Source organism: Solanum verrucosum, unplaced genomic scaffold, assembly GCF_900185275.1.
Source record: "Solanum verrucosum unplaced genomic scaffold, falcon-dt-bn FXZP01000197.1, whole genome shotgun sequence".
NCBI lineage: Eukaryota > Viridiplantae > Streptophyta > Magnoliopsida > Solanales > Solanaceae > Solanum > Solanum verrucosum.
In genome coordinates this window covers 1,071,007-1,143,095 of record NW_026020363.1, presented here as the reverse complement: position 1 = coordinate 1,143,095, position 72,089 = coordinate 1,071,007, and the positions used below count along the sequence as shown (strand labels likewise).

The following is a 72,089-nucleotide window of genomic DNA, read 5'->3' as shown; positions in this document are numbered from 1 at the left end:
TTGGTAAGTTTCTGTTTTTTTGTTTTGTTTGTTAGTTATTTTGTATACTGTCAAAATCATGATTTCTTGAGAAATTGGCGCAATATATGAATGATTTGAGTATAAATGTATAGAATATAAATAGTTTTATCGTTGTAGATTGGGTACATATATTAAAATTATAATATTGAATATTTTTTTTCCTGAAAATATAAATTAAATGTATAGTTTTGAATGAATTTGGTAGTATAAATGGAATGTAATTGGTATGTGTGTTCACTATTGTGTAAAAAAAGTTATTCAGAATTTTAAAGAATTGTATGAAAAGTGTTTTAAGTTGGTATGAAATTTGAAATTGTATTGTTTATATAAGTTTTGTAGATTGTGTATAAATTTGTGTGAGAGGAATGAACTATTTGGTATGAGAAATGTATAAATTTGGTATGAAGGATGATTGTTTGTATGAAATGTGTATTAAGTGGGTATGAAATATGAAATATTATTTTTTTATGAAATCTGTTTTGGAGTGTACTGTCTGAATGATATTTGTATGAAAAAATAATGACGAGTGTGTATAATTTTGTTGTTATTATAATGAATTTTGTGGATGAAATTGTATTGTCTTTGGTATGAAAAGTTAATATATATATATATATATATATATATATATATATATATATATATATATATATATATATATATATTATAACATATTTCTAATTGCTTTGTATTATGTAAGACTAATTGTTATTTTTTTAAAATGAAACAGGGAAATATGTTGATTTTCAGATGGACGGGATTATATATGAATCTTCTATTCTTTATTGTGATAACATCGCAGCTTATAATAGATGTTAATATTAATGATATAGAGATAAAATATATAGTTAGTGATCGATGTCCACCTGTTAGTATCCACATTGATGTTGGTGTGCAGATTTTTTTAGATCAAAAGAAAGCTAATGTAGATTTCTTTACGAAATATCCATCGTGCATAACTTTGAAGAATATAGCATTGGATAATCAGAATTCTGTAGTTGTTGTGGATAGGAGACATTCTGATGTTATTAGAACACTAACTAACTTTGATCTATACTCCAACAACTCCATCCACTTGATAGGAGTGAATTTAGATGGAGTTGTCGATGAAAATACTGATGAAGAAAATGGAGTAATCAGTGACCTTTCTAATTTGTTTATAGCTGAAAATCAGATTTACAAAGATAAAGGAACACTTATGGAGGTGATGCGACATTATGAAGTTGTCGAAAAATTCATATTTCTTGTATCTCGTTCTAGTTCATCTTGGTAAATATTTAATTGATTGTTTGAATGTGTATTTATTTTTGAGTGAATTTGGTATATCAGTTTTTGATGGATCTTTTTTTGTTTTTGAAATAGTTATTACCTGAAGTGTCCTTCTGATAATTGTTCCTGGATGATGAATTCATCATGTTTGAATCAATCGGGGCTATTCAAAATCAGAAAGTACTATGCAGAACACACTTATTCCGTTAGAGATAGAGTGTATGCAAGACATCAGGGAATAAATGACGTTGTAACTTTTTTAATAATGGATAAATTTATTGATCGATCAATTGTATACATTCCAAAAGATATAGCGGAAGAAATGTTGAAAGTGCATGATGTTGCGCTGACATACATGCAAGCCTGGAGAGCTAAAAAAAGTCAATAAAATTGGTGCGTGGAGATCCGGCCTAGTCATATGCTAAACTACCAGGTTTTTTTCAAACTAAATTTTGTATTTTATTTTATGAACTGAATTGGTATGAATTTTAGCACTGCAACAATTTGATGGCCATTTGGCATGCAGTTTGTTTACAGATTGAATTCCCAGTATCCATTTGGTTTCCTTTGTGTATCCAATTGATATCCATTCTATGTCTAATTTGAATCTAATTGGTATCCAGTTTGAATACAGTTAATATATTTGTTGTGTTGTAATGTTAAGATATCAAATTGTAAAATTAATTGTAACTATGGAAAAACTTACAGGTTATCTATACATATTGGAGTAGACATATCCTGGTTTGATTTTTAAATTAGAAAGAATGGAATGTGATAGCTTCTTATATGCATTTGTTGCATTAGAAGCATGTATTAGAGGTTAGGAGTATTGTAGGCCAATCGTAGTGGTTGATGAGGTAGCTTTAAGAGGCTCATATGGTGGTACAATGTTGACTGCAAGCACTATGGATTCAGGAGGTATTTTTTTGAATCTTTTACATTTATATTCAATAATAAATATGATTTAAGGTGTGTTTCCAATTTGTATGATGTTTTTTTAAAATAATGCATCAGGTCACATACTTTCACTTGCTTATGCCATAGTGGATTCTGAGAATGATGCATTGTGGACCTGGTTTTTTGAAGAGTTTAGGGAAGCATATGGAGAAAGGGAAAACATGTGTTTTATGTCAGATAGAAACGAGAGCATATGAAAAGGAACTGCAAGAGTATATCCTGGATTGGAACATTTTGCTTGCATATGGCACTTATGATGTAATGTTTTGAAGAACTTCCATAGGAATATTGAAGATTTGAAGAAGTTTTTTTTTACAATGGCAAAGGCTTATACAATACAAAAATTTGAGGGCGATTATGCAAAGAATAGACCAGATAGATCCAAGAATAAGAGATTATTTATATGATATCAGGTATAGCAAGTGGTCAAGGGCTTATTCAAAATGTAAGCGAACATGGATCATGACTTCAAACATAGTTGAATCTTTGAATAATATTAACAGGATAGCAAGGAGGTTGACAATGATTTCACTTCTTGAATTTACGAGGGTAACAGTTCAAAGATGGATTCATAAACACAACGAGGAGGCTGTAAAAACTAGATCAGAGCTGACAAAAAAAATATGATCTTATGCTCCAGAAAAGTATTGCTTTGTCTAGCAGTATGAGGGTATGATTTTTCCTTTATTCATTATTATTTAAAGGCATTCATGTATGCAATTGGTATGATTATTGAATTAATTTAGTATAAACTACCAACTAGCATGAACAATACATTAATTTGATATCCATTCTGTATATATAATTGAAACCTTTTTTAGTGGCTTGTTTTTTTGTAACAACATTTTAATGAGCAATATTTTGGTGTGTTAGGTAATAGCATCAACAGTTGATATGCATGATGTTGTTGATGGACCAAAGCGGTACATAATAAACTTAAACACCAAGATGTGTAGTTGCGAAATATTTTTAAATGATGAGATACCATGTGGGCATGAAATGGCAGTTCTTAGATATAGAAGACTGCATTAAACAAATTACTGCTCTCCTTTTTATAGCCTGAAGAATATTCAAGATGCATATGTGATCTCTGTTGAACCTCTCACATGCGAGAGTACATGAGATATACCAAGTTATGTTTCAGAGCCTAAATTGATGTCGCCTGGTCCAAAGAGAACGGTAGGAAGACCGCAACTTGAACGCTGGAAGGGGTTTGCTGATGTGAAAATCAAAAGATCTAAAGTTACTTGCAGTAGATGTCATCAAGTTGGCCACAACAGGATGACATGTTCAAATTATCATGTGCAAAAAAAATGATTATTTATTTGTTTAGACTATATAAAAGTTTTATTTTATTTTGTCTTTTATACTCATGTTTTGTTTTGATATGAAATATAATTGGTGTGAAATGCATTACCACTAAGTGTTTAATATACTGTTCATTTTTATACGGGATTCATTCATTAATCATACAAATTGCATACTTTTGGAAATAAAATTTATTCCAGTTTAATATATAAGATATTGTTAATATTAGTGATAATTATACAAGGTAATTATGGTGTGCATTTGGTATCTTGAGTAATTAATGTAAGTTATCTTGAATATTAATTTGATTTTCAGCTGGTGTCCTACTATAAATAAAATTAAAACAATATGTAATGATGTTGGTGCAAAAATTAATGATCGTTGTTTCAGATCGTCGGATTCGTTGCTTCTATATTTATTCAAAGTGTATACCAATTTCATACATCTTTAACGTACTTACTACATGCTTGTTACGAGAATATAATTTTTAATTAGTAATAATTTGGTATTCATAAGGTGTCCAACTTGAATAAATATAAAACAAGAGGTAATTGAGGTTGTGACAAAATACAATGATCATTATTTCATACATGTTGGATACCAACTTGATTCATTTTTTTTAGATTATGAAGTAAACAAAATCAATCATGAATGATTTCGGATGCAATAAGTGTACAGTTTGGATACCAAATATAATACAAAGTTGGTTCATGAACTGTAAATTGGTATTCTTTTTTAATCTAGTTAGTAATACATATTAATATCATTAAGTCTAAATGTTGAATCCAATTGGTATGCAGTTTGTATATAACTGTCATCTCGAAAAATGTTATATTCAATGTGTAATATATCTCCCAAATAGTGAATCCAAATGGTATGAAGTCTGTATATTACTAGTATCCTAAATTTTTGTCACACCCAAAATCCGGATGTGATGGCACGTGTCCATTTCCCACCGGACACGTCAGCCTAACCCAACCACAACGATAGAGAAGTAGAAATATGAGAATAAAAGATAATAAATAAGCGGAAGACTTTAATTAAAACTCAACACTACCCAGAATTTGGTTGTCACATGTACAAACCTCTAAATACAGAATTCGAATAAAAATATACAAGTCTTAGAGTATAGTCCTCGAATAGAACAAAACTGAAAGTAAAGATAACTCAAGGGCACGTCTGGAATGAACCGCTACCTCTCGAGTATGTCCCGAAGCTCAATCTGCTAAAGAAACTACTAAGCCGAATCTGAGAGAGAGCTGTCAACCTACACAATTGTGTAGAAGCAAGGGTGAGTACCGAAAACCACAGGTACTCGCAAGTAACTCTAAACTAAGCAAAACTAGCAGCTACAAACAACTTTTTTCAATCCCAACCGAACCACCGAAACTTCAATCTAGCAGCAAACCAACCAACCTATACTAAACAGATCATATTCAACAGCCAGAACCAACAGTATATCCTCATCAACCTCAGATCAACAAATAAGAGCAAGTAGATCAAATTCCACATAAGAAGGGTAAACCGATACAATCCACACATCACAGACAAAGATAAGGCAAATGCGATGCAAAATGCAATAATGATGTCATGTAGTCGTGATGCATGTCTGTCCTACGATACACATCTGTTGACGTAATCAGTCCGCGCTGAATACTCAAATCAGAACCCATGGGGGCCACACATGGACCATGTATCACCGCCGGAACCAGATCCCATCGACAACCAAATCGCTAGTCGGAGCTAGTCCATCTCATATATCTCTAGCCGGAGCTAGTCTCAACTGTGTCTCATATCCATCCATCCTCATATCAGTGTCTCAGAACTCATGCAACAGATAGTTCACACATGAGATTAATAATGAATATGTACATGTCATCAATCACAATCATATCACGATCACATCATAGTATTACACATCATCTGTCTCAATCACAACCATATCACGACCACATCATAGTATTACACATCACCTGTCTCAATCACAACCAATTCACGGCCACATCATAATATTACACATCACCTGTCTCAATCACAACCATATCACGACCACATCATAGTATTATACATCATCTGTCTCAACATCAATGTCGGTATCAATCATAGCCTACTCATGCTCTTCTATCCCCTCAATATCAGTTATCACATGACTTATTCAACAAATTCAAGTCACATATAACACATTTAACTCGTTTTATTCCCCATCTTTCATTTACAACAATTTCAATCAACAAATAAAACCCATCCTCAGTCCTCATTACTCCCCAACACAATTAGGAAAGTAGTCATGCGTAGTCTAAGAGTTTTACAAAGTTTGGAAGCCACTTGCCTTAAAACGAACTCCAAAAGTTACTTGACTTGGGCCTTTCCTTTTCGAGTATAATCTGGATCACGATAATCTATTCAAACAATTATTCACAATCACAATTTGAGTCCAATGACACCAAAATCAAGAAATTTAGGGAAAAAGGGCAAAATGGTCCAAAAGTCTCATACCGGAAAACGATACCCAAATCTGGAATTTTTTTATGTAAAATGCTCCTTAAAGTATTTGGAAGCTAATGGTGAAAACCAATTTGAAAACGGAGTTGAAATCAATTCACAAACTCAATTTGAAGGAAAATTCATATTCTTGAAGAAGCTTAAAATATTCGGATCCGAAATCCCGACTCGAAAATGAAATATTTCTTGAAAAACATCTTACCCATGCTTAGATAAGTTCAAATATGAAATTTCATCAAAAACGGAGCTAAGATCGACCTTGAAATTCTCAATTTATCAAACCTTAACTTTACCGGGAAAGTCCAAATTGTACGCGGTTAATATGGTGAAAATAATCGATGAATCAATAATTTTATGTTAAAATCAGTTTACCCATAACATAAGGATCGTAAATATACCTTTTTCATCAAAAAGGGAGTCCAAATCGATAAAACCCTAATTTTTCCCAAGAGGTTTACGGATAGGGAAAAAAAACCAGATAAAGAAATTATGAGAAAATGTCAAATTGAAGATTGAATACTAACCCTCATATTAATTCAAGAAGAAACCCATAAGAATCACTCAATTCCGATCTCTAGAACTCCCGATATGCTCAAAATACCAAATGAACACAGTCTGAGATTTTTATAACAGTACATGGCTGTTATGCACCAGAAAAAACAGCAGTTAATCTTTCACTAAAAAAGCCGTAATTTCCTCATACGATAGTGAAATGACCCGATTCTTTTTTGTAAATGTCTTAAATAATGATACGGACCTGCTCGTTCAATCGGAGCTTAATTTCATGCTCTTTGCCTAGTCAAATATCATTTCTACTCGGTAAACAATTATTTCTTATTTGCGATAAAAGTCCAATCTCGGGTTAGCGAAAATGCACCAAAATTTGCAGATAAGTCCTATAATTCATGCTCAAAATTTCAGAACCTTCGGAATAATTTTTTGACCTTTAAAACTAATAATGAACCCTTTAGTTGCCACAATTTGCTGAAATAGTGTCAAAACATCCAAGAGGCTTAAAAGCTCACCCAAAACTCATTTGGCACTTTCCGAACACAAACCAAATATGCTACTAGCTTGAAAATGACATTTTGGACTCAATGAAATCGTCGGAATTTGAATTCGAGGTCTCCTTGACCCGGTATCCGATAAGGCGTCAAGAAACTAACTTTAGGCTCAAAAACTCGAAACGCACTAAGTCCTCTAAAAATTCAACCAAGACTCATTCTAGACTTAGAATCACCCCCTGAATCAAACGGTGCCCTCGAAATTCCATTTCGAGCCCCGGAACCTCGTTTGTTGACCAAAGTCAACTCTTGATCAAAATTTCACAATTTTTGCAACTTAGGACCTCAAATCTTCGTTTTAACTCCAAATTCGACTCCGTAAATTCTCATAGACCCGTTTCGACATTCTAAAACTGCTGGAATCGACGGAAATCCGATTTGAGTCTCGAAGCTCCAAATGACTCGAAATAGCACTTTTAACCAAACTTTAACTCTTAAAAACTCAACTTTCCAAAAACTCAACTTTTCATCAATTTTCCTTCAAACCAACTTCGAAAATACAACAATTAGGACTCGGGGCAACTATCGAGAGGGGTAAAACAGTCATTTTATGAAAATTTCCAAAAATGACCTTTAGGGTCATTACATTTATAATAGTCAATCAGTAATTCATATGTAGATGGTATCTGACCGGAAGAAAACATATGATATTATATATCATCAAATACTTAAACAAAAAAAAATTGTCCAAAAGTTAAAAAAAATAACATGTAATTCTAAAAAAGTAGAAGGTGCAATCAACTAGCTCAAATTTCTTGTCCGTGGTCTTGGTGTAAGATAATTGGTGGTATCCGCAACATGTTCTTTTGCTATGCGAGGTCCACCAAATTTGCTAGCAACCGTACCAGTAGCTTCACTCTTACTGATCATGACATCCTCATTCTTTGTTTTTCCATAATGTCATATGATTGTGGCATACCTTTGACGATGGTACTTTGCATTGATATCAACAGAACGCATATCAAAAACACCATTAGTGATGTATTCAGCAAATAGACATGTGTACAAACTACAATCACTGAAAAAAATCAAAAAAAAAACATTTTAAAAAATATATTAAGTTTATTTTTCTAATGAAATCAGTGAAGTATAGAAATACATACTTGGAACTATCTTCTTGTTGAGGAACATGCATCATATGATTGATATCAAGTGGGTCGAATTAAGACTTGTGTACATATTTAAGGAGTTTATTGGCATACAGATCAAGCCTTTTACCATAAAATCGCGTGCTCGTAAAAAATAGTGGTATTATTGTTGCAAGTTTGCCAACAGCTTCATTGACTTTCTTGGTGTAAACAGATCCTTCGCTCATCGAATCATATACATGTAGACATCTAAGTTTGATTCAGAATGCAACCAAGAACCAATGAAATTTCTCACTAATATTAACAGGAATAATGACATCGTCAACACTGTCCCAATGAATGTTGGCAAGTAGTTTGAAGCCTCTAATGCACTGTCCAACGTTATGATCGGGAGAAATTGATCTCATGTCGCAATTTGAATCTCTCCACTATTTCTGTAACACCCCGTATCCTAGATAGACCAAAATGTAGATTTTTAAAAGTTGCAGGTGCAACCTATGGTCACCACCTATGGACCGTAGTCTGACCTATGGCCCGTGTTGTGGGTCTGTGGTTCATCACTGCAGCCCCTCCAAAAAGTCCAGCTCAGAAAAATTGGCTAAGTCTCAACCCACGGACAGACCTACGATTCGTAGGTCAGACCACGGGTCGTGGTCCATGTTTGTGGATCAAGACTCCTTTACCCAACCTCTGACACGAACTACGATCGACCAGCACGGACCATCGTTCGACACACGGTCCGTAGGTCTGATCGTAGATGAGGGTCTGCAGCTAGTTAGAGAAAAATTATTGATTGGGTCAACTTCAAATGGTCATAACTCTTAGGACAAAATGAATTAGGTGTCCCATGACCTATGATATGATAGATAATTGAATCCTCTTTCTAACGCCGCTGAGTTTGCTAAAATTCAACCACCGAGTAAAAAGTTATGCTCGTTTTAGTGAAGCCTTGTTAGGCAGACTCGACCTACAACCCCAATCTACGAACCGTAGATTGAGCTACGGCCCGTAGGTCCAATCCGTAGGTCACTCCGACAACAGTTAATTCAGGGGTCTTTTGGTCTTTTTCTATTTTGTTGGACCCCTAAGATACGTCGTTTAGACCCTATATCATGAGGTTTTAGTCAGTTTAAGCATAGAAACATAACTAGAACTTACCTAAGTCAAGTTATTAATCAAAACATAGAAAATTAGAAGCAAGAGAGGAGAAAAAGGTCAAGAACCCTAGTCCAAGAACACAACAAGGTTCCATCAGTTCCAGCCCCAAAATCTAAGGATTTCTCCGTGGAATTCGTCACCAGGTATGTGGGATTTCACTAGTGGGTTCCTTTCACCCATTAGGTCCCTAGTTTTCAGTCAGTTTCTTGATTCCCTTATTATGACTAGACCTAGGGTTTCTTGAATGCTAAAATTATTGGGTTCTTAGCTGTTAGAATGATCCAAATCAGATTAGTATGTTAATATTCAGTTTATTGCATGAATTCTAGAACCCTAGCTATGTATTTCTTTAGTTCTTGAATTACACATGCTAGGTCAGATATTTCAGTTATTCAGTTATACATGCCTCAGTTATTAATGCATCAATATCAGTTTAATTGTTGCATTCTCAGTTTGCATGTTCAGTTCGAGCTATCCAGTAACTTACAGAAATTCAGTCATAATATGTTGAATACTTAATCCATTGGGAGTAGCATAATACTGAGTTGGACTAGGGTTCAGCATACCCAAATAGTCCCAGAACTACTAGCCACGTAGGTTGTAAGTCCCCTATGTGGGCATCATTTCAGTTATCACGCCAGCATGCCTCTATACCTTTGACATGGTATATTGGGTCCTCTCGATGGGGCGTATACATCGGACTCCACATTTAGCTCATGTAGTTTTATTGTCGGTTATTAGTAGCTCCTACAGTTCAGTCAGATCCTATTGCATTGACCATTTATCAGTATATCCAGTATTCAGTTTCAGCATGTTATAAGTTGGTCACTGCATTTAGCTACCTCAGCATTCAGTATCTATGTGATGTTCAGATTATGTCATTGCTTATTTGCTTTGTTCAGTTATATATTATTTAAGCTATATTCTATCTTGCATGCTCAGTACATTTCAAGTACTGACGCATACACTGCGCTACATCTTCTCGTGATGTAGGTTCAGGTTCTCAGCATCCAGATCACGCTTAGATCGGTTCCCGATCTCCAGTTCAGCAGAATCAGTGGTGAGTCCTCATTCTCCGAGAACAATAGTCATGAGTTTCTTTTCATATTTTTAGTCCTTTAGTTTCAGTTTTTCTAGACTTAGCTAAGGCATGTCCCAGCATTTCTAGTCAGTTAGAGGCTATTTTCAGACATAGTTAGATTCAGCTTAGTATTGAGTTAATATCTTCTTTGTATTAAACTCATCAGTTATCATTTATCTCAGATATATTATATGGGTATTCCCCATATTTTCATTTTTATTTATGATTTAGCTTCCGCATCAATTTATTATTTTTAGTATGCTCATGATCATACCAGCAGGGTTAGCTTGGGATCACTTGTGGTCCTAGGTCTCGTGTCCACGTCTCGGGGGTAGTCTCGGGGCGTGATAGTTTATCAATGTTATCAACCCACATCATAAACCAACAATCAACAGTAATGTATGATAGTGGTATTGGAGAGTACTTTGCCTTCTTTCGCAGATAATACATAATGGTATTAACATGTTGTTACCAAATAAAAAGCCATTAAAATGTTTCAGATATATTCAGAATGCATATCAATTTCATTCTAGTAACTTGTTTAATGCACTATTCATGACAGTTTGTTTTTATACCAAATTCATTCAATAATCATACCAATTACATACATGAACATTGTTGGATATAAAATTCATAATAGTTCAATATATACTGTATTTTATACCAATGTTAGTCAGAAATAATTCAATATGGATACCTGATGGCTACTGTATAAGACCATTCTATAAAATGGATATTAATTTCATAACAAATTTTAAACAAAAACTTCAAATATAATTACAAAAATCTGGAATACGAGTTGTAAATTAGCTATTTAAAAAAGTTGATAGATATGACTTACCCCCATCTTCCCAAGGCCTGTCAGATTTAACCATTATGTTGAAAAAATCCTTTTCTGAAACTTTGACAACACCAAAGTCCATTTGAGGTTCAAAATTATCTTTGAGCTTTGAATAAACAGGTTTCCTGTGAAAATTAAAAATATATAAAAAAATATTGTATACACATTGATTGGATAGTATCTAAAGAAAAAATTGGTTTTATTTATACATATACCTGCCATGTCTAGATGAAACATCTTGAAAATCCATTTGTTAAACTCATCGATCAACTCAGCTTCAACCTCAAATCTATTGTGACTTTCAAAAGGATGTTTGATACGAAAGAAAAAGGATGTTTCACAAATTTACTACTAAATTAATATCAAAATTGAACCAAAATAAAATATTGTATAATACCAGATCATACATTATCCATACAAAAGGTAATACAAAATTTATAATACCAATGACAAACAACAATAAAAACATGCATAAGAACTATTTCATTCAATATTCATACCAACATAACACCAATATCAAACAAACATAAACTAGAAAATAATGCATCAGATTTGCTCATAGAAAATTCATACCAATATAATACTAACTTCAGTCCAGAGTCATACCAATTTCATAAGTAATTGCACATACACAATTCATACCAATATAATACTAAATTCAGTCCAAAAATAGAGATACACAAATTATTGAGTTCTTAACTTTCTCAAACCCTTTAATACAATTTAATACCTCTTGCTATGTTGTTTGTGTTGGTTGAGCTCTTGACGACCTAATCTCGTCAATTATCAACTTTGTCGAATTATCGACATATGCTTTTAATTTGGTCATGTGCTTGTCAACCTAGTGAATAGATATAGACATATATGTTAAACATTAAAATATTACAGGAAAAAAAATTAATAATAATTAATTGAAAAGGGATTGAGAAAATAACATTATCCTTCAGTTTTTTCAACTCCACCCGAACCTTTCATTAAACATTAAAGAGTGGATAAGTTCTTTGTAATATGTAAAAAAATATTAAATGATAATTTTTTATTGTATACCTCTGCAATTTCCTTTTTCAACTCAACATACTTTTCATCGAAGTCAACATCGTTCCTTTCTGATGTTGCTTGATTTTCTGACTCATGGTGACTCGAAGATTCATGTAGATTGATCTGATCAATGGCATTCCTCTCTTCGTCAGTAAGCACTGTGTTTTTAAATTTATGCTGTAAAAACAAAATAAGATGTGAAAATTAAAAATTATAAAAAAAAAGGTAAAATAAATGATAATTATTAAAGGACAATAAATAAAAAATGATCTGGTTGCCATATGTTCTGAAGATAGTATTCTTTAAGTCATCGAAGAAAATACTCTCATTCGATGTCTTTCAATTGAGAATATGCGGTGTGGCAGTTGCAACACAGATAGCAACTGTGTTGTCAAACAGATGACAACACTCATAAAACCAAATCTGCAACGCTATGTGGAATTGGCTAAATTTGAATGACGTTGGATTATTTCCCAACCTACGCCTGCAAGCTTTGAGTGTCAATCTGAAACATTCATTACCCCATGGGAAGTTCATGTACTGACCGGACTCAACCAAATCAAAATACAATTTAGGTATGGTTGTTTTGGAGGCCTTAGAACCAGTCAAAAATGTACTAATGAAGTACAGAATGCCGATTTTAAAACGGTCTTCAGGCTCAAATAATTTATCCTCTTTAAACTTATTCAAGAAGTCTAACTTAGGGACTTTGTTCTTTTCACCAAAATATTTTGTGATAAGTCTATTTGGAATAGACGGGTCTAAAACAAAGTCTGTAAGTAGTCCACATTTAAGACCAGTAACTGCTGCGAATTCCTTGATTCCAAAATGTAATTTTGTACCATTTATTTTGACAATAAACATTTCATCTCTGACATTTTCAGATTCAAGAAGTAATAAATGTCGCAATAACTGACATTGAATCTTTATGTTGTGTAACTCATAAAATACACCAAATGGTGTTTGTTCCAAAAATTGTCGAAATCTCTCTTGCCCGAGGAAACTCAACAGATCACTAAAAACATTCATGTTTGTACATGAAGCCCAGTGTGTGGATACCTTCCTTGCCTATAAAATAAAATTGTTTATACAAACTTTAAACAAACTTTATACCAATCTTATTCAAGTTTAATTTCAACACCAACTTCAATTTATATCACACATATTATATAAAAAATAAATCAACTTCATATAAACATTCATCAATTTCATATAAACATTTATAATTTCATATAGTCACACAATTCATAACATTTGTATACCAACATTACATCACAATTCATACAATATCCAACAATCAAACATTAAAGTCAGAGTCATACACATATTAATCATATTTCATACACGTTTCATCCAAACAACATGTTTAGAATAGAAAATATGCATAATGTGATATTTTTAGCAAAAATCACTAGTTTGACAATTCATACCATTTTCATATCAATTTAATAATTCATACCATACACAATTAATAGACAATCACACCAATGTTAAAACACAATTCATACCATTTGTATACAAATATTACATCACAATTCATACAATATCCAACAATCAAACATTAAAGTCAGAGTCATACACATATTAATCAGATTTCATACACGTTTCATCCAAACAAATGTTTCGATAAGAAGATAAACATAATGTGATATTTTTAGAAAAAAATCAATAGTTTGAATAATGTGAAAATAAATTAAATTTAATGCTTACCCTAACAACTTTTTTTTCTTTTTTAGATCTTGGGATTTCTGATTCATTCTTTTTTGTTGTTCTTCTTGTTGATGGTTTTGAAGATTGAGCAACTTCTACATTTATTATTTTTTCTTTTTTTCTTTTTTGATTCACTAACAAAATCAGAATCATAAGGGGTTTCAACAATTTTCCCCTTCCTTTTCTTCCCCTTTTGATTTACCGGAGTCACTCTTTTCTTTGCTTCATTTTTTTTCTCCTTTTGATCTTTCAATAGAGAGGAACCACCCCTAGGCGGAGTTTCAACATTTTTTGGCGGTGGTGTTTGAGACAATATGTTGAAAGATGGGGATTGAACTTCATCCGTAGAAGTTCCTTCAACTAATCGGGGGCTCTTTCGAGGAGTTACAACCGTTTTCTTCGACATGATTTTGTTGTAAAACGGAATTGGAGGGACGATTGTGAAGTTGGTGTAGTTGGGTGGTGAGAAAGGTGGGAGAGACGAAGGTGAAAGTGGGCTAGTGGGGTGGTGGCGTGTAGAATTGGATAGACGTGGGGGGAGGAGGGTGGGATTGACGTATGGGAGGTTTGAAGTGTAACGGTAAACAAGGAAGTCTAATCTATGTAAATCCCTAAATATGTGTAACTGATAATTTCAGTTTTAAAAAAGGAACTGAAATCAAATTAATTACATATTATTAATTAATAATATAAAAATATAAATAGATTAATCATTTATTAAATAAATTGAAGTTGATTTTTAAATAAAATTAATTTGAATTGATATATCACAACCCGTAAATAAACTGCTATAAGTAAGAATTGTTTAAAAGTATGTTTAAAACCCGTAAAATTGACTCTTAAATGTGTATATGGTGTGAATTTTCCATAATACAATTAGAGTGGACCTTAGACATAATAGTGAGGTGAGAAAGGGGAGGAGCTCTCGAATAAATTTTAATAGGATTAATTCCAGATTCCATTAATATGGATCGGAAGCATTTTTATACACAACTGTATTAGCTGATCTTAGTAGTCTTTTTTTCAATAGACACATGTATTGTGCATCTCTGTTGTGCTAAGAGTTGTTATTGATCATATCACAAAGAATATAATCTCGAGCATACTTTAGTAGGTCTTTCTGCACATAAATTACTAATTTAAAAAGTTTATAGATAGCTTAACTAATTTATTTCCCTTTCTTTATTTTTTTCTTGAGTGAAGTAAGTCACACTAAGCCATGTCCCCTTACTTCTGCAGATTCATCATCTTCCTTTATTTGAGAGAGAATTGTGGTAAGGTCAGAAAATCATACAACGAGATATACATTAATAACATACACATGTTATAAACGCACACATAAGAATTTTGCATACAATTTAGGTATATGTGTATCAATGAATATTTATAAAATAAAAATATGTGGATATGTTTTATAATTATTTATACTATTGTTATATTTGAAATGTAATTATGAAGCATAATCAGTTAAATTAGATAATTTATGCATATATTATTTAATTATCTATATCTATTTACAACGTTCATTTCTTTAAATATTATATATGACAACTATGTATGTCGTATACCTTTAGAATACATAATTTTCATTTTATATACTTAAATGATATATAAAAATAAAAATAATTAAATCATATTTTTGTAAGCTATTAAATATGTATATAGCATGTGAATTTGTATCTTAAAATATATAACGTACATAGCTATTGAAAAATTTATAGATAATTTTTCTAGTATGTATGAGTGTAATAGTTTTTAAGATAAAATTTTCGCATAATTTGTATGACTGCCTGAGCGAGTCCGCATAAATCTATCTATTTTATATTAAATAAAAGAGATGATTGTACTTAAAAATATTGAGTGAACTTATTGTTATTCTTTATAAGACTCCACAATAAGTAAAATCGTCATTTACTAATTTTTTAAATTATTATTTAATTATGTTTATAATAGTAAAAAGGACTTATAAATCATAAAAAATTAAGAACTCATTGTTTGCAACAAATTTTAAAGTGACAAAAATTAAATTGCAATCACAAATAAAATATGAAAAAACATAGTTTTATTGATAAATATTGCAGGGTACAAAAAATTTCCTCCCTTGATTTTTCTCTCTCTTAAGGTTTATCCATGATTCGAGGATCATTAGTGGCGTATTTCACAAACTTGAATGATTTGGACTTGATCTTCATAATTCGAGGGTCGTTAGTGACATATTTCTCGAACTAGGATGAGTGGACTTGATCTTCATGATTTGAGGGTTGTTAGTGACATATTTCTTGAATTAAGATGATTTAGATTTGATCTCTTTATAAATATTTCATGAATTTACGGAATATTTGAGATGTTTTTTCAAGGAAATATAGTACCCTTTATATAGGCATGAACTAGAGTTTAGGATTGAGTAGCCTCCAAGAATCCTTGTTGGAATTGAACAGACCTTGTAGTGTCGAAGTGTAGAATTGTTAAAACTCAAAGGCGAGGCTTGAAGTATTCATTCTTCCACCTTTGCGGTTTTGTGACATAAGATCTGCAGGTTTGGTCCCACTGGGCGTGTCAATTTGTTTCCAACAAATTTTAGATATATGGAAAATAAATCAAACCATAAACAAAATCGGAAGAAACAAATTTTTTTTATTGATAAATCAATAAGGGTACAATTTTGTTCTCCCTTGATTCTCTCTGCTAAGATATTTGTCCATGATTTGAGGGTCGTTTGTGACGTATTTCTTGAACTAGGATGATTTGAATTTGATCTCCTTGTAAATATTTCATAATTTTGCAAAATATTTGAGATACATTTTCAAGGGAATATAGTATCCGTTATATAGGCATGAACTAGGGTTTAGAGTTGATTAGCCTTCAAGTATCCTAGTTGGAATTGAACACGCCTTGGAAAGTTCCAACTGAATTGAACACGTCTTGTAGAGTCCCACCAAATTTCAATGTCTACACTCATAAAATATATGATAAGAGATATTAGGAAAATTAAAATCACAATGATTTTTATTTTTTTTGCTATACGTGAAAAAAAAACTCCTAAAATATAATAAAAGTAGTTTTTCAATTATAGGACGATTCTTAATTTTATTTTGCTCATTTGTTTTGTTTTCCTTTCCAGAATTTTGATATTCAATTTTGTCAAAAAGCTCATGTTTGATAGTTTTTGCTAGCTTAATATATTCTTGAAAATCTAGTGAAGAATTAAGTAAGGAGGTTATATGATCAGGATATTATTTATTGATCAACAAAGTACGATGAAATTATGAGATGAATTTTAGCATTAAGCAAAAGAACATTTTTTGGGGGAAAAATTGCCCAAATACATAATTTATTTTTCATATATTTTAAAGTTTTCTACCATTAGAAAAAATTACAAAAAATTCTATTTTTTTCACTCTCTCTCCTATTCTACGATACATCATTCTTACGCGATATATCAGGACGTGGTGTACATTGTATTAACAAAGCTAAAGTATTGGAACATTGAGTGATGTATCCGAAATTCTTAAATTTTAAGAGTTGTAACTTAAAAAAGAAAAGAAATAAGATGTAGTTAGCTCTTAATACTATAAAATTTGTGTAATTCTTACTTTTTCGTGTGTAAATAAGCTTTGTCCCATAAAACTATCTGGTACTTGTATTGGTAGAGTATGTCAATCATGGGCCGCTCAATTAACAAATATCTGTGGTTGAAAGAAAATCGTGTGAGCCTCTTTGTCAAATAATGAAAATCTATATATACTAGTACTTCCTTCATCCCATTTTATGTGAACTAGTTTGACTCGACACGAATTTTAAAAAATAAAGGAAGACTTATAAAATTTGTGGTCCAAAATGAATGATAGAAATTTGTGTGACTGTAAATCATTTCATCAAAGGTAAAATATATATTTTATAGTTAAATTTTTACTTAATATAGAAATGTGTCATTCTTTTTAGGACGAACTAAAAAGAAAAGCAAGTCACATAAACTGGACAGAGGGACTAATATAAAACTAGATATTAGAAAAGTGACGTGACACTTCTCAATGATCACCATTCGTATTTAACTTTTTTCTTCTTTTTTTTCCAATTTTTATTTTGCTGTAATCCCTTATTCATTCTATTAAAATAAATTTAATATGCAACTCAATTCAATGTTTATTCATGTCAAAGGAAAAAAAAACAGTTTTTTTCCTCTATTGCAACTGTTCTATTGAAATTTATTACTCAATTGAAGAGATTAGATAATTAAAAATTAGATGAATGAAATAATTAAGTTTCAGTTTCAAAAACCTGTCATTTTGAATGGCCTTTTCATTTCTTTACTAAATGAAGGAAATTAATGATGATATTGCAAGCTAGATATATTATGCTATGGTGAATAGATTTGGAATGTTAATGGAGACAGATGACTGGTGAGCTTCGTTAACTTGTACAAGTGGGATTTTCTTTTGTAATTTCTTTGTGGTTATGTGAGGTTAGTTTTGTTTTTTTTTAACTTACTTTAATTTCTTTCTGAATATGCAATATTTTTCCTTCATTAGTAATCTTCATCAACTCTCTTTCATTTTCTCTGTCTCATTATTCGGTTACTTTAGTATATTTGTAATGTAGAGAAACGATGCTTTATCACCAGAAATATATGAATAATATTAGAATGCATAAGACATCTGTTCTGAATGGAAAGTTGAAGAGGATTTGCATTTGTTGGAATACAGAAAATTGTCCAGTAATGTGTGTAATGACCCAATCGGTCATTTTTGAAAAGTTTCGTGAATTTACCATTTTGCTCATTCCGATATCGACCCCGCGTCTTTTATGATTGAGTGTTGAAAACTGGTTTCAAACCTTGAGTTTAAAATTGAGAATTTGGTTAGATTTGAGTTTGAAAGACTAATACTTTTAAGAAAGTGGCTTTCGGTGTCTTTTGGAGTTTCGTGGGTCGGAATGGAATTCCGTTGATTCCATTAGTCTTGGAATGTGGAATCTGGTATGCCGGAGTTGTCAATTTCAAATTCTTTTTGAGGATTTGAGGTCCTAAGTTGGAAAATTATGAAAATTTAGACTTTGGGTTGTTTTGGTCAATATTCGGGATTCGGATGCTCGGATAGGAATTCAGAGAGTTCTGTTGGATTCAAGGAATGATTTAAGGCATAAGTGAGGTCTTGGTTGATTTTTGAGAGGTCCAATTTTAGCCTTTTTAGGCGTTATGTTAGTTTCTTTTGATTTTCACGGATGTCGGGTCAAGGAGACTTCAAATTCGTGTTTCGACTGTTTCATTGAGTCCGGAACGTCAAGTATAACTGATTTGCATATATAGTTTGCGTGCACGGGGTTTCGAACGAATCTCGATGGTCCTTTCGATTTTTTGAGAGTTGGTTGGTTTTTTCTGATGTTGTGTGCATCGCTTTTGCGATCACAATGTTCGTGAAAGAGAGACCCTGGTCGCAAAAGCGAAGGGCCTCAGTTAGGTGGGGTTCGCTCAAGCAAACCATGAGTCGCGATTGCGAGTTTCACGAAAGTGAACCCTTGTTTGTGAAAGCTGAGGTCCCCAATTTTGCGGGGTTTGCTTAAGTGACATCAAAGATGGGTTTATGTTTAAAATTTTTGGGATTTAAGCCTCATTTTTAATTTTTTAGCTTGGAAAAATCCTTGGAGGCGATTTTGAAAGGTCTTCTTGTGCTAAATCGTTTGGGTAAGCTTTTGTGATCCTAAAGCTCATTTTCCTTTGATTATTTATGGATTTTAACATCAAAACTTGGGATTTTGATTGGCAAATGACAAGGTTTTTCAAGAACTCAAGTTCTAAACTAAAATGGAGATTGTGAATTGATTTTGATTTCACCAATGAGTTCTTAAGGCCTTGAGTAACATTTTCAAGTGTTAATTTTCGAATTCAAACCTTATTTTCGAAATTGAGTTTTGATTGATTGATATATTTTTCAAAGAAATTGATGTGGGTATTGTTGTTTCCAGAAATTTATTGTGAACACTTGTTTGATATAGATTGTGTGGCTTTGAAAATTGATCGGAAGGGGAAGACTCAACTCTTGGAGTGACTAATTGATTGAATTAAGGTAAGTGATATCCTAAACCTTGTAATCTAGTAGAATTTATGTATTCCCTTCATTATTTGTATGCTGGGAGTAATGAGAATGAGGCGAGGAGTCATTATTCCACTTGATTAAGCTTAATGAATAAAAAAGGGTTAAATGAAAGATTTTGTTTTGATCATAATGCTTGTGAATTGCCTTGTGATAGGCCCTATTTGATTGATTGATGAAATGCTTGATAGAATGAATGTGGACTTGAATTGCTTGAATTATTGTCTCTTCCTTATGGTGTGAACTTGCCTATGTGCATTGATTTTTGTACACGATGATGAGACATATGAGGCAAAGCCGATGGAAAATGGTTTCGGCTAGTGATATAAAGCCAATGAGAGATGGTTTCGGCTAGTGAAATGATATAAAGCCGATGAAAAATGATTCCGACCAGTGAAATGATATAAAGATGATGAGAAATGATTTCGTCTAGTGAAATGATATAAAGTCGATGAAAAATGGTTCCAGCTAGTGATATGGTATAAAGACGACGGAAAATGGTTCCAGCTAGTGATTGATTATTGTGATTTGGGCCTTGTGAGCCGTGTATTGTAGAAATGATTTATATGTAGGTTGTAGTTTGAGGAGGTTCGGTTGGGATGAAAGGAGTATTCGATTTCTAGCTAGGTTGCTTTGTTTATTATGTTGCTTGTTGGGTACCGTGTTGTTAGTACTCACTCTTTACTTCTACACTTTGTAGGTTTCAAGCCTGGTACTGTGTGATCGTCCTTCTTCTCCTACTTTCTGAGGCTATTCAAAGGACCATTGAGAGGTAGTTTCTTATCATCCCAGCGGGCCCTCTTTTCCTTTATGTTATGCTTTGTTCTATTTGAGAAACAAAGACATTGAGACTATGTAATTATTTCATTTCCATACTTTTGTATTAGAGGTTTGTATACGTGACATCCAGATTTTGGGTTGTTAATAGAATGAATAAGTTTTTCCGCTTTATCTTGTTCTTGCTTTGTCTTATCGCATTTCTTTCATTTCGTTGGATTGAGACTTAATTGTCTTGGTGAGAATAGACAAGTGCCATCATGTCTATTTTTTTGGATTGTGACAGTGTGATCACTAAAAATGATATAAAAAAAGAAATTGACAATAAAATAGTAAATGAGAGATAGGAGAAGTAAATTACTGATTGCTATTTAATTATTTTGGTAAACCAAACACATATGCAAGAAGGTGTTCTAGTAGGCAGAGGTGGACCGACACCTTTAAGAAGGGGTGCATGTGCACTCACTAACATCAGAAAAAATCATGTGTATATATGTATGTCTATTTTTAAAAACTGACATAAACTATGATATAGTTATCAATGCACTCATGATAAGCATAAGAGTGCCCTTGTGCTGTTGGTACAATCTAGAGAAACCACCCTTGAGATTAGAGTTCAAATTCAACTATAAAGCTCTTTTTCATTATTTTTATGAACTCACATTTGAGCCAAGGTAATATTGGTACACCCAAAATCTTCAATTCCTGAGTTCGTTGCGCTCATAGGCACAATCACTAATCGATAACAGTTTTATGCGTAGCCTCAAAAGTTCATTTTATATATTGCAGTCATCCATAAGAAATATTAGTTTATAATGATTTATTTTTCTGCTATTTGTTTTTCCTATTAATTAAATAATTAATGGGAATTATGTTTTTACTTCTTCATATGTTATAATGTGCTTTTATGCACTGTTTTTTTTTTTTTTTTTTACATTTTATGTTGAGATTTGAAAATATATTTTGATTATTTAGAAGTTAAAAGATGAAAAAGAAGAATATGTTTAGCATTTTCTTAAAAGAAAATGAGTGATTATGTCAGAAAGTAAGAGAGGGAAAAAATGGTTAAAGATAGAAAAAACATATACAGATAGTTACGAAAAGAGTTTGATTTTCTTGAAATCCTTTAATTTCCTTTCTTTACATTCTTTTAAAAAAAATAAAAATATTGTTTCACTTATATGGATTATATATAAGTTTTATAGAAGACTCTTAGGGGTCGTTTGGTTCAAAGATTAATAATGTCGGGATTAGTAATGCTAGGATTAGTAATGCAGAGATTAATAGTGCAGGGATTAGTAATGCATGATTTATTTTTATCAAGTGTTTGGTTCATTATTTTCTACCTCATCTTGTGTTTAGATTAAAACTTTATAAAAAAGTTCTTTTCAACTATACCCTTGAATTCTATAATATGGAGCTTTTGAGTGATGGGGAGGGGGATAGGACTACTGTTAAAGAGGTCAAAATATTTATGGATGAGGAAACCTTAGGAATCATTCTGGGTGTGCCTGTGAAAGTGATTCGGTCAATTGAAGGGTGCAAACCCTCCAACGAGTTCACCAAGCATGCCACAAAACGTGGGGACATCAAACGTGCAGGTCTGCCAAAGAAGTTTCTCAAATGGGAGTACCAGTTGATGTTTGAATTCATCAACAAAGTATTGGTGCCAAGGACTGAAAAGAGATGTTTCTCATGGAAAAACCGGATGAACTTCAGAAAATCAATCTTCCTGTTATAATGCTTGAACACATGCACAGGGTGATGACTTGGAAGTTAGCCAAACATGGCATTCCTTATGGCTATTTGTTAAACCATTTGTTCAAACATTTTGAAGTGCCTCTTGGACGGGGAGTACCTGGTACTATGAAGCAAATGTTCACTGTTGTCACTCTCTTGGAGTGTGAATGTGTTGTGGGAAAGGCAAAGGGTAGGTCTCAGGTAACAGATCTTCTAGAGCAGCAAACTTCTCTCAAACGAGAGTTGACTGACCTTACAGTGATCCTAAATGATAAGGAGGTTGAGATTGCGCACTTAAGTCTCAGTGGCAGAGGACTATCTCCAAGGGACCTGGTACAGTGTTGTGGATAAGAAAGAGGTTGAGAAGTTGAGAGCTGAGAATGAGCAACTGCTGAAGACAAATGCCTCACTCAATGAGGAAGTCAAAGCTCTCAACAAGCAAATCATTCAAGCTCATGTTGATGCAAATGAGCGAATGTCCTTGCTGATGAGAACACTCACTCCCCCTCCCCCTCCGTCCTAAATGTTTCATGTCTCCTGTTTCTCCTTTCCTCCTATCTAACTCTAAGTGGCAAGTGTACTGTTTTAGCTGACTACTGTGGTCAGCTCTGTGATCTAATGAAATTGTTTCTTTTACCCTGTCTTGTATGCTTTTATCTTCTTTATTACTGCTTACTTATGCATGTACTGTGTGGCCCCTGGCCCTGAATTACTAAATGTTTTGCATGCAGCCTGTGGATGTTTACTGCTACTCTTTTTCAATGATGTCAAAAGGGGAATAGATTGATAACTGTTGTGAAATTAGGGTCTAGTGAAAGATGGGATTACTGATAGAGGGAATTGGAACTGGAACTGGAATTGTAATATTTTGTCTCTATTACAACATGGAGAAATATTACTGATAGGGAGAACTAATGTTTTCTGATTGCATGAATGCTAAACTCATGTGAGGCTGCTTACACGTTGTTTGTCATCATTAAAAAGAGGGAAAATTATAAGTCTTAATGCTCTAGATGTTTTGATGATCTCCTCACAAATGCAGGATCCAGTCCTCTGCAGAGTATGCTCGTCCAGGACCATATGTTATACAACTGGCAAGTTGTCGCGTCAGAGGTTAGTGAGGTCGTCAGTGTACCACACCAATCAGAAAGGACGAGGTTATTTGTACATCGGTTATCTCTTTGGTTGATAAATTCAACGTGACAAACACCAAATTCTTCATTCATGCAAAGAGAGATATTCAAGCTTCAAAACAACAAGGGACCTAATAGATTGCCTAATTGCTTCTTGAACCAGTTGTTACTTTGATTGCTTGCATTTATGCTTATATTGTAGGAATCGTTTTGCTTGTGATAGAAACGTTTCAACCTTGGGTGAATCATTATAAGAACTTAGTTGAGGGTAGCTTCGTGTCTTACGTCAAAGTCTATATTAATCAGTTGGGTTAGTATAGTGGGCAATGCAGGCATTGCTTTGGCTCATTGAGTGATAGTGTATTACTCAGAATAGAGATTAGGAGGTCAATCTTGTGTGTGTTGAAAACTGGGTTTTACTTTGGCTTGTGAAGTTTAGTAAAAGCAGTTTGAAAATCCTGTGAGACGGGTTGTGGTTTTACTCCCTTGAGCAAAGAGGTTTCCACGTTAAGTTGTGTGTTCAATTTTTACTGTCAGTATTTATTTTTTGTTCATCATAATTGTTTTAAGGACCTGGTCCTATCGTACTTAGTGGCCACATACATTCCAACAGACAGCCCTCGTGCATTTTTAAGTTATCAATTCTTTGTGTAAATGGCTTTGCATATGTTGGAGAAAATTTGGATGGGGACTCAGATTTGTCTTCGCTATCCTCTGTGATAAAGTCCTTCAATTGATCAATGGGAATCAAACTTCCAACGGAGAGATGAATCTCTTTGATCTTTGTTTGCTTTATACAAGACTCTCCTTCGTCTTGAATTCTAGGAAGTTTCAAAGGTTCTTGACTCGATCTTCTTTCGATCATGTTATCCGTCTTATTTGTTAGCTTGAAAAGTTTAGCATCTTGTTCTTGAGCACACTTCGTCAAGCCTTCAATTACTTTAGTCAAACTTTCTAGTCATTCTTCTATAGTGCAATTCGTTTTGATACTCTTTGATGCTTGAAAAGTTGAGATGAGAGGTAGAGATTTTCCCACTGGGCGTGCTAGAATTTGTAGATGATAAAATTTGCATCGAGAAAAAACAATAATCAAGAACGGAAAATTATCGCAACAATCATTTTATTGATTCAAAGTGCGAGTGTTACAATCTCTACGATTCCTATGGATTCCCCTTTTCGGATATAATTCAAGGCCTCTTGAGCTTAATCTTGAGTTTATCTTGAACTTGAACGTGATCTTGAACTTGAACTTGAACATTATCTTGATCTTGACTCCTAGTTGATTTCAAGGGCTTCGAGCTTGATCTTGAATCTAGTGGTCTTGATCTTGATCGTTCTTGAGCTTTATCTTGATCTTGACTTCTAGTTGAATATAAGGGCTTTGAGCTTGATCTTGAATTCGGCGGTCTTGAACTTGAACTTTATCTTGATCTTGACTTCTAGTTGAATCCAATGGCTTCGAGCTTGATCTTGAATCCGATGGTCTTGATCTTGATCGTTCTTGAACTTGAACTTTATCTTGATCTTGATCATTCTTGAACTTGAACTTTATGTTGATCTTGACTTCTACTTGAATCCAAGGGCTTCGAGCTTGATCTTGTAGCTCGTAGAGAAATCTGCAACTTTTGATCCACGAGCTTTCTCTAGCTTCTTGTTAAAAATTCTTGAACTTGCAGAGAAATCTGTAGCTTTTGATCCACGAGCTTTCTCTAGCCTCTTGTTAGAATCCTTGGTTCTTTTTTCTGAATTATGAAGACCCCTATTTATAGTTTTAAAATAGAGGAGTTGTGATTGGAATATGATTCCCAATCAGATTTAAGTGACATGACATATGGACTTTATGGAGCGAGATTTAATTAAATCCATATTAATTAGATTTAAATAATTAACTCAATTATACTAATCGATAATATTTATATGGATTAATATATTCATGAATTCAATATAATCCGAATCATTTTATAAATTTATATTTAATAAATTTTAAATGACTACATGCACAGTTAAATATTTGTGTACTTTGCTCCTACTGAGTGGCTCACTGTACCTTCAGTGGACTAGATTTTTTCCTTTCTGTTTCATTCTACTGTTACAGATCGTAGCATGTTTTTTACAGTCATTAATTTATGTTTATGTTATTAGTTGTTGTTTTTAGTATATGTTTTAAACTTTGTTGCTTATGTTTCTACAAAGTTAATGTTATAAGTATTTGTTAGTACAAATTAAATAACACACATTAATTGAGTATTCACGCAAGTTTTCTCTACTAAAATTGTTGAAGGTAGAGTAAAAAAAATCTTAAAGGTCGGTTACAATCTCTTGATGACAAAATTCAAATTTGGTATGACATTGTAAGGACATAAAGACATTAAAAACCTTATCGCACCTTGATGTGGAATTGAACCAGGAAAAAGACAAGAATTAATAAACTTTTGACATGGGTTCAAGGATGTGTCAGCTGACCTATAGAAGAATATGACTAGACTGGTGCTTCTTTTAATCCCAAAGACATAGATAACTATACAATCAGTTAATTGCTCATATTCAATATGAAGTATGAACATATTTTCAAGTTTACTGCAAATTGTAAATACTTTTCTTGAAGTTATAGATATGTTTTTCGACACTACGATTGGAATAGAAGTGTAGTTTCAAATTGAACTCCATCACTCTGGTATGCTAATTTTTTTAAAAACATCCAAACAAACTGAATAGTTTTGTGTAATATTTTTTCCTTTCAAATATATATAATAAGTTGAATTGTTGTCCAATATGATACATTCTCCCTTTAATTTTCCAGTTCAATAATTACTTATGATACATTTAAATGGGGAACTTTGAAATGATATATGTAAAGCAAAGGTAGGGCTGAACTTTTCTACACATTAGAATTAGAATATTTGTATATCTTAGGTTGATGTTCATTTGATTCTCCAAAAATATCAAATAGTAACACTTCCTGAAAGTAAAACGATAAATTATAAAATCAAATTAAAGAGATTGATTGAAGGATAAATGATAAGATGTTATAATTATCATTTTTCTTTACATTATTAATGTCCGTTACTACGTAATCTTTTATGTAAGATAATATAATGTTTTAGTTTTAATGATTGATAGGTTTTAAGTATTATTTTATAAATTCTGTGATATTAAATTTCCACGCGAGACGTGAGTAATTTTATTGGTACATTCACAATTCATTATCTTTCTTGGCTTCATTTCCTCCGCTCTTTATTTTTGTAGAGGTGGATGCAGCTCATAAACAATAGGTTCAACTAAACTCATTACTATCGAAAAAAAAATTATAAGTTGATTTAATTTTGATTTGGGCTTATTTGAGTTACTAATATCTATGGGCTATAACCCTTAATGGACCAAACCACTAATCGGTTTTTTTATTCCTGATTTGACTCCGATTATCGATTTGGTGCGGTTTATTTGTTTTCCTCGTACACCTCTACTGTTAAGCTATAATCAATTGATCTTAGAATATATAATTTTTTATATAAAAAATCGAGTCCAATTATCAAATAAACAAACCTTCTCACTACTTAGTAGCAACTTAATCTGCCTATATATATTTGTGTAGCCTTTTCTTAACTTCACTGCCAACTTTCTCTAAAATTGTTTGATGCTAAACATGGGGTCTAAGCAATTCTCATTTATGCTCTTTCTATGTTTCTGTGTGCTTTCTTTTACTTCAGCCATACTTCATCCGTGCCGCAAAGATCAACGCGCCGCTCTTCTAAAATTCAAGAAACCACTCACTCTAGATCCCTCATTAGTTACTTGTAGTTCCTACTCTTATACGAGTTCATGGAATAGGAGAAGAGATTGTTGCTCGTGGGATGGAGTCATATGTGATGAGATGACTGGCCATGTGATTGAACTTAATCTCAGTTCCAGTGGTCTTGTAGGAAAGATTGATTCCAATAACAGCCTCTTCCAACTCTCTCGTCTTCAAAGGCTCGACCTTTCTTCTAATAACTTCTCTAATTCTCACATCTTGCCTGAACTTCGAAGGTTCTTGAGCTTGACACTTCTTGATCTTTCTGACTCCTATTTCTCAGGTCATATCCCCTCTGAAATCTCTCATCTTTCTCAATTACAGTCTCTTCATTTCTCCCCGTCATTTGAAACTATTCTAAGACTCATAGCCCATGATTTGAAATTGCTCTTTGAGAATTTGACTCAATTAAGAGAACTTGAGGGGGCAATTCCGCAATGTTTGGGTAATATCAATGGCCTCGAGGTTCTGGATATGCACCACAACAGTCTATCAGGGACTCTTCTTGGAAGTGCACTCAAAAGCTTCAACTTTTATGGCAATAAGCTGGAGGAAAAATTCCACAATCCTTGATCAACTCCAAACAACTCGAAGGAGACAATCACCTCATGGACACATTCCCTGTGTTGTTGGGGACTCTGCCAAAGCTGAAAGTTCTAAGCTTGAGGTCCAATAAATTGCATGGACCCATTAGAACTCTAACGAGTCAAAACATGTTTCCTCATCTTCAAATATTAGATCTCTCCTCCAATGCTTTCACAAAAAACATACCATCGGGTTTGTTTCAACATTTTAAAGCCATGAGGACAATTCATCAAACGATGAATGCACCAAGTGATGAATGGGATCGATATTACCAAGATTCAGTAGCTCTGGTAACAAAGGGATTGGATCTTGAAGTTGTGAGAATCTTGTTTTTGTATACCACTGTCGATCTTTCAAACAACAAATTTGAAGGACATATTCCAAGTATTATGGGAGATCTTACTGCACTTCGTGTGCTAAATATATCTCATAATGGATTGAAGGCCGCATACCGCTATCACTTGGAAGTTTATATTTGGTTGAATCATTGGACCTGTCAGGTAACCAACCATCTAGTAGGAAAGATACCAGCAAGATTTGTTTCTCTTACATCTCTTGAAGCCTTAAATCTCTCCTACAATCATCTCGAAGGGTGCATTCCTCAAGGAAATCAATTTTCTACATTTGAGAACAATTCTTACAAAGGTAATGATGGATTACGTGGATACCCTTTTTCGGAAGGTTGTGGAAGTAGCAGGATGCCAGAGACATACAACACAACACATATGCTAGATGAAGAAAGCAGTTGTACATTTCTGAATGAATTTAGGAATGGGATTCTTAGCAGGTGGACTTATTATTGGATTCTCCATAGCATATTTCATGATTTTGAGTTGAAATTCCAATTGGCTTTCTAGGATAAATGCTGAAGAGCTAGAATACAGAATCATTATAAGAAGACGAAAAAAGAAGCGAGGCCATCACAGAAGATGAAATAATTGAATTGGAGTTGTGTTAGAATCTCTCATAGACTAATGGCCATATTTAACTTTCTCAACATTGTAACAAACTAAACAACAAAATCCATTTTGATAAGAAAACAAAAACAATATATTTCAGCTTAATACATGAATTCTTCATTTGACATTGAGTATGAGTACATAGTCTGAATTCTCCAAAATACACCAAAATATTTAATCGGATATGCTCGTATAGGATACTCAAATAAATATGTATCCAATACGTACCCATTCCCTAATCCAAACAAACCATACAACTTGCTTATATATATATATATATTATTTTCTCTGTAACTAACTAGTTGTCTGTCTACCCAATATTATATTGGCTTCAAACCATGTAAATGTACAAACTAACACATCCTCTTTAGTCTGGAAGTGAAGTAGCTAAGGGAAATTATAAATCCAAGGACATCAGTATCCTCTGTTCTTTTGATAGAGACGATGAGCCGGCTTCCACGATCTGCATGGAGTGATACGAGTATGTCAAAAGACGCGACATTCCTTTTGTTATACATCAAGAGTTGATTGCCAACCAAACTAAGATAAGTTGAAGTAAGAAATTTCAAAAGGATTTAAGTTATACATCACGTGTAAAGAAATGTTACATCGTCAACTCAATTCAACAGGTTATATTAAGTTATTACTCTATTTTCTGGGTTATCATATCAGATTTGATATAAAACGTTTCATGAAGAGTTGCCTCATTTTAAAGGTCAACTTAGCATTGACTTCAACTCTTGGGATGATTATGAGAGATGCAATGCAGACATTAAGACGTCCAAAATTAAAAATAAAAACAATAATGAAAACAAGTATTCACTTATATAAAAAAAAAAAGAGAAAGAAGAGCTAATGAAGGACGATCATCCACATAAACAGATCTCACTAAGCAATATCAATAAGATTTTCCGTATATAGAAAAGAGATTGAAGGTAACCTTAAAACTGTGTTTTTGGTATAATTCCTGGCCAGGTATGTTGTCTGCATTTACATGAACAAATAGTTGCTTGAAACCTGCTTGGACATGCAAAAATAAGATTAGACATAGTTCAGCGAAAATTAATTACAAGGGATGGCAATTCTGAACTGGTAGATCATAATGAAGAGCACATTAAATAGTTTAAAGCTGAAACAAGATACCTTCTAATGCGGCCATATTAGCAGCCAAATGTATTATATTTGAAGCAATACCCTGACGACGAGCAAACTTTGCAACACAAACATTTGCAATGTATGCATATAACATATTTATGTGAATCAAAGGGTTCTTGATGTGCCATGACAACTGATAACCTTTTGATTTCCTGGAGACCATGAGAAGAAAAGGAATTCAGTAGTGATAAATCAAATACAGTTTTGATGATCGACACAGTGAACCAGGTTCACCCTGCAAAGCTTATCATTCAAATGATAAATAAACTGAAATAAAAAAGGAAGAGTTCTCGCGCTAAAAAGAAAGTTGAGTCGGAAAGGGAAAAGAATCAGCAAAAGAAGTCCTGCATGAATAAGGAGACATGGCAAGCCAAGTTATAAAAGGAAAAGGTTTACAATTAAAAGAATCGAAATTCTTTCTGAAAAAAACTATAATTCCTCTCCTTATATAAGTCGGAGTCTATCATAGTTCAGAGTCTATAAAAGGACAACGAGCCAGATAGAAGAATTTGTCTTTGCATAATTCAGAAAAGAGAGAACAAGAGAAAGAGAGATAGCGAAGGCCAAAGTGTTCGAGAGGTATAAACGAAAGAATTCTAGAGTTAGAATTACTTTTGAATAGTTGAGTTGCATTGATCTGTCCTTGGATCAGTGTTTGTGAGAGTCTTGAGAATGTGTGAGAATTGTAAACAAGAAGTGGGTTTGACTTCTTGTGAGGGTTAGGGTTAGTAGAGAGATTGAGAGTTTTTGTAACCAAGAACCGAGTTTGACTTCTTGGAGAGTTGAGGGTGTTTTTGATTATAGTTAATCGAAAGGGTAGACGTTTAGAGATTAGATTCATCGATTTACTGAGTTGTAATTGTTGAATTAATATAAAACTCTGTGTGGTTTTTTCCCTTCATTTAATTAGGAAGGTTTCCACGATATATTGGTGTTACTGTCATTAACATAAGTATCTTGTGTGTATTATTCAAGAACCTGGTTTTTGAATACTGGGTAAGGTTTCTTCAATTGGTATCAGAGTAGGTCTTTTCGTTACGAGATTCACATCTTAAAAGGAATCAATGGCAGCACCACTTACCCCACAAGAAGGAGCTTCTCAAACTCGACCACCATTGTTCAATGGAAAGTACTATGGATGGTGGAAAAACTGTATGATGGATCACTTGATAGGCAAAAATCCCAATCTTTGGAGTGTAGTTCTGGATGGTCCTACTATACCCATGAAGAAGGGAGACGATGGAGTCACGATGGTTCCTAAGGAAAGAAAAGAATGGGATGTTGTAGACAAACTTGCTATTCAAAATAACGCAAAATCCAAAAAGATTCTAATTTGTGGCATAGGACCAGACGAGTATAATAGGATTTCATCATGTGAGGATGCAAAGTCAATTTGGAAAACTCTACAAACTGCACACGAAGGTACAACTCAGGTTAAGAAATCTAAAATCGACAACTTGAATAGACAATATGAACTATTCAGAATGATGGAAGGAGAAAAAATCCAAGATATGCACACCAGGTTCACTGCAATCATTAATGAGATTTATTTGTTAGGAGAAGTAATTCCAAATGGAAAGGCTGTCAGAAAACTCTTAAGCGTTCTACCAGAATCCTGGGAAAGTAAAGTAGAGGCCATTACTGAAGCACGTGACCTAGATAAACTAGCCATTGATGAGCTCATTGGAAATCTCATAACATATGAACTAAAGAAAAGCCAAGAGAGGGAAATATGCAGTAAAAGAAAGGAGAAGAACCTGGTTCTTAAAGCCACAACACCTGAAGATTTTGAAGATGAGAATATTGCACTTATGACAAAGAGGTTCTCCAGAATGTTAAAAAGGGGACAAACATTTCAAAGAAGAGGTCCTCAAAAGACAGCTGAATACTCCACTCTGGGCCTCAGAACATAAAAAGAATAATCCAGACTAAGCAAATGATGGTAAAGGTGACAAATATATTCCTACAAACAGGAGAATGACTAACCAAGAGGCTGATATCTCAATGAATAAAGCATTTGCTGCAATGGGAGGCATGTCAGAAGATGAGTCCGAAGATGAGGAAGTTGAAAATCAATCCCTACTTGCAATAGAGAAAACTGACAAATATGACTTTCTTGCACTAGTAGCCATAACTGAACCAGGAGAGAAGGAAAATAGTTGTCAAACACATGAAACAATTCAAGCACTGATGGTTGAATCAGACTCTGAAGAAGAAGAAGAAGACATGCATGACCAGGTTAGTCTACTTCACATTAAAGAAAATCTTGACTCTTAACTCAAAAAGAAAACTACAATCCTTATTGCATAATCTTATAAACGCATATCAATCAACCTGTTCTGAAAAAGACCTGTTAATGGAAGACTATGGATCTTTAAGAGAAGAAAATGTGAACTTAGAACAACAAAACTGTCTTCTGCATAATAAGCTAGAAGAATTGAATAAAGAGTTTAAATCCATACCTGTAAAAATGAATATCTACAAAAGAAACTTCACATGACCAAAATGGAAGTAGAGCATAGCATGAGATGGACCAGGTCCTCCATACTTCTCGATAGCATCCAAAAGAGTCAATCTACCACAAAACATGGAATATATTTTTCTGAAACAAAGAATCCCAACATAGATTGTTTGTGTTCTCACTGTGGCCTTATAGGACATAAAAGTTATGCATGTAATGAAAAACAAACTGCACATAAGAAAAATTTCACTTTTGTGCAAAAAACACAGGAAGAGAATAACATTAAACCTATTCCCACGCTCAAAACCCTCCCATAATGGGCTAAGAAAAATCTTATTCATCCATTTTCTAACAAACAAGACCCAAGTGGATCTGGGTACCCAAACCTAACTCTGTCTAATGATTGTAGGATTCAGTGGGAGAAAAGCTAAGACATTGGTACCTGGGCAGCACATGTTCCAGGCAGATGACTGGAGATAGAAACAACTTCCTCTCACAAAAAGATTTTAAGGGTGGAAACGTAGCCTTTGGGAATAGAAAAACTGGAGAAATACAAGGAATTGGAAAGGTGGGGCTCAACCTCAAACAAGCAATTAACAATGTGTATTATGTGAATGGATTACAACACAATTTGCTAAGTATATCTCAAATGTGCAACCAAGGAAATAAAGTGATATTTACTACTGATGAATGTAAAGTGGTAAACTCAACCACAGAGGAACTGGTTCTCCTTGGAAAAAGGCACAAAAATGTATATAAAACTGAGATAATGAGTCCAGAAAATTCACCCACCTGCCTCAGTGCCATCACTGAAAACTCCTTTCTCTGGCACAATAGGTTGGGGCATATTAGTTTTTCTACAATTAACAAATTAATATCAAAGGAACTGGCTAGAGGATTACCTGAAACGAAGCTTAATAGTGAACAAATCTATGGTGCATGTGCTCAAGGTAAACAGATAAAATCCTCTTTCAAACCAAAGGCAGTGGTTAGCACAACAAAACCTCTAGAACTGCTCCACATGGACTTATGTGGACCAATGTGCGTGCTAAGTAAATGAGGCAAAAGGTAATTTTTTGTAATTGTAGATGACTATTCTAGATTCACATGGACCATATTCTTAGCAACAAAGGATGAGACATACGATATGTTTGAAATATTTGTGAAACTGGTTCAAAAGAAATTCAGTAGTGAAGTTATCAGCTTCAGATCAGATCATGGATTAGAATTTGAAAACTCCAAATTCCTAAACTTCTGCACTATCAATGAAGTTGATCACAATTTCTCAGAACAAAGAACTCCTCAATAAAATGGTGTGGTGGAACGGAAGAATAGAACATTAGAAGACATTGCTAGAACCATGTTGATATCAAGCAATCTACCGAAATCCTACTAGGCTGAGGCAATAAACACTGCATGTTATCTTATTAACAGATGCATGATAAGTTTGATACTAAATAAAACTCCATACGATTTGTTGAAAGGAAGAAAGCCGACTTTAGCACATCTTCGACCTTTCAGATGTACCTGCTATGTGCATAATAATGGAAAAGATACCTTGGGTAAATTTGATGCCAAAAGTGATAAATGAGTGTTCCTGGGATATTCAAGTCAAAGCAAGGCGTACAAAATACTCAAATCCTGTAGAAGAAAGCATGCATGTTATTTTTTATGAAAGGCAGAACCAAATAAATGGAGGCATGATAGACCATCTTAATGATCTGGGTATGACTCAACCGAAAACACCAGAGGAAAACCAATCAGATGAGGATGGAACTTAGGAACAAACTGTCAAATTAAGTCTCATCATCCATGAAACTGAAAATACACTTGAGGGAGAGGAAAAAGGTGAACCAGGGCCATCAACATCTGACACTACTCGAGATGCTCAACCAAATAACTGGAAACATCAAAGATCTCATCCAATACAGAATATTCTCACACCTTTGGACTCAGGAATTCATACTAGATCAAAACTAAGGAATATGTGTGCCTTCTCAGTATACCTATCACTTGTTGAACCCAAAAATATTAAAGAAGCTCTGGCAGACCCAGACTAGATTATAGCCATGGAGCTGAGTCAGTTTGAACGAAGCAAATTTTGGAACCTGGTTCCCAGACCACATGATAGAATTGTGATAGGCACTCGATGGGTTTTAGATATAAGCTTGATGATCAGGGAAAAGTCACTCGAAACAAGGCAAGACTAGTTGTACAGGGGTATAATCAAGATGAAGGAATTGACTATGATGAAACATTCGCACCCGTAGCAAGGATGGAAGCAATACAGATGCTTATAGCTTTTGCTGCTCACATAGAGTTTAAACTATACCACATGGATGTAAAAAGTGCCTTTCTAAATGGATACCTCCAAGAAGAAGTATATGTGAAACAATCTCATGGTTTGAAGACCCTGATCATCATGAATTTGTCTATAAATTAGACAAAGCACTATATGGGCTAAAACAAGCACCAAGAGCATGGTACAATCGTGTGTCCAACATGGGTATTCAAGAGGAAAAATAGATAATACACTTTTTCTTCGAAGACAAGGTAATGACCTCCTCATTGTTCAAGTATACGTAGATGATATCATATTTGGAGGAACAGATGTTGAACTTGGAGTTGAATTGGCAAAATTAATAAGCAGTGAATTTGAGATGAGCATGATGGGTGAATTAAATTTCTTCTTAGGTCTTCAAATCAAACAGTCCTCATCGGGGACCTCAATACATCAACAAAAATACATTAAAGAATTGCTACAGAAATTTGAGATAGATGAGGCCAAATCAATTGATAATCCCATTGGAACAATGACCAAGCTTGAAAAGGATGAAACTGGTTCCTAGTAAACAATACCAAGTACAGAGGAATGATTGGGTCACTCTTGTATCTAACTGCCAGTAACCTGACAGTGCATTCAACGTGGGGCTATGTGCTCGATTTCAGTCTCGTCCAAAAGAATCTCATCTAAAAGCAGTGAAAAGGGTACCTAGATATCTTAAAGGGACACTAAACCTGGTTTTATAGTATCCAATAGGAGAATCCTTCGATCTAATAGGATTTGCAGATGCAGACTATGCAGGTTACCTGGTGGATAGAAAAAGTACATCTAGAATGACTCACTTCCTAGGGCCTTGTCTCGTCTCCTGGGCAACAAGAAAACAAAATCCAGTCACCCTCTCCACTGCTGAGGTTGAATATGTGGTTGTCGCATCTTGTTGTGCACAACTATTATGGATTAAATAAAAACTGGAGGATTTTTGAATTAACGCAGGATGCATACCCATCATGTGCGACAACACAAGTGCAGTCAATATGGCAAAGAACCCGGTCAAACATAAACGAACCAAACATATAGATATCAGGCATAATTTTCTCCGTGACAATGTTGAAAAAAGGTTCATCATCATGACTTTCTGCAAAACTGAGGACCAGGTTGCTGACATCTTCACCATAGCCCTTGGACATGAACCTTTTCAGAAGAATCGTTTAGCCTTAGGGCTGGTGTTTCAAGATTAACACATGCCCTCATGACACTCTCATGCTTATCTTAAGTAAGGTGATCTATAAAACCATAACACTTGTTCACTTCTAACTCATCTTGGTACCTGTTGTAGGTATACAACCATATGAAGCACAACATGTTGATAAAAAGTCTAATGATATTACCCTTAGTTTCTTCTAGCCCTGGTACATGACTGCTCATATTGCTAGGAATAGGTTCTCATCTCACCAGGTATGCACTTAATTCTCCTTTGTATTCATCCTTTGTATTCATCTTTGCATTGCACTTATATACCTAACCTTGTCACACTCTTAAAAGAACCTGGTGCACTCAAATGTTCTCCCATACAACCTTGATGGTTTACGCGGGAAATAAAGATGACCCACCATTTAAAAACCTCATCAATTTTTTATATACACCTCCCCGGGCACTTAACCGTCACTCACGCCTCCCATCAATGTTAGACTATCATCATTACATCTCATTTCCCAAGATTTCTTTCCAAACGTTGTCCACCACCTCCACATTCCACTAATCCCAAACACTCCAAGACTAATCACACTATAGATTTCATCAAACCAAAAGAAAAAAAAGGCAAGCAGAAAAGCATGGCTTACCCCCGTCGCTTACTCAGATGACGAAAGTTCCTCCGACTCATCGGCACACTCATCGTTACCAGCGTCACCCATCGTATCATCTTAGGGGGAATGTGGGTTCTCAACTGATACTTCACTACAAACCCATTGCCAGAATCTCCTCAGAAATCCCCCTTGCCTACTCGTTCACTATCTCCACTGCCGGCATATGCCTCGGGCGACCCCCTTCACCATCGCTGCCCACTCCGAAAACCCCATTCCTCACTACTTGATTCCCCACCGCTATCTCCAGTTGAAACCCTAATTCCCACTATCACACCGACCCCTCCTCCACCACCACCTACTAACCCTAGTGACCCCTATCTTGACGATATCTCACTCAGCCAGCTTCATCCCAAGATCCCCCGATGACCACAAAAACACATTGTTGTCAAGAGGACTCACATCCATGTCCCATTTACTCGAAGTGTGAGTCAGGCTTAGATGAAAGAAGCAGCAAAATCTATTAAGAAGCGAAAATGAACAAGTAAGTCTCTGGTTCCCCCGCCCTCCTCACCCGTCCTTCTGGATTCTGAAACTGAAACAATATTTGCATCCTCTCCTACGGCTAACTCTCCCCAATCCACCAAAATTAACAAAAATCTGGCCAAGTACATGGCCTTGGGAAAGGAGAAATACTTTGGGTCCAAGAAGGTTCTTAGGGGTCGAACCTTTCATCCTAAAATTCGTACTATTGGGGTAGTCTTAATGGTTTTAGAACTACTTAACTTTCAGGGATGGGCTGATTTGTTTCTGGGCACTAGGGTGCCTTTGTATGAAAAGGAGGTGCGAGAGTTCTATACCAACCTTAATGTGTTAGAGGGATCGGTGGTCACTTCCACTGTCAATGGTGTGGAACTGGTGTTTGATTCTGTTAGACTTGGTGAAATATTTCATATACCCACTATTAGGTTGTCTGAGTATGTATGGACTCGAGATGTTAATTGTTTGTTAACTTCCAAGTTTTCTCAGGGCAGGGTTACGCCTAGGGATAGAAAGGTCCTCAAAGGGGAGATGTCCCCATTCCATAAGCTAATGTTTGAGTTGGTCCATAAAGGTATTCTGCCTAGGGGTGAGCGACGACATGAGGCTTCATTTAGGGATATGGGGATTGCTCATGCACTTGAAAATAAGGATCATATTGACTGGACCTCCCTAATGATTAAACAAATGGCTAGGGTGATCGATCCTAAACCTGGTGCTCATTAATTAGCCTTTGGAAATCTTCTCACCACTATGTTTAGGGCTTTTGATATACCTTTGGGTAAGGGTAGAGCTTTGGTAAGCTGTGATATGATCACAAGACCCGTTCTTGCTACCTGTCGATTATTGAATGAAGGAAATCAAGCTCCTGCTATTCCACCTCGTGTTCTTGGCCTAGTTGCTACTCTGCTTAATGATTTTCACGCTGCTAGGGAACAGAATGAGGCTTTCTGTGCTAAACTTGAAGTCTCTCGTGATGTTTTGGTTGTGTCACAAGGGGAAGTTGCTCGTCTAAAAGATCATTTGGCGAAATAATAAAATTAATCCAATGCCAGTGTGGACCGTGTGCTTCAACTCCTTGCTCTGTCCCAACCTTTATCACATCCCTTTCCTTCAACATCTTAGCCAATCTATCTTTCCTCCTTTGATCACTGTTGATACAATGTCATGTTATTTTGTGTTTTTGCTTTTTGATGGATATTTTGGTGGGCCTCAAATTCTTATCTAGAATAATTTTTTTGTTAATTTTTTTACATAAAATTATATTATTTTGTTCTCCTTAACCCCATTCAAATAGAAAAAATCAATTATTTTTCGCTAACACTCATATTATTTATCTGTTTGAATTCTTTTTTTTCAAATCTTTGATAAGGTAGAGTAATAGTCGGTCAAAAATATGAATCAATAGTCGAAAAACGTTGAACTAAATAAATTACAAATTCTTTTTTTATTTCTTCTTAAATTTTCAAGCAATACAGCAAACATAGTAAGTAGGATATACCAAATTATCAACTTCTTGAATCAAATTTTATGATTTTAACTCTTGTTTTTATTTAAAGTTTGTCAACTTATTACTAAGAATTATGTTAATAATTCATATAGTAATGGCTCCAGTAAAAGAGTGTTTTCTAATATTGAATTGATAAAATCTTACCTAAAACTAATAATAATAAAAAAGATATTTGGAGAAATCATCTATAAAGAAATTTTAAGCAAAAATTTACATCTAAAAAGTTAGAAAAATATTTTTTAAAAATACATATGAAGTTTATTTAGATTTTAGGCTTCTAATTGAAATCTTAAAGTTAGAAAAATATTTTTTAAATAATTATATATGAAGTTTATTTAGTTTTTAGGCCTCTAATTAAAATTTCACTTTAGGCCTCTAATTACTTTGAGCCGCTCCTGCCCAGTTGTATGAGGTTCCTTCAGCTTATGAACCAACACCCAAGTCACCAACTTTTTTGAAGCTATTTGCACATGATAATAAATCAGAACTGTGACTAGCTAGCACTGGCTATAGAGAAATTAGAAATGAGTCCCAAAAAATCTTCATCATTACTTTTTACCGCTAAAAATAGAACCCTTAGATACTAATAAATAGGCACATGTGAAAACGGATTAATTAGATGCAAAGCACTATATTTGAAATGAATGGTAAAATGAAAGCAATTCTGGAAGTTAGAGAGCTATCTAAATCAACTATATATGATTACAGTTGCAACTTGTGCATACACAACAGTAAGGAAGACCAGGGAAATTGTCTAGAAGCCACTAATACGTACCGCAACAAAAAACAAAAGCACTTGAAGCAATTTCCATCCTAACCAGAACATCTTCTCTTTAAAGCATAAAACTCCTGCACACAAATAGTGGAACGAAAAGAAAAGAAAATAAAAATGAGGTTTAGCCAATATGATGATCAATATTTATGTAAACGGAAGAAGAACAGTATCAAAAAGGTGTTGTTGCTAGTACCAAATATATGTCATTTGCCAAATTTGAACATGTCTCATCAACCACGTGAAACACCTTTTCCCAAATTAAAACTACAACTGTTGTCCTAATAGAAAAATACAATATCATTTATGGACATTGAGCTTCCATGTTAAATGGGACCTATAATCCCAAATGCTAAATATAAACTATTCAAAGTAGGCAAGGATCTGTGTTTGCTCTTTTGTCAAGTGTTAATACTAAAAGTACAGAAGTCACTAAACCAGTGCCGGAAACATGAATATGCAAGCTCATAATTATCTTACATGTGAATTATTCCTAAAGCTTTAACAGAAACAAGCTTCTTCCAGCAGAGAATAGAACTTCTCCATTGTGTTGAGCGCTTTTTGTCTTGCTTAATGCCATTAAAGTAGTGCACATTTTATTTATGTTTTACGCTTAAAGCCCCAATAGACCTTATAGTTTTTTTTTGCTTTTGATAACATTGTATAAACCTCAAGCTGCCATGAGAAGAATAAGTCTTGGAGCTCTCACCCTATATGTGTTGAACTGATTACTAACTGGCCAGCCTAAAGATATATATAGATTGAAGTCATGATAGGACAGACAGACCACTGTGGGAAAGCCATGAGACGGGAAAATATTTTAAAACTCATTCTACTGATCAGTTGTAGGGAAAAGGGGGAATATATATATTAGATGGTAAGATCTCAACGTCAACAAATAATATTTGAACTGTTCGGCATACTTTCTTTTATATGCATCAACATGCCTAAAATTAGCAAAAGTAGAGTTAATATTTACCATGCATATAACAACTCAGACAGACTTACATAGAGAAAACAATTTTTAAACTAGTCGAGGGATAGGTGATGCGTGTGAGCTCTAACCTCATATAGGAGACAGATTCCCAATGAGCTTCTTTAAAAGCAGCAGAACAAACCCAATATTCCTCACGACCAAAGTTTCGCCTTTGCAATCCAGAGTACCCATCTGAAGCCGGTTAAAAGCTAGCTCAGGTAACTTTGCGTTGTCCTGCTTTGACAGGGGTGAGTGCCTGGTACTTTAATTTGGTCATTATTGCAATGTACTTCAATATTTTTCCATCTATCATATATATATATATATTTAAACGGGAAAAGCCTCCCTGGGAGCAGATTGGATACCATCAGAGAGAAGAAATGCACAAGTTACATGGTATTTGAGATGCCAAAAAGAAATATAACTCAATAATCTTGTCTTTCATAGGGTGAAAAAGAATTTAGAGTTCTTTCTGGCATGTTCTTGACGATAACATTTTTTCACCTTTCTACTCTGGTCTCTCATGGTCCCCTTAAACTTTATTGACCGGTGACAAGAGCTTAAGAGCCAAAAAAAAAATAATCTTCATTTTTTCGTTGTTCATAAGAGAAGCTGAATATACAAGTCAATGAGATTACTTTACATTTGTGCAACATCTGTCTGGACAATAATTAAGAAAAAGTAGTGTTGTTACTTTTTTTCATTAAAAAAAATGTATAGCTCATTACATATGTTTATAAAATTTCTGATTTTCTTACTTTTTTGCTAGTACATTTAACATTTTTTTATAAATAAAATGTTTTCAATTTTCATATTATGATGATTAGTTAGCATTTGATTAAATTAATTGTTCATTACTTTAAGTCATATGCCACGTGTATATATATTGATATAAATCCATGTCCCACACATATATATATATATATATATATATATATATATATTAAACTAGTTAATTTATCCGCGCTTCACACGTACATAAATAATCTCATTGAGTTAGCTTATGAATATGCTTTGCAATATTTGTCTTTTTAAAAAAAATCTTATTTATATTGATTGATATTTTTATAAAGTAGTAAAACATCACTTTTTCTATCTTTTCATAGATGAAAAGAAGATTTATGATAGGAAAGTTTTGTAAAATGAATGTAACTTTTAAGTAATTATAATCATAACAGAGAAAGTTAATAAAAGAGATAACTATGAAAGCGATGTGCAGAATATTATCAAATTAATTTGAAATATAGAGGAAGCATCTCTATGCCCATTTAATACATATTTAACCAAATCTTGATCAAAGAGGCGGATAATGCCAAACAAAATTATACTAGTCACACTTTTTTAATGTAAATTTAACTGAACGATGATATAAAAGTTTCAATTGAGTGATTTTAATTGTACAAAATAAAGTTTAATGATGCTAAAAAGTTTTGAGATATTAACCTCAACAACTACATCCTAAAAAATCAGATGATGGTGTATAGATAACTAACTATAAGCAATAAATGCATAATAATATATAATTGAAAGATACGCCATATTGTTGCACAAAAATATCTTATGTGGGATGGGATTTAATAGCCAAGGATAATTTATGCTACAAGTTTCAAATTCCTTTCATCTTACTCTCCATGTGCGCTAGTTTTTGACCCTCCATTCTCAAAGAATGAAGTACAAGAAAGAAATAGATTGTTTTAGTGCCTTTTGGACTCTTCATTCTTCAATTATGGATGTGTCTTTTCACACTGTTTACTTCCTTTTCAACTTTTCATCCTATTGTTTTTCATTTTTTTAAATTTATAAAAAAAAATGCAAAAAATTGTAAAAATAAATGAATGAGAATCCATCCTCGGCACCATATCACCGAAATATATATTAACAGGGGCATAGCTAGAGCTACCCAAGGGTGTCCAACCAGTGGCGGAGCTGGACTTTTTATAAAGGGTGTGCAAATTTTTTGAAGGCAACAAACAAATTTTTTTGGTATGGATTTATATCCATCTTGTTCTACCTAACAACTTTACTATCAACACCGTCAATAAAAAATTTTCCACTAAACACAACGTTTGGAAAAAAATCTCTAATTTGGTTTACTTTCAAAAATACATGATAAGTTATATCAATTGAAATAATAGTTTTATAATGAATGTGTCGAGATTTTATTGAACACATGCACATATTCAAAAAAATAAAATTATTAAACCTATCGATTACGCTACTTTTTTATTTCAATGTATATATATTAAATTTCTTTTATTCTAATAGAAAATGTGTGAAAATTCTAATTAAAAGTTTCAAATCTCCAAATTCAATTATGAAACTATGAAAAAATTAACCCCTTATGAATTATTTTTTTCAAACCTCCGGATGACCTACTTAGAGGAAATGGAGAAATGTAATTGCATATAACCTTCTTTTCTAATTCTTTAAGTAGAAACTCATTTAAACTATTATTTTATATTTACAAATATATATATCCAAACTAAGGTTTGAGTTAAATTTATTATTTTTTCTTTTTCAACTTATGTAGCATATTTAAAATTTCGAGATTAAAATTTTTAAACTTAGACCGTGAATTCATAAATAATAGCTTTTGAAACAAAATTTATATATTTAAAAATTATATAAAAAAATAATATAAAGCCCAATAATTATCAACGTCATATAAATTGAAATGGAGAAAATAAATATAAAATAGAGAGTAACTTGAGATTAGGTGGACCCACAAAGGATTGTATGATTTTGCCAAACAAAAGAAGTAAAATAATAACAACAAGATTTGAACTGGCAACCTCAGCATTCCTTTTGAACATCCTTTCCACTGTGCCAAAGCCTCTATTAATGTTAAGGTTGTGCAAAATGAATTATATATTTGTATTTAATAAATTTTGGCTCACGTAAACAGTGTGATTTTCCGACGAAGGGTGTTCACGTGCACACCCTTATTAGGTTGTAGCTCCGCCCCTGTGTCCAACTGGATATCGATGGTCAGAAAATTACGTTGTATATATATGTCAAATTCTATATATATCTATATATATATAGTTGGACATCCTTGGCAAAAGTTATGTCTTTGAGTCTTTGACATAGTTGTAATAGGTGTCCATTTGAATGAAGAAGTTTTGGGATCAAACCCCAAATAACAAAATATTTTTTTGTTTTATTTTGACAGTCACACACCATTATTCTTGGACACCCTTAATAAAATTTATGACTCCGCCACTATATATATATGTGACTAGATTAAGGCAGTCCGTGCAAGTACGGGCCCAACAGTTAGTTTGTGTCATGAAAGTCTTGCGTTGGATGATTCTGTTGTAAGTTCATAACATTATGGTTTGAGAAGAGGTTGTAAGTAGTATGTGACAAGAAGTTTAAGCATATCAGGAAGTTAACATCATGTAGGTGCTATTTTTTCACTTTTCATCAATGCCGTTTATATTGTGGTGCTCAAGCAGTTCTGTATTGTAAATTAAAGTTTACCTGTTAGTTTGTGCTAGAAAAAGAGTGTCCATAAGAACAGAACTCATTCTAAAAACCTACATCATTGTTCTTAAAGGGTTAGAATAAGAAGGGGTTCTATTTAAAATCGGTTTAACATAAATGGAAAAAAAGGTTAAAGCAATTTGAAATGTAGATATTCTGTGACATCGCGAAAGTTGTTCAGTTAACCTTGCCTGTTGTGCAATGTTGAATAATCATGAGCACTCGCTGGCCTAGTTCTCTGGTGTAAATTGAATGTTGTAAAGTACAAACTAACACCAAACTACCTGTGGTTAGTAAAAGAAGTTATTATACAAATATAGACATGTTTAAATCTCAAAATTTGGAAAGTAACACATAAATTAGGACGGAACGAGTATAATGATTGGTTGTTTAGCATTTCAAAAATAGGAATAGTCTAAAGGTATAGAGAAAGGAAGATAATGAAGGTGCAATTTACTCACCGCGAAGTTCGCTGCAGGGTAGTTGGAGCCAATATTGTAACTTGAATGCAGAAGACTTACAAGGATGCTCTTTGGATGGTTTCGTCATAAACAATATTGTATGTACAACGATCGTCACGGTTAGCCTGTATGGGCGGACGAATGAGTACTTTAACACATTTAGCTCTTGATAAGGCAACATAAAGTTGGCCGTGCGAAAAGACAGGTTCTCGTAAGTAAATTCCAACAAAATCAAGTGCTTGACCTTGTTCCTTATTTATAGTCATAGCATAGCATAGTTTAATTGGGAATTGTATTCGTTTCAGCTGACGATAATAATGGTATTCTCGGAATACATACATGTCTGTTTTTAAAATCAGCTGTTGCTATTTTAGCACTGATAATATGTGTTTTAATATCACAACATGTTAATCGTGTACCATTACATAATATGGATTCAAATTTCGCAGTAATATGATGGGACAATTTTCTTTCAAGGTTAATTTATAAGGAGGCAAACCAGCACTGTGTAATAGATCTTCATATTGAGTTTGATCGTTACGCTCAATGGTTTCGTCAATGGAAACAAATGTAAGTAGTTGCTTTCTCCGGAAACATTGCAATAAGCATATCGTTGATTTCATTTACAAAATCATTCTTCGTTGTTAGGATGACACATGAATCTACAGAAGAAGAATTAGAGCAGGATGTGTGTAAATTTGAAAATGTCATAGTAAATAACGTATCTAAAGATTCTTCTTCAGTTGTGAAAGGAACAATCAAAGAAGCTAGAAGTTCAATTTTATTGTTAAGACTTAAGATTGACTTTCTCTTGTCCGTTTTCAGAAAAAATTCTAGCAGTAATCACATTGTATGCTTTCAGTTGTTTCGCGTTTAATTTTTTGTGTAGCAACAAATCTTCTTCACTTACTGTGATGGTTCTTTCAAAAATTATTTATGTTGCGTCTTTTGTCATTGAAGATGGGCTAATTGTCTATGGAATAAGTTCATATTCGTTTACATTGTGACCCATAGAATGTATAATATATCATTAATGTGGTTAAGACTTGGTACTGAATATCTTTTTCCCAACATTTGGCAATAGTTTGTAGTCTTATTACATTGGCTCTTCGAATTGTTTCCATAAATTTTGTGGATTACAAGTAGACCAGCAAGGTACTTAAACTATATGGCATTTGATAACTAGTTGCTTCCAACAAACAGTCGATCAAATTGTTGTAACCCTCTTTTTTCTGCAGATTCTCTAAAAGTATTATAATGTTGTCCATTTACAGTGTTAGAATAGAAATAAGTATTTCCTACTAAAAATAGGAATAGGAATCCTAGTTGGAAAAGGATTCTATTGTAGTATCTATAAATAGGGTCTCAATGTAACAATTTAGATACACAATTCAATAATATTTTTTTTCATATATTTCTCACATGGTATAAAAGCATTGGTGAGAAACTTCAAGTCACCGTGTCAAATTCTGGTGACGACGGTTGGGACTGATTTGTGTCATCTTTCGTTCTGAAGGTGTTGTGCAAAAGACAACACCATCATGAGGCTCGGGAAGCTCAGGCGACCGAACCCCAATTAGATCCACCGAAAAACAGCCCCTCACGTGCCTCCACGCGCCGTTTGAAGGTGGAAGTTTTTCGGTGAGATCTGGTCATGCGTTGGCGCATGAGTGCTGCTCCGATCATCCATTCTCGAGCAGTTTTCTTCTGTTGGGGTCGTCTAGTATTTCCGACCAAAACCCATTCATTTTTCTCCAGATCCGATCACCGAAATTAGGGTTCCGGTGATTTTCAGGCAGTTTTCGACGAAATCAGACCACTGTAAGGCAGTTTCCGGTAAGTTCTAAGCAAAATTAGAATTTTCAGGCCACTGTGGGCAGATTCCGACTGCTTCCAATATTCTCAGACCACTGTAGCAGTTTCTGGAAGTTTCCAGCTACATACCAGGCAATAGAGAATTGACGAGGGGGAGAACGGTTTGGAAAACCTCGATCCAAGTGTAGTCATTGTCATAAACCTGGACACACTCATGACATATGTTATATTTTGCATGGTCTACCACCCAGTTATGATCCTAATGTTCTAAAGGAATATAATGAGCTCCTTCGAAATCGCGCAAGTAAACAACGTTTTGGAAAACCTCGATCCAAGTGTAGTCATTGTCATAAACTTGGACACACTCGTGACATATGTTATATTTTGCATGGTCTACCACCCAGTTATGATCCTATTGTTCTAAAGGAATATAAAGAGTTCCTTCGGTATCGTGCAAATAAACAAACGTCTCCACAAGTAGTTTCGGTTGCACAACCTGATGTTTCTGTTGCGGGTAATTCTTTTACTTGTGTGTAACAGTCTAGCACTCTTGGATCATGGGTCATAGACTCAGGGGCTTCTGATCATATCTCTGGTAATAAATCATTTTTGTCTGATATTGTTTATTCACAATCTCTTCCAACTATTACTTTAGCCAATGGGATCCAAACAAAACCAAAAGGGGTTGAAAAAGCCAAACCCATATCTTCTGTCACCCTAGACTCTGTTCTTTATGTCCCTGATTTTCCTTTTAATCTAGCATCTGTTAGTCGTTTGACGAAAGCCCTACATTATAGCATAACCTTTTTTAATGATTTTTTTCTCATGCAGGACCGCAGTACGGGACAGATGATTGGAACAGGAATGAATCACAAGGCCTTTACTATTTTACCTCTTCAAATTCCTTAACAACATGCTCCGCAGTACGGGACAGATGATTGGAACATGAATGAATCACAAGGCCTTTACTATCTTACTTCTTCAAATTCCTTAACAACATGCTCCGTTACAGATTCCCCATATCTAATTCACAAACGTTTGGGACATCCAAGTCTATCCAAACTGCAAAAGATGGTGCCTAGTTTGTCTAGTTTATCCACATTAGATTGTGAGTCGTGTCAACTTGGGAAACACACTCGTGCTACATTTTCACGTAGTACCGAGGGTCGTTCAGAGTCTATTTTTTCATTAATTCATTCTGATATTTAGGGTCCTAGTAGAGTCAGTTCCACCTTAGGATTTGTTATTTTGTTAGTTTCGAGATGCACTTGGGTTTTCTTAATGAAAGATCGTTCTGAGTTATTTTCTATATTCAAAAGTTTCTTTGCTGACATACAAAATCAGTTTGGTGTTTCTATTCATACATTTCGTAGTGATAATGCCTTAGAATACTTATTATCCCAGTTGCAGGAGTTTATGTCTCACCAAGGAATTATTCACCCAACATCTTGTCCATACACTCCTCAGCAAAATGGTGTAGCAGAAAGAAAGAATAGGCATCTCATTGAGACTGATCGCACTCTCCTCATTGAATCTCATGTTCCGCTGCGTTTTTAGGGCGATGCAGTCTTTTCATCTTGTTATTTAATTAATAGAATGCCCTCTTCTTCTATTCAGAATCAGGTTCCACATTTCATACTGTTTCCTCAGTCACATCTCTATCATATACCCCCTTGTGTCTTTGGGAGCATATGTTTTGTTCATAATTTAGCCCAGAGAAAGATAAATTAGCTCCTCGTGCCCTCAAATGTGTCTTACTTGGTTACTCTCAAGTTCAAAAAGGGTATCGTTGTTATTCACATGATCTTCATCGATACCTTATGTCCGCTGATGCTACATTTTTTTAGTCTCAGCCTTACTATACATCTTATGATCATCCTGATGTGTCATGCCTCAAGCTACCCCCGAGACGCGGACACGGGACCTAAGACCACAAGTGATCCCAAGCTAACCCTGCTGGCATGATCATGAGCATACTAAAGATAATAAACTGATGCAGAAGCTAAATCATAAATAAAATGAAAAAGATGGGGAATACCCATATACTATAACTGAGATATATGAAAACTGATGAGCTTAATACAAAGAAGTTATTAACTCAATACTTAGCTGAATCTAACTATGTCTGAATTAAGCCTCTAAACTGACTAGAAATGTTGGGACATGCCCCAACTAGATCTAGCAAAACTGAAACTAAAGACTAAAAGTACTAAGGATAAACATGTCACCAGTCCTCGAAGAATGAGGACTCACCACTGACGCTGCTGAACTGAAGATCAAGAATCGATCTAAGCGTGATCTGGATGTTGAGAACTTGAACCTACATCACGAGAAGATGTAGCGCACGTATGCGTCAGTACTTGAGAGGTACTGAGCATGCAGGATAGAGTAAAGCTGAAATAACATATAACTGAACAAAGCAATTAAGCAATGAAATAATCTGAACATGATATAGATACTGAAAATACTTAATACTGAGTTAACTGATATCAGCAATGACAAAATTTATAACATGTTGAGACTGAATACTGACTGTACTGAAATATGGTCAATGCAATAGAGTCTGACTGAACTGTGAGAGCTACTAATAACCGACATAAAACCACATGAGCTAAATGTGGAGTCCGATGTATACGCCACATCGAGAGGACCCAATATACCCGGCCAAAAGAATAGAGGCATGACTGGCGTGATCACTAAATTGATGTTGCCCATAGAGGGGACTTACACCTACGTGGCTCGTAGTTCTAGGACTATATGGGTATGCTGAAACCCTAGTCCAACTCGGTATTATGCTACTCCCAATAGATTAAGTGGTTAACACATTATGACTGAGTTTCTGTAAATACTGGATAGCTCGAAACTGAACATGCAAACTGAGAATACAACAATTAATCTGATAATGATGCATTCATAAACTGAGGCATGCAAAATTGAATACTGAAATATCTGACCTAGCATGTGTAATTCAAGAACTAAAGAAATACATAGCTAGGGTTCTGAAATTCATGCGATAAACTGAGCAATAACAAGATAATGTGATTTGGAACATTTAAATAACTAATTCATGATGATCTGCTGTAATTCTAGAAACCCTAGGTTTGTTCATAATCATGGAATCAAAAATCTGACTGAATTCTAGGGACCTAATGGGCGAAAGGAACCCACTAGTGAAATCCCATATACCTGGTGACGAATTCCACAGAGAAATCTTTCGATTTCGGGGCTGGAACTGATGGAACCTTGCTGCGTTCTTGACCTTTTTCTCCTCTCTTGCTTCTAATTTTTCTAAGTTTTGATTAATGAATTTGACTTAGGTAGGTTCTAGTTATGTTTCTAGGCTTAAACTAATTAAAACCTCATGATTTAGGGTTTAAACGACGTATCTTAGGGGTTAAACGAAATAGGAAAAGACCAAAAGACCCCTGAATTAACTGTTGTCGGAGTGACTGACGGAATGGACCTACGGTCCGTCAATAAATCGACGGTCCGTCCATTGGGTCCGTAGGTCGAGTCTGCCCGATAGGGCTTCACTAAAATGGGCAAACTTTTTACTCGAATGTCAGAATTTAGCAAACTTGGTGGCGTTGGAAAGATAATTCAATTATCTATCTAACCATAGGTCATGGTACACATAATTCATTTTGTGCTAAGAGTTATGACCATCTGAAGTTGACCTATCAATATTTTTCAGCTAATTGGCTATTGACCCTCATCTACGGTCAGACCTACGGACCGTGGATTGAATGACGGTCTGTGCTGGTCGATCGTAGTTTGTGTTGGAGGTTGGGTAAGGGAAGTCTCGATCCACGTACATAGACCACGGACCGTGAGTCTGTCCATGAGTCGGGACTTAGCCAAATTTTCTGACTGAGTTCTGGGGAAGTTTTCTGTCACGAACCACGGACCTGCAGGATGGACCGTGAGTCCATCTACGGTCCGTGGATGGTGTCCGTGAGTGCCACCTGTAACACCAGAAATCTGAAATCTCTATTTTCGGATACGGGTTGTTACATTATCTCCCCCTTGGGACCATTCGTCCTCGAATGAAGACTAATCTAGCTGAAATAGAGGGAGAGGGCTGCAATCCCTACCACTAAACACTGAGAACTGAATTTCTAACTGAACTGAGTTCCAAGAATATGCAAATACGCTGAAAATGCAAGTACAAACTGAAGGAACATGATTCTAAGACTGAATTTTGCATGAATGACTGAAAAACTGAAGAGGAACTATTACCTCAAGCTGGAATGGAATCGAAAGGAAAGAGGTGAGGATACTTGGACTTCATGGCTGCTTCTTCTTCCGAAGTAGCTCCCTTTATGGACTGACTCCTCCACAAAACCTTGACTGAAGTGACTTCTTTATTTCTCAACCTTCTAACCTGACGATCGAGAATCTCAACTGGTACATCCTCATATGAAAGGCTATCTTTCACGGCCACGCTCTCTAATAATACTATGGATGCTGGATCACCCACACACTTCTTCAAAAGAGAAATGTGAAAGACTGGATGCACTGCTGCTAAATCTACTGGCAACTCTAACTCATAAGCCACTTTACCAATCCTTTTCAAGATCCGGTAAGGGCCTACATATCTGGGACTGAGCTTTCCTTTCTTGCCAAATCTCATCACTCCCTTCATGGGTGACACTTTCAGGAAAACCCAATCATCAAATTGGAACTCTAGTTCCCTTCTTCTCACATCTGCATAAGACTTCTGGCGACTCTGAGCAGTCTTAAGTCCATCTCTAATGAGTTGCACTTTCTCCATAGCATCAAGGACCGAATCTGGTCCTATCAAGGCTGCTTTACCTACTTCAAACCAACCAACTGGAGATCTACATCTACGCCCATACATTGCCTCATAAGGGGCCATCTGAATGCTGGAATGGTAGCTATTGTTGTAGGCGAACTCTATAAGAGGAAGGTGATCATCCCAACTACCCTTGAAGTCGATCACACAAGCTCTCAACATGTCCTCTAAGGCCTGAATGGTACGCTCTGCCTAACCATCCGTCTGTGGATGAAATGTTGTGCTAAGATTAACCTGAGTACCAAGACCTTTCTGAAATGACTTCCAGAAATGAGATGTAAACTAAGGACCTCTATCTGAGATGATAGACAAAGGAACTCCATGCAACCTCACAATCTCATTAATGTAAAGCTTGGCGTAATCCTCCGCCGAATCTGTAGTCTTGACCGCCAAAAAGCGAGAAGACTTAGTAACCCTATCAACAATCACCCAAATAGAGTCATGTTGTCTGCGAGTACGAGGTAAACCTGTGATGAAGTCCATGTTGATCACTTCCTACTTCCAAGTAGGAATGTCAATCACTTGAGTCATACCTCCTGGTTTCTGATGTTCTACCTTTACTTGCTGGCAATTGGGGCACTTAGCCACAAAGTCTGCTATATCTCTTTTCATACCATTCCACCAATAGACTTCCCGTAGATCACGGTACATCTTAGTGGCGCCTGGATGAATAGAATATCTAGAATTGTGGGCTTCTGCGAGAATATGCCGTCTCAATTCACCCACATCAGGAACACACAATCAACCTTGATAGCGAAGTACACCATCTCCCCCTTGGGAGAAAACCTCCACTCTCTGATTGTGGACTGCACCCTTAAGTTCAAGCAAGATTGGATCAGTATCTTGCATTTCCTTAACCTCTACTACCAAAGAAGATTTTGCCCCATTCAGAACCGTTACACCACCATCTGATATGCTCATAAGACGAACTCCTAGGTGAGCAAGTCTGTGAACATCCTTTGCTAGCTCTCTCCTTTTTTCCTCAACATGTGATACACTACCCATGGATAATCTGCTAAGAGCATCTGCTACTACATTCGCCTTACCCGGATGGTAATGCGCACTCATATCATAATCTTTGAGGAACTCAAGCCACCTTCTCTGGAGAAGATTCAACTCTTTCTGGGTGAATACATACTGAAGGCTCTTATGGTCTGTGAACACATCTACATGAACACCATACAAGTAGTGTCTCCAAATCTTGAGTGCAAACACCACTGCTGCAAGCTCGAGGTCATGAGTTGGATAATTCTTCTCATGTACCTTAAGTTGTCTGGAAGCATAAGCTATAACCTTACCTCGTTGCATCAACACACAACCTAGGCCGACCCTGGATGCATCACAATAGATCACATAACCATCTGAACCCTCTGGTAGAGTCAAGACAGGAGTTGTAGTCAACCTAGTTTTCAGTTCTGCAAAGCTTTTCTCACAATCATCTGACCATTGGAACTTAACCTTTTTCTGAGTTAACTTAGTCAATGGAGAGGCTATGGATGAAAATCCTTCCACAAACCGTCTGTAATAGCCTGCTAGACCCAAGAAGCTTTTGATATCCGTAGCAGAGGTAGGTCTGGGCCATTGTTTCACTGCTTCTATCTTCTGGGAATCTACTCGAATTCCTTCACTAGACACAATATGCCCAAGGAAGGCAACTGATTGTAACCAAAACTCTCACTTGTTAAATTTTGCAAATAACTGGCGATCTTTGAGAGTTTGTAGAACAACTCTCAAATGACTCGCATGTTCTTCCTTATTCCTAGAATAAATGAGGATATCATCAATAAAGATGATAACGAACAAGTCCAAGTACTGCTTGAACACTCTGTTCATCAAATCCATGAAAGTTGCAGGAGCATTGGTTAGTCCAAATGACATAACTATAAATTCGTAATGACTATACCAAGTTCTGAAGGCTGTCTTCGGAATGTCACTATCTCTGACTCTAAGCTGATGATAACCTGATCTGAGGTCTATCTTTGAGAAAAGACTAGTACCCTGAAGTTGGTCAAACAAGTCATCAATCCTGGGGATAGGATACTTATTCTTGATTGTGACTTTGTTCAACTGCCTATAGTCAATACACATTCTGAGAGAACCATCTTTCTTCTTCACGAACAACACTAGTGCACCCCATGGCGAAATACTGGGTCTGATGAAGCCCTTATCTAGAAGGTCTTTCAACTGCTCTTTCAATTCCTTAAGCTCAGCTGGAGCCATTCTGTAAGGCGGAATAGAGATAGGCTGGGTATCTGGAAGGAGATCAATTCCAAAGTCTATTTCCCTTTCGGGAGGAACTCCAGGAAGATCTTCTGAGAACACTTCTGGAAACTCACTGACTACAGGAACTGACTCAAGAGTTGGGGATTCGGAACTAGAATCCTTAACCCGAACTAGATGATAGAGATAACCCTTAGAGATCATCTTTCTGGCCTTAAGGTAAGAAATGAATCGACCCATAGGCGCTAAGCTACTACCCTTCCATTCTAAGATTGGTTCGTCTGGAAACTGAAAACGAACAATCCTAGTTCTACAATCAACTCAGGCATAACATGAATGTAACCAATCCATGCCTAGAATGACATCAAAGTCTACCATTTCTAACTCTACAAGATTTGTTGAGGTGACTTTCTGAGAGACTGTGACAGGGCAATTTTTGTTTACCCGTCTAGCTATAACTGGGTCACCGACTGAAGTAGAGACTGAGAAGGGTTCTGAAAGAGTTTCTGGGCTAACACTGAATTGGACTGCTATATAAGGAGTTACAAAAGACAAAGTAGCCCCTAGATCTAACAATGCATAAACATCAAGATCAAAGACTCGTAACGTACCAGTGACTACATCAGGAGAATTTTCTTGATCTTGACGAGCCTGAAGAGCATAAAGCCTGTTTTGGCGCTGTCCGCCACCAGTACCAGAAGAGTTACCTTGCTGAGTCGGGCGACCTGTTGGTGCTGCTGAAGTTGTAGACTGAGCTCTACCAGTATTTCCTCCTTGACCTTGTCTTGAAGGACAATCCTTCAATCTATGACCAGACTGACCACACCCAAAGCATCCTTCCTTACCTGCAAGGCACTCGCTCGGATGGTTCCTACTACATTTCGGGCAAGTTGGGTAGGTTTGGTGCCTGAAACACTATCTTGAGACTTAGAGCCTGACGCCCTACCTTTCTGATCATTACGGAACCTGGGGGATGGAACACTAGCTGATGAAAGGGCTGGAGTCGAAGACTTCTGCTTAAAATGCGAGTGATTTCCACCACCCGATTTCTGGTGGGAATACTCGTAGTTACCTGTTCTTACTTTCTTAGTATCCTTAGCCTGTTCCCTAAGCTTATCACCCTCAACCTGCTGAGCATGAGTCATGAGCCTAGAGATGTTCATATCTCCCAACAACATAGCATTCCTGCACTTTGTTTTCACTAAGTCTGACACTCCATAGAGAAACTTATTCATCTGAGCCCTGGAATCAGCAACCATGTGAGGAGCATACCTGGAGAGTTGGTTAAACTTGAGCCCATACTCTTGGACAGTCATGTTACCCTGCCTTAAGTTCATAAATTTCTGGGCCCTTGCTTCTCTCAACTCTATGGGGAGAAACCTGTCTAGAAAGGTTTCGCTGAAACATTCCCAAGTAATAGGAGCAACATCTGTACCCCTGTTCTCCTTCTACTGAGTATACCAGATATGAGCTACATCCTTAAGTTGGTAAGATGCTAACTCAACCCGATCATTCCCAGTGACCTGCATCACCTCAAAGATCTTCTTGATCTCATCCAAGAAATTATGGGGATCTTCACCAGTCTGCGATCCTAAGAACTCTGGAGGATTCATCCTAACAAAGTCACGGACCCTTGTTGCTGCTGACCCACCATTTGCATTCACAGGAGCTTGAACCCGCTGATTGTTCTGGTTAGCGACACTCTAAGCCAACATTTGAATGGCATTCCTGAATTCAGCATTTGAGACTTCCTGATCTGGAACTGGAGGAGCTGCGTTAGCATTCCTGGCATAAGCTCTACGAGGAGGCATGATCACTGAAACGTAGAACGTCGAGTTAGAATGGAATTAGATCATACCTTACGCACAATAAGAGTAACAAGAAAGTGAAGTTTTCCTAAAATAACTTTGTAGCCTCCCTCTCATTAGATGTGATGCACTTCACACCCATGAAAAAGACTCTACTTAGTGCGGCTTTTCAAACATCCTAGGACACAAAAACCTAATGCTTTGATACCAAGTTTGTCACGCCCCGAGCTACCCCCGAGACGCGGACACGGGACCTAGGACAACAAGTGATCCCAAGCTAACCTTGTTGGCATGATCATGAGCATACTAAAGATAATAAACTGATGCGGAAGCTAAATCATAAATAAAATAAAAAAGATGGGGAATACCCATATACTATAACTGAGATATATGAAAACTGATGAGCTTAATACAAAGAAGTTATTAACTCAATACTAAGCTGAATCTAACTATGTCTGAATTAAGCCTCTAAACTGACTAGAAGTGTTGGGACATGCCCCAACTAGATCTAGCAAAACTGAAACTAAAGACTAAAAGTAGTAAGGATAAACATATCACCAGTCCTCGAAGAATGAGGACTCACTACTGACGCTGCTGAACTGAAGATCGAGAATCGATCTAAGCGTGATCTGGATGCTGAGAACTTGAACCTACATCACGAGAAGATGTAGCGCACGTATGCGTCAGTACTTGAGAGGTATTGAGCATGCAGGATAGAGTAAAGCTGAAATAACATATAACTGAACAAAGCAATTAAGCAATGAAATAATCTGAACATGATATAGTTACTGAAAACACTTAATACTGAGTTAACTGATGCAATGACCAAATTTATAACATGCTGAGACTGAATACTGACTGTACTGAAATATGGTCAATGCAATAGAGTCTGGCAGAACTGTGGGAGCTACTAATAACCGACATAAAACCACATGAGCTAAATGTGGAGTCCGATGTATACGCCGCATCGAGAGGACCCAATATACTCGGCCAAAGGTATAGAGGCATGACTGGCGTGATCACTAAACTGATGTTGCCCACAGAGGGGACTTACACCTACGTGGCTCGCAGTTCTAGGACTATATGGGTACGCTGAAACCCTAGTCCAACTCGGTATTATGCTACTCCCAATAGATTAAGTGGTTAACACATTATGACTGAGTTTCTGTAAATACTGGATAGCTCGAAACTGAACATGCAAACTGAGAATGCAACAATTAATCTGATAATGATGCATTCATAAACTGAGGCATGTAAAACTGAATACTGAAATATCTGACCTAGCATGTGTAATTCAAGAACTAAAGAAATACATAGCTAGGGTTCTGAAATTCATGCGATAAACTGAGCAATAACATGATAATCTGATTTGGAACATTTAAATAACTAATTCATGATGATCTGTTGTAATTCTAGAAACCCTAGGTTTGTTCATAATCATGGAATCAAGAATCTGACTGAATTCTAGGGACCTAATGGGCGAAAGTAACCCACTAGTGAAATCCCACATACTTGGTGATGAATTCCACAGAGAATTTTTTTGATTTCGGGGCTGGAACTGATGGAACCTTGCTGCGTTCTTGAACTACTGTTCTTGACCTTTTTCTCCTCTCTTGCTTCTAATTTTTCTAAGTTTTGATTAATGAATTTGACTTAGGTAGGTTCTAGTTATGTTTCTAGGCTTAAACTAATTAAAACCTCATGATTGAGGGTCTAAACGACGTATCTTAGGGGTTAAACGAAATAGGAAAAGACCAAAAGACCCCTGAATTAAATGTTGTCGGAGTGACTGACGAAATGGACCTACGGTCCGTCAATAAATCGACGGTCCGTCCATTGGGTCCGTAGGTCTAGTCTGCCCGATAGGGCTTCACTAAAACGGGAAAACTTTTTACTAGAAGGTCAGAATTTAGCAAACTCGGTGGCGTTGGAAAGATAATTCAATTATCTATCTAACCATAGGTCATGGTACACATAATTCATTTTGTGCTAAGAGTTATGACCATCTGAAGTTGACCCATCAATATTTTTCAGCTAACTGGCTGTTGACCCTCATCTATGGTCAGACCTATGGACCGTGGATTGAATGACGGTCCGTGCTGGTCGACCGTAGTTTGTGTCAGAGGCTGGGTAAGGGAAGTCTTGATCCACGGACACAGACCACGGACCATGGTCTGATCTACGGACCGTGAGTCTGTCCGTGAGTCGGGACTTAGTCAAATTTTCTGACTGAGTTCTGGGGAAGTTTTCTGTCACGAACCACGGACCTGTAGGACGGACTGTGAGTCCATCTACGGTCCGTGGTTGGTGTCCGTGAGTGCCACCTATAACACCAGAAATCTGAAATCTCTATTTTCGGATACGGGGTGTTACATGATGTATCTATGGTCTTACCCATACCTCAGGTTTTCCCAGTGGCAACATTTGAGGAATCTACGGTTACTACTACATCTCTAGTTGTAGTACCACCACTACTAACTTATCATCGCCGTCCACGTTCAGCCCTAGTCCTAGATTATTAAGAATGATTTTCTGCATGGCAATCTTGAGGAAGAAGTCTATATGGAGAAAGCACCTAGTTTTGTTGCTCAGCGGGAGTCTAGTAGCCGTGTATGTCGATTTCTTAGGTCACTATATGGTCTGAAACAATCTCCTCGAGCTTGGTTTGGGAAGTTCAACACAGTAATTCTATCAGCATTCTGCACCAAGTCGATGTATCTATTTGGTTGTTTACGTTGATGATATTGTTATCACCGATAATGATCAAGATGGTATCACCGATTTGAAGCAACATCTCTTTAAGCACTTCCAGACTAAAGACCTTGGCAGATTGAAGTATTTTCTAGGTATTGAGGTTGCTTAGTCCAGATCAGGTATTGTTATTTCTCAACGCAAGTATGCCTAAGACATTCTTGAGGATACATGAATGATGGGATGTAGACCTATTGACACTCCTATGGATCCCAATGTTAAACTCCTTCCGGGATAGGGGGAGCCACTTAGTAATCATGAAAGGTATAGACGACTTGTTGGAAAGTTGAATTATCTCACAGGGACTAGACCTGACATCTCTTTTCCTGTGAGTGTTGTAAGTCAATTTATGACTTCCCCTTGTAATAGTCATTGGGAAGCAGTTGTTCGTATTCTGCGATATATAAAGTCAACTCCCGGTAAAGGACTACTCTTTGAGGATCAAGGCCATGAGCATATCATTGGATATACAGACGTTGATTGGGCAGGATCACCCTCTGACATACGCTCAACATCCGAATATTGTGTTTTAGTATGAGGTAATTTGGTGTCGTGGAAGAGTAAGAAACAGAATGTGGTTGCTCGATCTAGTGCGAATCAGAATATCGAGCAATGGTGACAGCAACTTGTGAGCTAGTTTGGATCAAACAGTTGCTGGGAGAACTAAAATTTGGCAAAATTGATCAGATGGAACTTGTGTGTGATAATCAAGCGGCTCTTCATATCGCATCAAATCTAGTGTTTCATGAAAGGACTAAGCACATTGAGATTGACTGTCACTTTGTCAGAGAAAAGATACTCTTAGGAGATATTGTTACAAAATTCATGAAGTCAAATGATCAGCTTGCAGATATCTTCACCAAGTCCCTCACAGGTCCTCGCATTAATTACATTTGTAACAAGCTAGGTACATATGATTTGTATGCACCAACTTGAGGGGGAGTGTTAGAATAGAAATGAGTATTTCCTACTTAAAATAGGAATAGGAATAGGAATAAGAATAGGAATCCTAATTGGAAAAGATTCTAATGTAGTGTCTATAAATATGGTCTCAATGTAACAATTTAGATACACAATTTAATAATATTTTTTTGATATATTTCTCACATACAGTTTGAAGGTCTTCATAAGATTTGGGTCCCCTCACATTCAGCAGTACAAGTCTTAAATAATAGTGTTCTCCTTCAGTTGGGTGACCAATAGCAAAGCGTTGCTTCCGTAATGTCACATTTTGTCTGTTGCGGACCATACAAAGTGTTCTGGAAATTCTTTGTATAACAACTTAAGCTCTTGGGCATTTTTGTTAGTTCTATTCATCTCAAAAAAATTTGTCAGCATCGTCTTTCGCTGGAGATGACAAATAGTTGGACACAATTTACTGATGGAGAAACCAAATAATCACCACGCCCACCTAGCAGATTGGAATTCTTTTATTTCATCTATTTCTCTGTTTGTATCACTATCTTGCACAAAAAATGCAATTTTATCAGATGTATTTATAAAATTATTTCACAACTTTTATATCGAAGCACACTTGTACATTCATGTGACAGTTGAATTTACCAAGCAGGAAAGGATTGTACGGAACAACCCAGGAATTATCTAAATATTGTCCCCGTATTTCCACTACTTTTCTTGTATTTCGTCTTTTATAAATAGGGTAAGAATCACTTCCTTTGGATATTTAAATTTGCAGTAGCCCTTTTTTTCATACACGAATTTGTCAGATTCAAATGACCATGCATCATATGTTTGAGAACCAACGAATGTAAACACTTGTCAGTAGTAATATCTGGTAATTCAACACTAATAATTTCATCATATGCCTCAATAGTCAATAACTTGTACTCCCTCTGTCCCAATTTATGTGATACTTTTCATTTTTCGAGAATCAAACAGTTTAACTTTGACTGGACATTTGTGTATGGTATCTTCAATTTTTTTGAAATGAAATTTATATATTTGTAAACTACATAAAAAGTACTATAAGTCACAATAATTAATAATTCAAAATTTTAAAAGGAACTATGAAAAACTTACGGTCAAAAATAGACTTGTTTGAATCTCGAAATGTGAAAAGTGCCACATAAAATGGGACGGAGGGAGTATTCATTAGCTAGTATTATAAGGAAATGAGCATGTGGCAAACCTCATTTTTGAAATTCAACAGTGTACATAAAAACGATGACTTTGCCAAAGATATTTCGCTTGGTTATGTCTGGTTTAAGTTCTTCAACTTTGGATCTGAAGACTCGACTAATTAGATATGTGCCTCATTGTTGCGTACATATGTTCCGGCCAACTTGGGTTGCAAGTCATAGTAAAAAAATAAATCGGCCTTGCCAAAATGTTGTACTAATGCAATAGCATCCATATATCGTTGTCTCATGTCTTGAGGTCTACCTATGAAAGAACTTGGAAGGAAACTTCTCTTGCCAACATCAGATGCATCTCGTTCTCCAAGTCTTACAATATCGAGCAGTCCTTGTAATACATCCGTCCTATATGAATCCTGATTAAATGAAGCAAAATTTAATCTCTTGACTTTCAAGCTTTATATATTCATCCACTGAGTACTGCTGAAACAATCTACCAGTGTGCAATATTTTGTTTTCATCATTATTTCACATTTGGATTCAGGGGCGGATCTATGAAGGGGTGTGGGGGTGTCACGCCACCCCCGAACTTCAATGGAAACTCTATATATACATAGGTATATATATAAATATAAAGCGTGCCACCCAGAGAACAAAACTGGTTGTGGTGTCACGGTAGGAGGGCAACTTTAGAAGGCTGATTTGTGGGTTTGAATCCCATTTGTACCTATTTTTTTGAGAAATTTGTTGTAGACATTTTTTAAGAAAAAAAAAGGCTCCAAGCACGTTTTTTTAAGGAAAAACAGCTGGCACATTTTATATATATATATATATATATAAAAAAATTGTTATTGACTTAAATTAAATTAAATACATTATTACTCCTTTGACTTTTCTTTTATTTGATTAAATACAAATAAAAGTGTTCTCTTTCTCTTCAACTATTTCCAAACCCTTCTTCCTCCAAGTTTCAACTTCTCCAAAATTTTCATTGCCCCATTTCAAACCCAAATCACTTGTTGTCGTTGCTGCCGCCGCCCTCCGCCCGTCTTAGCATTCCGTCCAGTGGCTAAGCCACATTTGGGTGCTATTGTTTTCACTTTTCTCCATTCATCCACAACCTTTTATAGATTGTAAGTTTGTGTAATATGAACCATGTTAATTTGAATTAACTATGACTTACCCTATTAAATTTGAATTAATTGTGAGTTGAATTGAATTTTAATTTTTCTAGGAAAGTGTTCTAGTTTTGTGAATTGAGATGGAGAAGTTTCTTGCGAAATTTAATCATTCTCAAGCAAGTTCTAGTACGAATGTCAATCCTTCTAGTCTTATAAATGACCTTAATTTAGATTCACTTGAAGTCGATCCAGGAAAAAGAGTACCAATTGCTCACTATAACCCTCGAATAAAGGATGAAGTGATGAAACATTATATTAAAAAAGGGTCTTGTCAACCTAAAATGGATTCATATCCTCCAACTGAAATTGAAAAAGAATGCGTCAATTTTGTAAAATTTGGTTTGAAGGTCCATATTCTAAATGGTTAGAGTATAGCGTGGAGAAAGATTCTGTCTATTGTCTATGTTGTTATTTATTCAAAGATGATTTTTTCCATGGAAGTACAAGTGAGTTTTACACAAAAACGGGTTTTAGGAGTTGGAATAGGGCACTTGAAAGATTCTGTAAGCATGTTGGTGATGTTAATAGTATTCATGACAAATGTTTCAACAAGATGCTAGATTTGTCAAATCATCATCAATCAATTCAAGTTGTTATTCATAAGCATTCTCAAAAGTTAAAAAATGAGTATCGAATGCGTTTGGAAGCCTCAATTGATGTGTCAAGACTTCTTTTGCAATATGGATTACCTTTCCAAGGTCACAATGAAAGTGAATCTTCAATTAATCAAGGCTTCTTTCTAGGATTTTTGCGGTGGCATAGGAACAAACATCTGGATGTGGGAAAAGTGATATTAGAAAATGCCCCACAAAATGATACTTTGACTTGTCCTATAATTCAAAAAGATATTGTCAATGCTTGTGCAAAAGAAACATTGAAAGCAATAATTGTGGACTTGAATGAAGATTACTTTGGTATATTAGTTGATGAGTCAAAAAACATCTCTCACAAAGAACAAATGACTCTTGTTTTGCGTTTTGTTAATAAGAATGGTGAAGTAGTTGAACGATTTATCGGTCTTGTCCATGTTAGTGATACATCAACATGTTCATTGAAGAAAGCGATTTATTCTTTGCTTTCCGTTCACTCACTAAGTCCATCCAAAATATGTGGACAAGGTTATGATGGAGTTAGTAATATGAAAGGAGAGATAAATGGGCTCAAAACTTTGATTATGAAAGATAGTCCATCGGCATATTACATTAATTGTTTTGTTCATCAATTGCAACTAACACTAGTGGCTATTGCTAAAAAATATTTGGATGTTGAAGACATTTTTGATCATGTTAGTAATGTGTTGAATGTTGTTGGAGGATCTTTCAAGCGTTGAGACTTACTTCGTGATCACCAAGACAAAAAAGTTAGAGCAATTATTTGAATCCGGTGAAGTTAAAAAAGTCCAAGGATTACATCAAGAATGTGGGCTTCAAAGACCAGGTGATACTCGTTGGGGATCACATTTCAAAACTTTAGATAACTTTATTGTTATTTTCTCATCTATTGTTCATGTTCTTGAAGTGATTGAACTTGAAGGGTCCACATCAAGTGATAGAAATCAAGAGAAGTATCTTTTGACAAAGATTAAAATATTTAAATTTATTGTTGTGCTTCACTTGATGTTAAAAGTGTTGGCAATGTCAAATGAGTTGAGCAAGATTTTACAAAAAAAAGATCAAGATATTGTTAATACCGTGGAGTTTCTTAATATTACAAAGAAAAGATTGCAAGATATGAGGGAAAATGGATGGGAATCTTTGTTGGATGATGTTTCCTCATTTTGTGATGTGCATGATATCTTGATTCCCAAGTTGGATGAGTCTTATTTTCCTGGAAAGTCAAAACGTAAGTCTTTGGGTGTTAGTTATGCGCACCACTTGTGTGTTGAAGTCTTTTTTGTTGTCATTGATGTGCAACTTCAAGAGCTTAATGACCGTTTTGATGTAGTGAGTAGTGATTTGCTTCTTGGGATGGGTAGCTTGAATCCGGTCAATTCTTTCTCTAATTTTGACAAAGGTAAAATCATGACTTTAGTAAAGTGTTATCCAAGTGAGTTTGATGATGGAAAAATTTGAGATTTGAGCTACCAACTCGATACTTTCATTATTCATATGCGAAGTGGTAATCCCAAGTTCTCCAACTTGCAAGAAATTCATGATTTGGCGAAGGCATTGATTGAAGCAAATCTTGCGGAGACTTATTCACTTGTTTATTTACTTGTAAAGTTGACTTTGATATTACCTGTAGCTACGGCAACTGTGGAGAGAGCATTTTCGTCAATGAGACACATAAAAAATGAAGTGCGGAATAGTATTGGTAATCAATATTTAAATGATTGTCTAGTGTGTTACATAGAGCGTGATGTATTTATAAATGTTAGTAATTATGTCATTATCGATCGTTTTCAGAATATGAAAACTCGTCGAGGACAATTGTAAATGAATGATGAATATTTATAATATTAGTAATATTATTGAATGTTTTAAATTTGTTAACTTCATGCTTTTAGTGTGGAGTGTGGATTTGTAATATCTTATTATTTATATTTTATTGATTGATTTATGATATATATCGAAAAGACGAATAATTTAATCAAATATAAAATTAATTTAATCGATAAGTCTATTTGGCACCCACGGACTCTAAGTCCTGGATCTGCCACTGTTTGGATTTTATAACAATAATATTCACGAACAGAAACGATACCTTTTTCTAGAGCCTAAGCTTCCATGTGAAGATATGAATCGAGAGAACAATGATTTTTGATGCTTGACAATTGTTCACACTGACCAATATATCTTGAAGGAACATTTATCGGCCTGTGAGTTTTTTTAATTAATACCGCAATGGCATCCATTTTGAACATGTGGAAACAACAAAGGATACTGCAGTGCGTCATAACATCCATAATAATAATTGACTATTTGTGTTTTATTGGAGTGAGTATAAATTTGAATATGTGGTGCATGACTGACGGTATTGTAATTTTCTTCAACCCATATCGCAGCAATTTCTGATGAAGTAGGCAAGTTATAGAGTTGTTGATCTAAACTAGAGTCGCATTTGAGTGCAATATGAAAGTCATATAACTGAGGAATTTGTATCAAAGACCGAACAAAAAAAGAATATGGGTTAATTTGTAAGATATCCATAAGCTCTTGCACTATAGATTCATCGACTCTGCCATTCTATTTGTCAACTCATTTTCTTCATCGTAAAAATAGAGCTGCAAGTTTTTTGCCTTGTTGCCACTGGAATATAAACTATCTATTCGATGGTACATTCGACTTTGAACTCTGAATGTGTAGATACCACGATTTCTTTGGGCTAAGTCTGTATCATTATAATTTACACCAAAAAGATTATTGTATGTTTGAGATTTTTCATCATTTGTTAAATAAAGATGACGCAACTTAATTGGCAGTCTGTGAAATGATCTTAACAAAATCTAGGAGGCTCATATTGAATTTTTTTTGCAGAAGAGAATTTACAGTTTCAAACATTTTTTAATGGTACATAGTTTAATATTTAGAGCAGTTGTTTTCTGAGCTGGGTATATTAAAAGGGGTAAGGAATGCAAGAAAGACAACACAGAAAGGTATATGTAATGAACATTAATTAGTGAATGCATGAAATTAACACATATGTACCTTGAGTAACGACTGTCTTAGCTGTACTTTGTTGGTCCTTAGTTGAACCTAACATTGGAGTAGAGTATGTATAAATATTAATTAGTCGTTTTATAGGCTACATCAAAGGCCCAATTATTTTGACTAAACTTTGAACGTAACATAGGAGTAGGATATATATGTATGAAAATTAATTAATCCTATAGATTACATCACCTTTCTCATAGATGGAAGGAGGATTTCCCTTGGCAGAAGCGGGGAATAGAGAAAGCAGATATATATTGTGTAAAATTTTCACAGAATATTGGAAACATTTAGTTTCAAGTAAAAATTCAGGCACTGAGAGCAATAGTTATGTGTGCACAATATTTAAAGGGTAACAAATTCTAGAGTTGATTCACCAACCTGTTTTGGGTGCAGAGCAGATGTTTGACAGCGGAAGGACAGATAGATTGTAGGAGTTGTAACTTGGAGAGGACAACTTTGAAGCATTTGATCTCTCACTTGTTGCTGCTGGAACATTGCATTCTTTTCAGCTAAATCTATACAACTCACGGCGTCTAGTATGTCTGTCAGCACATTTCTTATCACGTTTGTTTGATTGTTGAGCATCCAATTTGTTACTCCTGAATATTAGGCAGCAACAATATTCTACATTAGTAATGGAATTAGTAAGTAGAAAGATCCATGTGCGTCCAGCCTCTCTACCTTCCTAAGGTAGAGATAAGGCTGCGTACACACCGTCCGCCTCAAACCTCGATTACGCAGAGTATGTTATTGTTATACAAATATCCAGTTGTACCAATCCAATTTCATAAAAATACCTAGGGGAGCAGTTCATTTGCAATATACTGTATTTTATATTCTGTCATAGAAAGCATTTGTTGCGTATCTTTTGTGCAATGCATATAAAAAAAATGGGGAAAAAAGCATCAATTTTTGTTACAGGTAACAGTAGTTATGGCAAACGAAATGAAGAGAACATCTTTTGATCAAAATAAATATAGGTGCACTGGAGGAAGAAGTAGAATTGAATTTTGAAATAGTTGGACTTTCCTGAAAGATAAGCACAGTACTGAAACATTAATACTGCAAAAACTCAAGGAAGAATGTCACGAAAAATTTAAATAAACAAAGAGAGGTGTTTTCTTTGCTGAATTTGTTAGATCAAATATTTTAATACATAATATCAGGATCTTGAACACGATAATCTTACATAAAAATCATTAGGGACACATACCTGATGTGGAAGACAAAATCATATAGAGAAGTGAAAGCATTAGGCATAAATTGGTTTCTACCTCCTTACCCTAACTTTATGTTACCACAACCGTCAGTGATGAAATTATTGTAGAGAATACGTGATAACTCTAATGGGTGGAGGGAGGATCAATTATAGAGGTTATGACTTAATCTGGTACGTCCATTAAGTAACCAATGTACGGACGAGATCTATTCCTTATTAAATATTATTTATGGTATTACTTGGGTTACAAGTAAACTTGGGCCATAAGTAAAATATAATTAATAATAATTCTTACATTCTCCCACTTGGCCCAATGACCATATAACATTAATATTTCATAAACATTAGTCGCGCATATAATAAATCTCTTCTATGATGTCCATCATACATACCACAATATAATAAACTACTAATGCGAGTTATGGCGGTTGTACATAAATTTTTAAGCTACAAACTTCCTTCCATATACTACTACATTAGCAACTCATCATACTAGGTTCATAAGCTATAAAAACATATAACATTACGGTCCACAATAATGTCTCATAGAGACTTATCTTGTAATATCTCAAAACAATAATGTATACACCATTAAGAGAAACAAGAAATTCATTAATGTATATCAGAAACACATAATTTGAGCTCAGAGTGTAAAAACATCATAAATGTATCAATCATAAGTACAACCAAGACCCATTATTTGAACATGTTCTTTAAATGCCTTTGGTTGTAAGTCTTTTGTTAACGGATCTGCAATCATGAGATCAGTTCTAATATTCTCAAGTAACACTCTTTGTTTCTGAACTTCTTCTTTGACAGTAAAGTAATTTAATTCCATATGTTTGGGACCTTTGGAGTACTTATTGTTTTTCGAGAAGAATACTGTTGCAGTATTATCACAATAAATTTTCAGTGGCTTGGTAATGGTGTCGACAACCCCAAGTCCTGAAATGAAATTTTGCAGTCATAATGCATGAATTGTGGCTTCATAACATGCCACAAATTTTGTTTCCATTGTGGATATAGCAATGACAGATTGCTTAGCACTCTTCCACGATATTGCTCCTTCAGCTAATAGGAACAAGTAACCAAATGTGAACTTTCTAGTGTCAACACATCCAGCAAAATCTAAATTCGAGTATCCAGTCACTTCTAAGTGATTGGATCTCCTATACATGAGCATGTAATCCTTCGTTCCTTTCAGGTACCTTAAAACTTTGTTTGCAGCTTTTCAGTGATCAATTCCAAGGTTACTTTGATCTTCCTAGCATTCCGATCGCAAAATTAATATCCGATCTTGTGCAAGTTTGAACATACATCAAACTTCCAACAATTGAAGAGTAAGGAATTGTTTCCATTTCTTTTCGTTCTACATCATTCTTTGGGAATTGCATGAGATTAAATTTGTCTCCTTTTTGAATAGGAACTATTCCTGCTGAACAATTGTTCATGTTAAATCTTTCTAGAACTCTTTCGATATAGCCTTTTTGAGACAGTCCCAATAATCCTTGTGATCTATCACAAAATATTTCTGTCCCTATCACATAGGATGCCTCATCCATATCTTTCATTTCAAAGTTCATAGAGAGAAAGTCTTTCGTCTCACGCAATATGCCTAAATCATCAGCAGCAAGTAAAATGTCATCAACATACAGGACTAAAAATATAAACTTACTCCCACTGATCTTTTGGTATATGCACCGATCAACGGTAATTTCCTTAAATCCAAAAGATGTTATGTTATCATTAAACTTTATATACCATTGTCGTGAGACTTGTTTGAGTCCATATATTGACTTTTTTAGCTTACGCACCATTTGATCTTTTCCTTTAATTTTGAAATCCTCCGATTGGTTCATATAAACAACCTCATCGAGGTCTCCATTAAGAAAGGCAGGTTTCACATCCATTTGATGTAACTCTAAATCATAATGAGCTACCAAAGCCAAAACAATTCTTAATGAGTCTTTCTTTGAGACCGGTGTATCCCTTGGCAACAAGTCTGGCTTTATATCGTTCAATATTACCATTAGAATCGCGTTTGGTCTTGAAGACCCATCTACACCCGATTCTTTTAGAACTTTCTGGTAATTGAAGATCCCAGACTTTGTTGTATTTCATGGATTTTAACTCTTCATTCATGGCATCAATCCATTTATCAGACTCAGTGCTTTCTATGGCATGTGAAAATGAAACCAGATCTTTATTAATTCCAATGTCAAAATATGACTCTTGCAAATAAATCACATAATCATCTGAAATGGCTGATTTTCTTTCTCTTGAGATTTTCTTAATGGCACTGTTTGTGGTTCATTTGCGTCAGATACTTGTGAGTTAGTTCCTTCTTGAAGTGTTTCACCCAAATATTGTTCAACATTGTTAAAGTGTTCTTCAATAAGAGAAACAACATTTGTTATTGGTGTGGAAGTAGGTACATTCATGGGCAATGGAATATTTACCATTACCTTATTGATTTCCACACTTTGTCGTTCAACATTCTCACTAACTTCACCATTCTCAATGAATTTTGCATTACCGACTTCAACAATTCTCGAACTATGATTTGGACAATAAAACCTATACCCTTTAGATTTCTCTGAATAGCCAATAAAGTAACCACTTACCATTCGAGAATCTAATTTCTTTTCATGTGGATTATAAACTTTAGCATCCGCTTGACAACCCAAACATGCAGGTGTCTTAAACTAGGCTTCCTTCCCGTCCACAATTCAAAAGGGGTCTTTGGAACTGCCTTACTAGGAATCCTGTTTAATAAATATACAACGGTTTTAACAACATACATCCACAATGATTTGGGTAATGAGAAATTACTCATCATACTCCTAACCATATCCATAAGTGCTCGATTACGCCTTTCTGCAACATCATTTTGTTGAGGTGTTCCTGGCATAGTATACTGTGCACATATGCCATGTTTTTCAAGGAATTTTGCAAATGGACATGGATATTGTCCTGATTCGTTATACTTTCCATAATATTCACCACCTCTATCTGACCTAATGATTTTCACTTTTCTATCTAATTGTCTTTCAACCTCATTAACGTAAACTTTGAGAGCGTCCGCTGCTTGAGATTTTTCTTTCAACAAATAGATAAATTCATAACGTGAAAAATCATCGATAAAGGTGATAAAATATTTGTCTCCACCTAAAGATGGAACATCAAAGGGTCCGCAAATATCAGTGTGTATAATTTCAAGAAGTTGAGTGCTCATTGTGGCACCTTTCTTGGTATGGTTGGTTTGCTTTCCTTTAATGCAATCCAAACATATATCAAGATCAGCAAAATTTAAATTCGAAAGAATTTCATTCTTTACTAATATCTTTAATCATTCTTTGGATACATGACCCAAACGTTTATGCCACAAATAAGCAGAACTTTCATTTAGTGAACTATGTTTAATTCCAACATTTTGATGAATAGTAAGTAGGAATTCAAAAAAATTATTATCGAGTTTCAATCTATATAAATCATCAATAAGAACACCAGAACCATAAAAAACAGTTTTCTTATATAAATTGAAACATCCATGTCCAAACTTAAAATCAAAATCAAAAACATCAAGTCTTGAAAGAGAAATCAAATTCCTAGAAACTGAAGGAACTTAAAGAGTCTATAATAGATCAAGGTGATGTCCAGTCTCCAAGATCAATCGATAAGTCCCTATGCCTTCAATTTTATCCTTCATGCGATTTCCCATGAACACGAAATACTTATTTGGATCGTAGTGAATCCCTGCAACATAGTGGATACATGAGTAGTTGCACCAGAATCAAGCCACCAAGTATTATTAGGAACTTCTACTAAATTTGATTCGAAACATACAAAAGCACTAAATGTTACATTTTTTTCAAATCAAGATTTACGTTCCAGGCAATCTTTCTGATAGTGTCCTTTTTACAGAAACGACACACATCAGCCTTGAGTTCCTTTTGAGCATCCTGTGGAGCTTTAGCAGGTGCTTTCTTTTTCTTAAACTTGTTAGCATTCACTTTAAGTCATTTACCAGCTCCTTGACCCATGAGGTTAATGGAATGACCTCCTTATTTCTTAAGTCTTGACTCCTCTTGAGTAAGCATACTAGACAATTCACTAACATTCCACTTATCATTAATAGTGTTATAGTTAATTTGGAATGGTCCATACTCAAGAGGCAATGAGTTCAGAATGAACTGAACCAAGAAGGTGTCATCCACTTTCATCCCAAAGGTTCGAAGACTTGTTGCAATGTTAGTCATCTCAATGATATGATTTTGCATACTACACGACCCATCAAACTTCATGGTCGTGAGTTCAGCCATTAGTGTACCAGCGAGAGACTTATCAGCAGAACGAAAACATTCTTCCACAAACTTCAAATATTCCCTGGCACTTTCTGTTTGTGGAATAGTACTCTTAATGTTGTTAGCAACAATCATTCACATGAACATAAGACTCAATTTGTTAGAGCGCTCTCATGATTTATGAAAAGACTTCTTATCCTCACTGTTCTTATCAGTAATGGCAGTAAGTTTGTCATTCAGCAGAGCCAAGTCAAGATCTATCATACCTAAGTGGAACTGTACTTGTTCATGTCATTCAGAGAAGTTCAGTCCATTGAACACATTAACAGACGAAGCATGCAAATGAAGAGGAATAACTGCAAAATAGATATGCATGCTCACAAATCAGAAAATAATGTGAATTCAGTAAAGCGATAAAAATATATCGTAATTTTCCTTTGGGTAGATACTATGACACACTATCATAATTTAAATGTCAATTTTATCTTTAATAGGTAATTGCATATTTTTAATCAACCATATACGACATTTTTAGATTTACAATATATGTTTGACTAAAAAATTAATTCACCTCATATTTTTCACTATTCATAGAATGATTGATTCACATTTGGGTAAATTCTTAAGTTCTATCAATAGTGAAAGTCAATTTATCTATTTATTTTTCAATATAAGCATTTAATTAACTTTCATAGATAAATGACAATATTATGAATGCATGTTTTTCTTAATCATACTATTGACCACTTTGGTGACTAACAAGTTATATGAATACAAATGCATACATAATCTCATAAAAATTTGTGCATGTGAATAATTTTAAACATTTTAGTTTGGTCACTTTGGTGACTAAGAAACTATAGAAACATAATACATGCATCAAGTGATCATAAATATTACATGTGTAGACGTTAATTTATCTAGTTTGACCACTTTGATGACTAACAAACTATTTTACACAAAGTACACATATTATTTATTGCTTAGTATAACGACCACTTTAAGTTATTGCACAATCTAAAACAAACATAATTATTGTATTATGAAAATATTAAGATTTTCAGAATTTGTGCACCTATTTAAAAGACAAATCATACCATTAAATATTGTTACCGTTAATTCTTCTGAAGGAGGTCAGTCTATATATAACTAAACCAACCCAATTTAATATTTGTCCAAACAATACACGAATATTAAAAGGAAGTTCCTTTATTTTTCATAATTTGCATAAAGTTTCTGATGCGGTAAAACAAAAACAAAAACAAAAAAATAGGTTATAATGCATATAATAAAATAAACCCATATATTTTTATTTTATTTTTTTTCACAAAAAGAAAAAAGTAGATGCAGTTTAGCCATTCTTTTCTTCTGAAAATTTTTCTGTATACGTGAGTTTTATTATTTTCTTTTTTTATGAACTCAAGAAAAAAGAAACATTGATTTTCCTTGTTTGATGCGCACCCAAATAATAAAAAATTTGGATGTCAACGTAAGTTTAAATACGAAGATTATCCGTTCAAACAATTCAGGCTTTGATGTCATATGTAAGATCAAATACTTTAATACATAATATCAGAATTTTGAACACAATAATCTTACATAAAGATCATTAGGACACATACCTGATGCGAAAGACATAATCACAGAGAGAAGTGAAAGCGTTAGTCGTAAA

At 35.0% G+C, this 72,089-nt stretch overlaps 2 protein-coding genes and 1 pseudogene across 2 annotated transcripts; all 3 read left to right on the top strand.

Annotated features, from left to right (window-relative positions):
- Positions 1 to 784: 784 nt before the first annotated feature.
- Positions 785 to 1,701, top strand: LOC125837801 (uncharacterized; annotated as a pseudogene).
- A 29,625-nt stretch (positions 1,702 to 31,326) lies between these two features.
- LOC125837800 (uncharacterized) lies at positions 31,327 to 33,783 on the top strand. The gene is made up of 3 exons (XM_049516873.1): positions 31,327 to 32,084; positions 32,236 to 32,500; positions 33,133 to 33,783. The coding sequence occupies exons 1-3, from the start codon at positions 31,327 to 31,329 to the stop codon at positions 33,781 to 33,783; spliced, it is 1,674 nt and encodes a 557-aa protein (XP_049372830.1).
- A 27,774-nt stretch (positions 33,784 to 61,557) lies between these two features.
- On the top strand, positions 61,558 to 62,571 carry LOC125837799 (uncharacterized). The gene has a single exon (XM_049516871.1). It carries the CDS (start codon positions 61,558 to 61,560, stop codon positions 62,569 to 62,571), a length of 1,014 nt encoding a protein of 337 aa, XP_049372828.1.
- Positions 62,572 to 72,089: the final 9,518 nt, after the last annotated feature.

Coding starts and splice junctions, on each gene's coding strand:
- LOC125837800 (XM_049516873.1), top strand. CDS start 31,327: ATGGCAGCACCACTTACCCCACAAGAAGGAGCTTCTCAAACTCGACCA. Junction 32,085..32,235: donor ATTGCACTTATGACAAAGAG/GTTCTCCAGAAT, acceptor TCCTACAAACAG/GAGAATGACTAACCAAGAGG. Junction 32,501..33,132: donor AAGAAGACATGCATGACCAG/GTTAGTCTACTT, acceptor TAATGATTGTAG/GATTCAGTGGGAGAAAAGCT.
- LOC125837799 (XM_049516871.1), top strand. CDS start 61,558: ATGCGTCAATTTTGTAAAATTTGGTTTGAAGGTCCATATTCTAAATGG.